This window comes from Dasypus novemcinctus, chromosome 16 (genome assembly GCF_030445035.2).
Source record: "Dasypus novemcinctus isolate mDasNov1 chromosome 16, mDasNov1.1.hap2, whole genome shotgun sequence".
Classification (NCBI taxonomy): Eukaryota; Metazoa; Chordata; class Mammalia; order Cingulata; family Dasypodidae; genus Dasypus; species Dasypus novemcinctus.
In genome coordinates, this window is record NC_080688.1 from 76,617,093 (window position 1) to 76,689,181 (window position 72,089).

At 37.1% G+C, this 72,089-nt stretch overlaps 1 long non-coding RNA gene across 1 annotated transcript; it reads left to right on the forward strand.

The window, feature by feature from the left end:
* Positions 1–9,912: 9,912 nt before the first annotated feature.
* LOC131273631 (uncharacterized) lies at positions 9,913–41,678 on the forward strand. The gene is made up of 4 exons (XR_009180882.2): positions 9,913–10,161; positions 10,323–10,401; positions 34,918–35,072; positions 37,018–41,678. It is a non-coding gene; the product is annotated as an uncharacterized lncRNA (long non-coding RNA).
* Positions 41,679–72,089: the final 30,411 nt, after the last annotated feature.

Sequence of the window (72,089 nt, forward strand, 5' to 3'; positions counted from 1 at the left end):
ATTTGGGGTAAAATCTTACAGTTCCAAGGTCATGAAAATGTCCAAATCAAGGCATCATCAGAGATGTTGTCTCACGGAATATCAGCTGCTGGCCATCCTGGATTCCTTCCATGTGGCAAGGCATATGGAGACATCTTCTTCTCTTCCAGGTTTCATTGCTTCTGCTTCTGGATGTCTTCAATAATGAGACAAATGTATTGAAACAAACTACTGACTAGATCAACTCTAGTTATACATAATATGTTTGAAGTGTGTCTTAAACAAAAAAACTAGATGCTAGCAGTGGAAAAACAAGACATTATATAAATAATTTTACTTTCATTTTCATGTTGGATACATTGTTTTATTTCATTTAATTTTTTATTGCTAAATGTCTTCAAGCTTATATTTGAATAAAAAGATACATAGAGGTACAAATTTTCAGAGTTTGAGATCTTTTATTTCACCCACCACTTTTCAATGCTGGCATAATAAAGTTCAAGGATGATTAATTGACTTCATAGTCACTCTGGAAATGTCTGAAGCTGAGAGATGTTAAAATTAATGGTTAAAATGTGACTTAAAATTACCATGGACTTCTTCAGCCTCTACTGCTTGTGACTTACAAATACCGTTGGCTGGACGTAGTTTCATATACAGCTTCATTAACATGACTCACATGCAATTAGCCTTGACGTTTTCCAAGAAGCCACAGCTGTCATCATGTTTGGCAAGCCAGCTGTTGTAACTGATAGGCTGCTGCAGTAACTTGAGGCTAAAACAGTAGTGTTGTTTGGCAATGTTACTAAAATCAATGAGATTCTTTTCTGTTGGTGCCAGAAATGCAAATATCAAGAGAGCCTAATTTATGTTTGTGTTTTCCCCTGCCAAAGACTTTAGAGATATTTTGGAAAGCATCAATAAATTGTCATATTTTCTGTTATAAGAAACATTTGGAAAAGAGAATATATATGATATGCAGTATAGGTTCTTTAAATCCTTTTTGAAATTTCTTTTTTTTTTCATTAGACAACTTGTGGGTTTGCAAAACAAATCGTGCATAAAATACAGGATTTCCATACACTGCCCTATTATTAGCCCCTTGCACTAGTGTGGTACATTTGTTACAATGATGAAAACACATTTTAATAATTGTACTATTAACTATGGAACATGGTTTAGTTTAGGGGTTCACTGTTTAGTGCAGTTTCATGGATTTAAAAAAATGTTATTCTTTTATATACAACTGAATATTTCCCCTTTTAACCACATTCAGATATGTGTTTCAGTGCTGTTAATTAAGTTCACAATGTTGTGCTACTATCAATAACTGATTTCTTTGCTATTTAATGAATTTCATCTCTCTCCACAATTCCTTTCTGAATTATATTGATAAATAATTAGGGTTGCCAGAAAATATATAGTACATTTGTTAAATTTTAATTTCAGGTTACCAGTGAATAATTTTTAGTATAGGTGTGTCCCATTAGATGTACTTATATCAAATCAGATATATTATAATAAAAAACTTATCTGAAATTAAATTGAACTAGGTGTCCTGTATTTTTGTTTGCTAAGTCTGGCCAGCCTACAAATAATGTCATAAATCCAAGAAGAAATCCTTGGACTTTATAGTTTAAAAGTAGTTTAACAACAAATTCTCTGACCCTCTAATCCTCACTTTTTTTCTCTATAAAGAGTACCCAGCAATGTTGACTTCCCTTCCCTTCGCTATCCTTTAAATATTTGAAAGGAGACCTTCTATTCATCTGAATAAACCTACTTTGTTCTCTTGGCTTACCTTAAGGTTTGTTATTTTAAAAATACATATTATCAGAATTACCTTTTTAGACAGTATATAATCAATAACATTTTGTTAGTTTGAACTCAAAGCACTAGGATGTACAAGATAGGCACAGAAATCTTGATCTGTGAAAGTTTAGATACATCTATTACATCTTAGGAAAGTATATGTTTAAAAGTTTGTTTTAATGAATCACTTCAGTTTATCATTATCACATTAAATTACATTTGTAAATTTCCTGAAAAAGGATTACGAAACCAAATCTATGCTGCACACTCATCACGGGCAGTGCAGAAAAGTCTTTTATATTTGAATAATTGCATTCATAAACGGAATTAATTATTTTTTATTTATGGTACATTAATCTCATCAATTAGCATTCTGTGTCTTAAAGCTTTGTGAAGTGCAAATGTTGGTGTACTTCATCAGACTGGGGAAAGGAATGCCTCAGAGAATAAGGCGTCCACATAAATGTATCTTCTAGGTAATTGGAACTCTATAATGTTTACATTTCCATAATTATGAGTGAGGTTTAGAATCTCTTAAAAAGACTATGAAAAGTTTAGTACAGGGCAGTGGATATAGCTCAAGTGGTAGAGTGCCTGCTTCCCATGTATGAGGTCCTGAGTTTTATCTCTAGTACCTCCTAAAAACCAAAACAAAACAAACAAAAAATAAAACAACTCTCATTGGGGAATGGGTATAGCTCAGTGGTTGAGGCCCTGGATTCAAGCCCTGGTACCTCCTAAAAAAAACGTTTAATAATTATAAGAAAAGGTTTAAACTATGATGCAGTGAATATCCTTGTTCATACCATAAAAAACACATTGACTTAGTTGAAGCTGCTCCTGTACTTTTTCTCCATCATGCTCTCCTGCCTTTCCATTTCTAATTCGGACTTTATCATGCCATGCATTACTTTTAAAAATATACTTTTACTACATAAGTAGCATTCCCACATGATATGTGCAGCCTCGTTTTGCCTGTTTTCAACTGTTGCATATTAGTATCATATTCTGTTTACTCTTCTTTGTTATTTTTTTTTCCTGTTTACTATTAGCTTAGTGAATTTCATCTATGTTGATATAAATAGCTGTGGTTCATTGATTTTCACTGCTGTTTGCCACCTGATAGACAATTAGGTCGTTTTCAGATTTATTTCCAATTACAAAAATGCTGCTATGAACAGTCTTTACATGTTTCTTTGTATAACTGTGAGTTTTGTTAGTCTATATACATTCAAGTGAAATTGCTAGGGAGTAAGACATTTCAAAACTGTTGACCAATGTGATTCTATCAATTTACACTGACCAGCCATGTATAAGAACTTCCTTTTTCCACATCCTCTCCATTCATTATATTTCCCATGTGTGCAGTTGAATCACCTTGTGCTTTTAATTTGTCTTTCCCAGATTGCTAATGAGTTTAAAACATCATTTCTCATGTTTATTGGCCATTTGCAATTTCTCTTCTGAGAATGGCTTGCTAATTTTGCATACCTACCTTCCCTATTGTTTTTCTTTGCTCTCTTTATCTTACTGGTTTGTAGGAGTCCTTTATGTATTCTTGATTTATATCTATCCATATCTGTAGTTGATTGTTTTAGTCAGAGTTCTCTAGGGAAACAGAATCAACAGGAGATATCTGTCAATAGTAAGAGAGTTTATAAGAGTCTCTCACATGACTGTGGGGTATGAACAAGTCCAATTTCCACAGGAAGTTTGCAGACCAGGGGCTCCGATGGAAGTCCAATGAAGGTCCTTGATGAGTTTCTGGGAAACGTGTGTTTGTACGGCCAGCGTTTCCCAGAAACTCATCAAGGACCTTCATTGGCCATCCATTTGAATGTTGGAATCACTTCCCCTTTTAAGGCATTCACTGATTAGATAAAGCATCACTCATTGCTGATGACAATCTCCCTGATTGATCAGTCATCTATGCAGTAAAGTCACTGGTGACGAAAGCCCATAAATGTCCTTGTATTACAATTAGTCCAGTGCTTGCTTGACCAACACCTGGGCACAATTACCTGGCCGAGCTGACACATTAGCTTAACCATCACATTGAGTATGCTTAGTTTTTAAAGTACAGAATGTTGAATTTTTATAATTTGAATTTATCCATGTTTTCCTTTTATGAATTGTGCTTTTTGGGTCTTATTTATGAAATATTTTCCTACCTGATATTGTATTCTTCTGCATTTTCTTTGAAGCATTTTAAAAACTGATTTTTGTATTTAGATCTGTAATCCAACTGAAATTGATTTTTGTGTTAATATGAGGTATAGATCCAGCTTTAGTTTTCCAATATGTACTCAGTTGGCCTAGCATCATTTTTTGAAGAATCCATATTTTTTTTTTACCACAAATCTCTGATGCCGTCATCATCACATATGAAGTGTCCATATAAACTGGGCTCATTTCTGGTTTCTCTCTTCTGTACCATTGGACTATTTATCCATGTATAAGACCACATAAGACTACCTTTATGTGGTAAAACAAGTCTATATCCTTGTTCCTTGTCTTCACTGTGTTTTAGAGGTAGGAAGCCAGATTTAAAATTTTTTTATGACATCAACCTTGATTTTATACACAATTAAAAGAATGAAAAGGAAAGTGTGCATCTCTTGATAAACTGTAGTGAATGCTAGGTAAATTTCAGTGAATATGGACATCTTTAAAACAACTTGGGGTTGAATATTTTTATCAAGAACTTTTAGTGCTGTAACAAGCTCAATGAAATTAAATAATTTACCCAGGATCTCACAGCCAGCAAATGGGAGACTTAGAATCCAAACCTAGATCTAGCTGAAGCTGGCATATGATTTTCCTAGAGCATACATAATGTAGGTGGGCTTTGCAATGACAGCTATTTTTTTAAATGTCCAAATTTCTTTTCAGTTATTAAACCAGACCTATTTTCTGCATGACTGAGGTTGTTGGAATTTTTAAAGATACCATGCTACCATATGCTAGGCAAAAATTGGGTTGTCTGCTCAATTCACAAGGTTTCCTTTAGCCCCTGAATCCAAGTTGTACGTCCGGCCCCTTGGCCAAGGATTGTATATCCAATGCTAGAAACACTTGTTATAATCCAAGCTGAGCCAGGCAGATCCCATTTCTTAGGAGTTTGAAAACTCTCCTTGAGTTATACTGGAAGAATAGGCAGTGAGGGGTGACTCAACTTGGCAGGGAAGCTGGAGAGAGATTTATCGTGTTCCTTCTGAGACTATCTCTGTCCCTGTCAAGGTTGGATTATTCAGTTTGTCCCTTACTGTGGGAGCTCCACCAATATCTTTCCACTAAAACCCTTTTGCTCACTGGTGAGGCAGAATGAGTTTCTTCCAACTTAACCAAAGAAATACCCAGAATAAGCCAAAGCAAAATTTATTTAAGATGGTATGAATGGGAAAATGTTTTGTTAAGTAAGTCTTCTTGAAATAGAGATGAATTAGACGTTTTTCAAGTGGGAATGATCATTAGCAAGCACATCATCAAAGCCCTTCTTCTTTGTAAATGTGGAATAATTTATGACTCTGTGGTTTTTCATTTGAATATTCTTTAATAGAGCTTTCTTTGCCAGGCAGTATAGACCTTGCATGGGGTCATAGCTAGTAGTGATTTTGTACCTATTCTTTTCTGAGAGAGGGAGGAATAGATGTTTGTCCATGGGAAGAATGATGTGGTCTCTTTCGGCCCCCCATTTTTCTCTTCTCTCTCCTTCTTCACTTTCTCACTTTGGCATGCTATTAACCCTGATGTTGCATGTTCCTATAGTGGGCTGGAGATCTGGGTGAGGAATTGAGGAACTATAATATTGTTTTAACTACACTGAAATGGAACACGTTTTTTATCTATGTATCTGCTATTAACTTTCATACATTCTACTGGAAATGAGTTTCAGGAATGAATTATATATAAAAGCCTATGAATTTGCCAAAAAAGCATGATTCCTTTTGTTGATTTATGTTGACCCTTAGAGATATTTCCAGGGTGAATCATTTTTGCATATCATACTAGGCATAATTTATAAAGCTTTGGAACAAAAATGAAATATCATTTCTTTTTGAAAGCTTTTACATTTTTTCCTTTACAAAATCTATAGTTGAATATGAAATTATTCTAAAAAGTGGTTAATGAAAATATAATTTTAGAATTAGAACTTGCATTTTTCTGTAAGGCTCATGGAGGAAATTTTGACAGACAAGATTAAAAAAAATGTATGTTGACTGAAATGTATTTTTAAACATTATCCTTTGGTACTAGACATTTATAAACATAATGAAATACTCATTTTTCTCAAATATTTTTACAAGTGGGATTCAGGCATGGTTTTTCTTTAGCCTGTTTTCACTTGACAAATTTTAGTCCTTGGTTGTGGAGTCTGAGGCTGGCTCTGCTTTTGGCCTGTCAGCTGTGTGAGAGGCCTGTAGCTCTGCGGTTTTCTATAACCATGGGCTGTTGGAACAAGCCTTTGGTTGCTAGACCCTCCTCAAAGAGAGAATTGAAACTAAATCTTCCATATCCTTCCTTAAATGGTGTGCTGGAGCCAGCTCATACTGGCATGCAAAAGCTCATTGTTATATTTTCAGATATTTTGAGACCTGATCATTAAACCATTGGTAGCTTAATATCATCATGGTGGGGAATATGTACATCAGTAAACACTACAAAGTTTGGCATTTTTACCCTTTGTCCCCCTCCCCCAAGAGCCAATTGTTAATCATTTCTTAGCTTTCATTTCAGCTTTCTTCAGTCAACACCCAAAATTGTTAGCCCCTGCCACTTCCACCAAACGTCCACCTCACTGGTCTCCCTGAAACACTTCATACTTTCTTGCCTCAGACTCAGGTCCCTGTCCACTCCCTCTTCTCTTCTGCCTCGCAGATGTTTCCACTGCGCCCATTGTTCCTACATTAGCAAAATATGCAGCAATATCAATCTCTTGTCTTAGCATCCATTTAGATATCTGTTCAAATGTCACATTGGGAAGGTGCATATGTGAAAATCTTATCCAAAATAGCTTCCCCAACCTCTGTCAATCTTGCTTTGCTCTTTAAATTTTTTCACAGAAATTTTACTTTTATTGGAGATTATATTGCATATCATGTTTTAAAAATTCTTATTTATTTTCTTTCTTCCACCATGGCAATGTAAACATTCTTAGAGTGAGAACCTTGTTTCTCCCATGTGTCTACAAACCTTAAAGTCAATCCTAGCTCATAAGAGATGCTCAATATATACTTGTGAAAGGAAAGAAAGAAGAGAGCAAGCAAGGAAGGAAAGACAGAAGGAATTTCTTCCATTTTTTATCTTAACTGAAACTTAATTCTCCCAGGAGGACACAGATTCCCCAGCTGTTCTCTGACGGGGATACGGTGGTTTTCTGATGCTCCCATATTCTTTGGACCAGGAGGTGAACAAGTATCCTCCCTTCTTCTCACTGTGTTCTAGATATTTCCCCACTCAAAACAAACCCAAAATAGAGAAAATGCCTTTTCTTTTTTGTTTTGCTGTTTAGATTGCCATCTGGCAATATTACCTCCTCCATTCCTTACTGTTGTCATCCACCGATGCTCCATCAACAGGCCTTCTCCATACAGGACCTTGTCCTTGGCCGCTGTTCTTCCTCTCTATCCTAATACTTATTACCATCCTGGGTGATCATCTTCCTCACAGCCCACTTAGCCAACACCATAGCTTCCTGGATTGCTCACCTTTTCTTTTCCCATCACCATATCATTCACATCAACCATCACCTCTCAGAATCACATCTTGTATCTGGTCATCACCAGTAATTGCTCTACCTCCAAAATCATTCGTTCAGTTATTTTGCTCTTTGTCCTCAACCCTTCCAACTTGCTTGCCCAAATACCCCACAACAATCATCCTCCAACCTCTTCAAGACATGGAGGCCACTGACCTGTCTACTTTCTTCCAATTCTTCAGGTACCTACTTTCTTCATTTCTCTCCTAACCTAGATTAGAACTCATGACCTTTGACAGTAACATGACTCCTGCTGATACCCTAGAGGCCTAGTCCTTCTGTCCTTTTGTTCCCATTATCTGACAAAACTCCAATCCTGAATAAGCTTAGCTTTTCAGTTTTTCCTGTGCCTGAACTCAGCTGGCATTTTCTGAGTGCTTCTGGAGAAAGTCATGTAAAAGAGAAAATTAGTTCCAATCTACCTTCACATTCCACTAACTTTCAATGGGCCCTTTACACTGCTTGACAATCCAACTAAATTGCTATTTAATGTATTCTACAATTTCCACAATTATTTCAAACATTCTTTACTCTCTTGAACATTCCAAATGCAGTGTTCTATCCTACTCCTTATACTTAGAAGTCTTTCCTCACTCTCACCTTTTCAGAGAAAATAGAAGGCATCAGCTAGAAACTCTTCTGTTCTCTAGATCAGATATACTCCTATTGAGCCTGCACTCCCCTTGCTTTCCCTTGGGCTACATTTTGGGGGTTTGAGTTTGAAGGTTATGAACTCTTGAAAACTGAAATAAACTGAATGGTGTCCTGGAAAAGTGGGAAAGCCAGAAGCTTTTCTCTGTCTTTCCCCCTCCACTCAAATACCACGGAACCGTTTGTTGCAGCCTTTGGAAACATCCAGTACAGGGTCTGAGAGTATGGGCTTATCTGGGTTTTACAGGGGTGGGACCAATCTGTGGTTGGATCAGGTGGCTACAAAACTTTGAACTCATTATAGGTGAGATCTGTGAGAGACTTAATATTGAACTAATACCTCCAAGATCTGAAAAACAAACTGTGGTGAGAGACAGTTCAGGGCACAGCTGCTAGAAGATGGCCCAGTAAACACAGGCAGCAAAATTCCCCTCAGGCTGAGATAGAACAGAATAAGAAATTGAGGAAGGTGCTCGTTTCTTTGGACTTTTAACTCACTGAGGCAAGATAATTTAACCTCAGCTGTATATTCTTTGGATTTAGATATCTTTGGACTGTAATTTACAAACAGATTTAATCTTCAGATTTTAGTCTCTTCATGGACATTTGATAGAATGGAATGGATTATACTCAAACTTGGGGCATCTTTAGTTTGTTGGCCTTTTAATGTATTCAGTGTTTTTTTTCAAATATATTTCTTATTTTTTAAAAAGATACTTAGATTACACAAAATGTTACACACAAAAATATAAGGAATTCAATTATGCCCCACCCCCCACACCTCCCACCCTTCCCTACATTAACAACTTCTTTCATTACTGTGGTACATTCATTGCAATTGATAAACACATTTGGAGCATTGCTACTAAGCATGGATTATAATTTACATGAATTATAGTTACTCTCCCCCATTCAATTCTGTAGGTTAGTGCAGGATATATAAAGGCTTGTATTTCTCATTGCAATGTCATTCAGGACAATTCCAAGTCCTGAAAATGCCCCATATTATACCTCTTTTTCCTCTCCCTGCCTTTAGCACTTCCGGTGGCCACTGTCTCCAAATCAATGATATAATTTCTTCCATTGCTTGAATCCCAATAAGTCTATAGTAGAATACCAGTAAGTCCACTCTAGTCCATAGCTCATTCCCCAATCCTGAGGATCCTGGGGTGATGATACCCACTCCACCTCTAATTGAGATTGGTCTTTGATCCCACATGGCTGATGAATGGGACTCTCTTGCTTGCAGTTGTAGACTCTCTCAGTCCCTTGGTATGGTGGTCGTCCATCCTCACCTCCTTGTTAGCTGTCCTGGGCAAGTCCAATGAACTGGAGAGTAGGTATTGCAATTCCACTGAGGCTCAGGGCCCAGCTAGTACATAGACAGCCCAAGGACTTAAGTCTCTTGGATGTACACCTAACAATGCCAGCACCAACATTCTCCAGAATACATCAATTAAGCGAATAAACCACAGTGGGCAGGGTCTTATGTAAGAAAATGGAATAAAGAGAACCAAGTCACTGATATAAGAGTAAAGGTGAGTAAATTTTTTTTTTTTAAGATTTATTTATTTATTTATTCCTCTCCCCTTCCCCTCCCCACCCCCGGTTGTCTGTTCTCTGTGTCTATTTGCTGCTTCCTCTTTTGTCCGCTTCTGTTGTCAGCGGCACGGAAATCTGGTTTTTTTTTGTGTGTGTCATCTTGTTGTGTCAGCTCTCCGTGTGTGAGGCACCATTCCTGGGCAGGCTGAACTTTCTTTTGCACTGGGTGGCTCTCCGTAGGGGGTGCACTCCTTGCGCGTGGGGCTCCCCTACGCGGGGGACACCCCTGCGTGCACGGCACTCCTTGCGCGCATCAGCACTGTGCATGGGCCAGCTCCACACGGGTCATGGAGGCCCGGGGTTTGAACCGCGGATCTCCCATGGGGTAGACGGACGCCCTAACCAAGTCCGCCGCCAAGGTGAGTAAATTTTGATACCCAAGTTGAAATTATTCGGTATTCCAGCCAACAGTTTATTAAATATAAGTCAAATTAAATTGTAGATAACCTATAGTTTATAGATAACCTAATAACCTATTTAACTTGTAGATAACTCAAACATTAAAAATTATTTTTTTCAGCACTGTGCAACAATTCTGTCCCAAAGAAAAACTCTGAGGCACTGAGTGACCCTGAAAATTTTTGTGACTATTTTAAGTGGTAAGAGAAAATTATCAGAAATGCTTTGGGGTTAAATGCAATTTCATGTATCCTAATTCCTTGAAAATTGGCAACTCACCTCTAGTTTATAATATAAATCTTAATCAGCAAATTCAATTAACTAGAACACTTTATTCATTTATTACAAAATATTTGCTATCTACTAAATGCCACCCTCTTTGGTCAGGTATTAGCAGTATGGAAGTGGATGGACGTGGTAACTTGGAGTCTGTAAATAAGAAGTTTCCCTTGAAATTCTTATCCTCTGTGTTGGAGATTGGTGTGCACGGCACCTGCCAGACTATTTAAGGAAAAGAATTTCTTAAAGTTAATTCTCTTTCTCAAGAGCACTACTCCCTAGTAAAATAAAAACGACTATCTCCAAATATGCAACATATCCACTTACGCTCTATATCCCATGGCATTTCCTCATTTAAAGGGGCAGGGGACAGTATCCCCTTATTGCAACACAGTGGCCCCAATTAGTACCGGTCCCGTTGATGAAAGCACAAAACTGGCAGACTGGCGAGAAAGTTTATCTAAGCTTCTTCTCAATTTTTGATTTATCATATTATTGTAATCCATCTCCTTTGTTAAATCAGTTTGAGTTTACATTTTCCTTACTTCCTTACTGTCAGTCTCTGGGGATATTGCTTATGCCTGTGATAAAATGTACTTGAAAAAAAATTGTGGCTGACATTATTGATTTAGTTAAAGGCAATGCTTTAAAATGTGTGGTTGCTTCTTCTATGGGTGCCTAACAAGGAATCTCAAATACTTTACTGAACTTGGCATATAAATAAATGTTTTTTTAAATATCAAGAGATTAGTTCTCTCAGACTATGAATGAGTCTATCTCACAATCCCTGCTAGTCTCTCAGACTTCCTGGTTCACTTGAATTGCTTGAATTGATAGGTGATCCGTATCAAGAAATGTTGGATTTTTAAAAATATATATTTAACTCAAGACATCAAGTGATATGATTCATTATTAGAGATACTGTATTTTTAATGCTGAGGATCATAAGAGACACAAGAGAGGCATTGTGACATATGCTCATGAGCCGGGATTCAACATTGGAAGATAGATCAAACATGCAGTTTTGCAGTCTTGAGCCAAACTCTTAACCTCTGTGCCTTAGTTTCCTCCTTTGAAAAATGGAGGCAATGACTTCCCCCATCTGTCTATCTCATAAGGATTTTGAGAGAGTATAATGAGAAAGACCTTTGAACATTATAAGAACCGTTATCTATGCAAAGGTTTTAAAATTTGTTAAAAGTGTTATTTGTGCAATTATAAGATATTTGCTATTATTACCATATGCATTATGTTTGCATTAACTTTAGGCAAATGTTAACATTAGAAGAGTCTGAAAAATTACAGACTGATGAAAAGGCAAGCTTGGCTGTAGTCCTAAAATTAAAGTAGCAAGATATTTGTCGTTAAACATTTAAAAATATCCTTCTAGATTAAGGCTATAAATGGTACTTGATAATGATGGATTTTTATGGAATTAAAATTTAATGGAGTGAAAATGTGCTATCATTACTGATAGCAAATTAGGAAATGACAAGAATTGTTTGTTCATGCTTTTATTTCTCAAGTAGAAATATCTCTTTTTGGCCATGCATCTGTGAGGGTTTAGTACATTTTGTTCTTCTAACTTAAGCAGGAAGTCCAAGTCCCTAGCATATAAATGGATTGTGTTCCAAAAGTACATTTTAAGTGAGTTTTTTGGAACAAAGGAAAACCTTTCTTTCTCCTAATTAAAAAGAAAAAAAAAATCCTGAATTTCTGAGATTTTTCCGCTGTCCTGCTTTCACGCACACTCTTCTACCTGCCTAGAACAAGCTTGCATCTACCCATTTATCAAGGTCTGAGACTGTGAGCCCTTTGGGAGCAGTGATCAGGTCATATTCATTGCTGAGAACTGAAGTGTTCCAGGCTTTCCAGCCTTCTGGGGGCATCCTTTCCTCTAATGTGCAAATGTAATAGAAAGAGCCCCAGCTAGCACCACGAAAGGAATCCAGCCTCTTTCATGTTATCTTTAAGGATCCTGGAGGAAGGCTTTTGGTTCTGGATGTTGCTTGCCCCTCTCTGTTGTGCTCCTCCAGATTCTTCTACTGGCTTTACCTATACACTGGCACAGCAGTCAAGGTACTCCACAAGGGGTTATGAAGAATGAGCAAATGTTAGTGAATGGAACGTGCTGCAAAAATGGAATGTTTAAACCTGGTTTTTAGATAACAAGTTCCTGGAGCCCATCAGCCATGCCTATTGAAGGGTGCCTACCACCAGCTCGTCTTATCCACCTCTCCATTGTCTTCGTGTCTCTGGGACCCACTCTTCTTTTCCTGGTGAAAATCCCCTGGACCCTCCCTGTGGTTCTCAAAGCCCAAGCCCCAATATATCCACTTTCTTTCTTCTAGCCTTTTGATGAAACAAATGAACAAACAAAAACAAAGAAGAAAAAAATCAGCTGACATCTCTCAGACACTTTCAGCCCTCTGCATCCTTACCAATCTATAGTGAAGAAAAACATTATAATATAGAATATTTAGTGTATCTATTTGAAGCTTTAAATTATTTTACCAGGGTTCAAAACTGTGCAGAAAAAGGTGACTGAATCTTCAAAAGTGAAAGTACTCTCTAGAGTGGTCTGTGAGAATAAATAAGATATTAGCTTTCTGCTCTTAGAGTCTTGGGAATTAAATTGTTTTCTTGCTAATTGAAAATAATAATTTTATCTTGTCTGTTTCTAGTAATCAAGAGATCAGAGTACTTTGCTACATTCTTTCACCACCATATAGACAGTTTATACTATGCAATAAATTAATGTTTGTTGATAAATGGCTGAATGAACAAAAAATAAAAGGCATTCATCAAACCTTACCTAACTACACTTTTTGAAAATTGCTTCACTTTTACTAACCATAGCATTTTGTATATAACTTTCTAATGTATTCTATCACTTTCTAATGTATGTTTATTTGTGTCTATATCATGTCCTTACTATATAGTACGCATATTGAGAAGAGTAAAATTATTTTTCATTATTATATATTTCTGACACATTTCATACATTTCCACATATTCTATAATATGTTTATGATTAAATGCCCAGGTAGGCCTCTTTATTTGTTCATGTGTCCATCCATCCATTCAAACATCCTTTCACCCATCCACCCACCCATTTCTTAATTCAGTATAGGGTTACCTAGAGAGTGTTATGGCATATTAGTTTCCATTTGCTCATATGTAAAATGAGAAATGTAAAATGAAATAATTAAAGTATCTATTTCATAGGTTGCTGATAGAATTGGATGTGTAAATACATGCAAAATGCTTAGCACAGTGCCCATAGCAAGCATTCTGTAAATGTTAGCTAGGATGGTTGCTTTGATTAATTCAAGAAAAACTTAAAGTGCCTATTTGTAGGACCCATTGGGTGTTGAGGAAACAAAGAATTAAATTTTTCCTAAAGAGGAGCAAAGCTAGGTTGGGGAAACAGCAAGTAAAGGGAAATACATGGAGGGAGAAGAGTGTCTCTGCTGTGTACAAAGTGAACTACTGGAGCAGAGGTGACCCGGCCCGGGGCGGTGAGGCTGGGGTCAGAAAGATGATTCCTGAGCTGGGCAATTAAATTAAAGCTGAAATGTAGTTAATTTGCTACAGCAATTAGTAGAAAATACTTTTTCAGGATTAATAATTAAGCAAATTAGGGAAAACGGTGAAATTGAATAAAAATTATCTTCTAATGTAGATCTAAAGTTGGCATTTGAGAAGGAGGTGGTTATGTGGGTATATTATCTGTATTCTGTGCCATTTGGCATAATTTGGTTTCCAAGCATATGCAGGGCTCAGGGTTTGTTATAACCCAGAGGAAGGGCCTTGGATGAATGCAGCGCAAAGCTGGGTACGGTCAGGCCCACGTCCGGTATGTTCGCTCATGGCTATACCTATCTAGCCCTGTAGTTTCATTCCTTGAAACCAGCCCACACTGGTGGCCACGTATGGGCACCTCAGTTTAGAGGGTAGATGGACTCGAAGTTGGAATTAACTTTTATAAATGGACAGGCCTGGTTTTCTTGCGTGAGACACTATACAGACCTGAGCAGAGCCCGGCCTACAGGTAACAAGCTCCAACCACTGGGCCAGTGGTAGACTGTCTTTTGTGTTCCCAAAATTATTGCAAGGACTTTAATACCTCTATGCCCTTCCTCATGCTGTTCTCTTGGTTGGAAAAACTGTTCCCTCCCATAATCTGTCTAATCAGCAGACTTCTATAAGATCCACCTCAAATGTCACATCTGAATCTAATGCACAGCAAAATTCATAACTCTTTTATTTGTATCCCCATGGTACTTTGCACATACGTATTTTTATTTGTAGATTAAAATTTCTATTTTTAGGGGAAAATATCCCTCTAACTCAGTGTATTTGGTATGCATATTAACCTTACACACACAAAAATGGAGTTCCTGGAGATATTCCCCAATTTTTTCTTTCACCTACTGGTTGTTGGCTCACATTTCATATTGGCATCATCATCATTTTAACAAAAGGAGCTTTTTGTTTATTTTTTCAAAATTATTCCTGATAAAAGGAAGATACATCTGAGAGAAGGAACACATTCTATTTCTCATGCACAGTCTAGTGCGAACCAGAGGAAAAAGAAGTTCCGTGTGGAGGACTGTGAGCACAAGCAAATCCCAAGCTCCTTTGGGGCTGGACGAAGACCATTACCTTGAAAATATTCATACTTTGTCATTTTGTGTCAAGAGCACGTCTACGGAGTAGTAAATCAGGGTTGTATTCTATCTTCTCAACATGCAGTATCCCTAAATATTGAAACCCCTGGTGTATATTTGAATATACCTATAATTTTTCTTCATATAACAGACTAACTGTGATTCAAGATGGACCCTATATTGACTAAAAATGCTTTTTATGAAAAGAATTCCTCTCTCAATTTTCCTTAACATTTTGGAAATGATCATCAATCATCTTGCAAGCTGCTACATCCAGTGTTAGTCTCTTTTCATAGTCAATATTCCTGGCTTGTTTAACCTGGAGTGATGGATAGAAATGCAACAACTCTCAGATGTAAGGTTTTGAGGGGAAAAAGTAATCATTTATACTTTATAGTTTTAAAGCTAATATTTCTAGTTTACTTGGTGTACTAACGTGTTTGTCCACTTGGATATAAGCTCATGCTAAGTTAATATTTTAGTTATTCTTTAATCCTGATATATTTAAAAATACTTTTGGTTCTTTGCTAATGAGAAGAGTTCCTTTAAAAATGCTCTTCAATGTTCATCTTCTTTGATTCTTTCAAGATACAATATACTCTATTGGTTATGTTTGCTGACTCTGGACCCAGACAGCCTGGATTACTAGTTCTGCCACTTACTAGCTATATGATTGTGGGCATGTTTCCTAAGTTCTTTCCATTAAAACTATATTTATCCACAAAATTAGATTCCTGCTGCACAGGGGTGGGAGTTCTGGCTCCCTCTTGGATCTCAGCTGATACTACCTGGCTGGGAGCGGCAGGAGTGCCTTGTTACTACTCTCCACGTTGCCTCCCCTGATACCATGGAAGGTTGGGGGTAGAATGGGAGGCTGAGCAGGGGAGGCTTGGTCTCATCAACATTGGATGGTGGCATGTCTTGATTCTCCACTAGGTCTCCTTTGATATCACACAGCTGTGGGGAGGGAGAGGGGGTGCCCATTACTGCTGGGTAGGGATGAAAGCAATTTTATTTAGTAGCTTTTGGCTGGAGTAAAGCAGTCATTATCTAAAAGTTTCTTTTTGCTGGGCTCTCTCTTTCTTGATCTTTTGGAAAGAGATAACAGGCTCTTATTAGGGATTTTTTTGTTGTTGTTGGCACCCATTATTGTTTCTGGGCTGCACACTTCACTAGCACCAAGTTTGGAATATATGAAGGTAAAAAAAAAAAAAAAAAAAATTTAAAAGAAAACCCAGGGAACTCACCACTATGAGATTTCATAGGTCCCAACTGGACTGTTTTCTTCTTGCTACTTTTCAGAATCTTATGTTTGTTTTATATATAACATCCAGGGATTTTAGTTATACTAAGAGGGAGGAATAGAGGAAAGTACTTCTTCTCTGTCTTTTCAGAAGTGGAAGACAGGCAACCCAGAATTTTAACTTGAAAAATGCTTTTGAATATTGGAGGTTTGTCCATACTTTCAGGAAAATTAAACCAAATTGCTCAAAAACATCCTGTAAAACTTTTTGTAAACCTGTGTTATAGGTTCATTATATAACAGAGGTGGGGATAAACAGCATTCAAATTTCTTATATAGCAAGTTAACAATATCTTAGAGTATCAATTACTTTATCTTCATATCTTATAAAATACTATAAACATTTGCTATCCCATCTGAACATAAAATGTATCTCTGAGTTAACCTACACATCAATAGGCTCAATTCAATTAAAAGTGAACTTGAATGTTGGTGCCTATGATGGGAATAACCAGATTGATAGACTCTTTTGCTCTTCAACCAGTACCCTACAAATAAACCAAGAAAAGCTTTTCATAAGAATGAATCTGTGAATTCCACCACTTAACATACCAATTGGATTGAAGCCACTATATGCCAAGCTTTCAGTATATTTCACACTTCACATCCTTTAAAAAAAAAAAACTTAAGTTCAAATATGCACACAAATAATAAGTGTTTATCAAACAGCAATAAGTTGCCCAAAACTACTGCATGATATGTAGTACTAGGTAAAGGCATGTCATGTCTACTCTATTGTATCACTGTGTCATCTTCTCAATGTGCCATAGGTATACTGGGGCTGGGGATGCAGTCTGTAGCCACAGAACAATTTTTCAAGTCCAGTATTAAATGATCTGTGTAGGAGCCCATCTCCCATCTGGATGGAGCATCATTATTCCACTGTGTCAAACTAAAGTAGAAGCTGTCTCATATATCAGGCTTTGAGGAGCCATTCTAGTGTACCTTCGGGAGGTTTTGATTATCTGAGTAGTTACACCAACTGCACATGTCCATAGCTGTCTTGGGCATTCCACTGAGAGTGTTACAAATTAATCCTGTAGCTAAAATTCAGTGAATCAAACTCAACTTCTGTTTATGAGTCTCAGAACGCAAAGGAATAAAAAAGAAAAAAAGAAAATCTTTCTAGGTAAGTACCCTGACAGCCCAATCATTGAGGTGTTGAAATGTTTTAAAACTACTCCCTTATCAGCTCTGTAGACATGGTCCATGAGCTTCAGCAGACATGCTTTCATGTCTTCTTTTAAAAGCAAAATAATGCTAGTCACTTCTGGCTACTATCAACTTCCACTGAGAGGCTGTAAAAGTGCTAACAACTAGAGCTGCTTTTTTAATGTGCACTGACTGAAATCCCGAAGATTAGCAAATGCTCATTTTATAAGGATTTTGTTGATGCTTCGTCTCGCCCCAAATGCACAGTTTATGGTATGAACAAGCACCTTTGCCTGATGTTGATTCATTGCACATCTATACCAGGAAAAAAGAAACACTGGAAAATGCATCTAGGAAAGTCAGCTGAGAATAAAATACTCTTATTTATGGTTTCTTTTTTTATTTCTATTCAGTATGCTGAAGCATATTGTTCATGTTAAGGAAGAATGGGCTGACAAAGGGAATGGAGTAGAAGATATTTATGTATCTTGCATTTTATAGCCAGTAGGTTATCTTTGAAATTATATGAATTTCAATAAACTGATTGCTTTTTTTTTTTTTTAATTTTTTTATTTTTTGTTGACTTTGTAATAATATTACATTAAAAATATATATGTGAGGTCCCATTCAACCCCACCCCCCCACCCCCCCTCTCCCCACCCCAACAACACTCGTTCCCATCATCATGACACAAAACTGATTGCTTTTTAAACAAACATATCAAATTAGTATTTTGTCCTATGGAAAGAGAGTGCTTTAAGTAAATGCTGCCATTACAGAAATATTTTGAGGCTTTCTGGTTTTTAATTCCTTTCATAATGAACTTGCATATTTTTGCGCATTTTAGAACATCCTCTAACGTAGCAAATCTTCAGCTTTTGAAGGGATGTTGCCAAGTCACTTGAACCAAAGTCGTTTGAATTCAATAGATAGAATATTTTAAAAAAACATATTGTTGGTTAAATACTAGGAGCTGGAACACTCTCATAATGTAGAAGGCAACCACTGAGCCACTTTCCTACTTTTGTGTTCTCATTTATTCAATTTTATACATAATGAACTTGATTAAATTACCTTTTTTGATGAATTTTGCAGGAGACTTGCCATTGAAGGTATGTAGGATACCAACTCAAATGCCTTCTTTTATGATTTGGAAACATTCTCTTTCTTGGTCTTGGATATTTTGTATTTTACTGATCCTCCTGTAAACACTGTATCTCAACACTGTTAACTGCTTTTCTTAGGAACATAGTCTTTCAAGCATTTTTTTTCCTTTTGCTATCTCTATCACTCAAAAAATTCAAGGCTCAGTATTTATGGAAATATTCTGGAGTTTTCTCTTTACTGGTGTGGGGTGTCGGTGGTGGGAGTATATGTGGGGAGGGGCAGCCTCTATGGAAAATATGAATGTGTTCATGTGGTCACGGAGTATTTTCTTGGTGGATTGAGACCCAGAAAATAACCAAAAGAATATTTAATACCCATCCTGGGAAGTCCTGCTACATTCTCTAATAGAGTGGCAAGAATCCCTAGAGTACATGAGCAGTGCCTAATGAAGGAAGACAGACCAATATGCTAGGGCCTTGATATTGATGCTTGTACTTATGAACCTCATTCTTGTGAAATTGAAAATTAGCCTAGTAGCATATATTGCCTGAGTTACCTCCTGAAAGTCTCCTTGTTGCTAAAATGTGGCTTCTTTCTAGGCCAAACTCTAATTACCCACTGTGTGGGACATGACTCCCAGGGATGAGCCTCCCTGGCACCGAGGGATTATTACCAAGGGCCAACTAGCAATGTGTTTGGAAGAATATCTTGATCAAAAGGGGGAAATATTAAATACAAATGAGTTTTTATGGCTAAGAGATTTCAAAGTGAGTTGGGAGGTCATTCTAGAAGTTACACTTATACATATCTCAGGAGGATCTCACTGACTGCCACAGTAAACAGTACCTCAAGGAGGGGGATTCCTAAGGGTTCTAGAGATACCTAGACACTATAGGTAGGGCAAACAATTCCATGAACTCAGCACCCTATCAGTGGACCTTACCTTGAAATATATGATAACCTATTCCCCCAATGTTTGGAATTGGACTCACTTATAATTTTTCTACATATGGTCCTTATGCCTCTTTTATTTGGAACCATAATTACCACTATACCCATTAAATGGGGATCTCAGAGAAATAAATCTTCTGGCTGTTTTTATGCTGGTTGAGCCCCAAATCCCAGCATAGTTTCAGTCAATACCTAATCTTCAGTTTATCGGACTCACCCAGAACAGTAAACAAAATGATGATGATGGACTGTGCCCATCCTTCAAAACAGAGAGTATCTACATCTGCAGGTATGAGAGTTCCACCCATCTGCACTATGGGATTTAAGCCCCTTCTAAATTGGAAGCAGAATGGGCATCATCCCCAAATCCTTAAGACTGAGGAATTAACACTCATAAGGGGGATTGCAACTATGGACTAAAGTAGACTTATTATTGTGGTAGTGGAACAACTTATAACATTGATATAAAGGCAGTGATCACCAGAGGTCCTGAGAGGAGGGAGAGGGAAGAATAGGTGTAACATGGGGCATTTTTTTGGGGGACATTGGAATTGTTCTGCATTACATTACAATGATAGATTCAGATCATTATACATTTTTTCAATACCTATTAAATGGTAAAGAGAGTAAACCATATTGTAAACTATGGACCATGGTTAGTGGCAATGCTTCGGTATGTGTTCATCAGTTGCAACAAATGTACCGCACTAATGAAAGATGTTGTTAATGGGAAAAAGTGGGGGAGGGGGTGGGGTATATGGGAATCCCCTTTATTTTCAGTGTTAACATTTATGTAATCTAAAGCTTCTTTAATAAAAAAGGAGTACATTATGAGCAATTATTTTAAAGACATAATTGTCTATTTGAATGTACCAAATCTCTGATCTTTTCAAGTTTTCTCAGTCTTCTCTGTAAGAATATGGTCATGTATCATTTAACTTCTCTCAATTTATTTTTTGTTTTTTTGCCAAGAACTCTAATATTATTTGGTTTTTATAATCTTCATTTTATCATTCTGAGTATACTGCTTGTACATGTTACAAGTTTTTTTCCCTGTAAATAGTGATGATTTTTGTGTCACCATGCTAAAAAGACCTTGATAATACTAAGCTACAAATGTTGCAATGATTTTCATTTTCCTTCATTCAAATTAGATAATTTGATGAAACCTTATTACATACCAGAGTTGAAATGAAAATTTCGAAAGAGATAAACAAGAAAAGACAAGGAAATGGATTCTCCTTTACAGCCTTAAGAAATGAATGCAGCCTTGCCCATACCTTGATTTTTGTCCACTGTAGGACTTTGGATATCAACAGCTAAAGATAATAAATTTGTTGTTTTGAAATAGAGACAGAGGGAGAAAGAGATAAACAAGGGTTGGTATCTGTCTATAAGTAACTCATAATATGGGGATATAGGGAAAAAAGTCACATGAATAATTTTAACTTGATCTAAAGAAAGCAATAAAAGAGATCTAAACAGAGTGAAATGGAAGGTCAAGAGGAAATGATGAACTTTGGCTGCAGAGATTGTGGAGCGTTTTACAGAAAAAATAACCTTGCAACTAACTCTACTGACAGTGAGCAAAGAAAAGAGGGACAACTGAGAAAAGGGTGTAGCAGGTGCAAAGTCAGCAGACTGAAATAAAATAGTTTTTGGGCAATGGCAAATCATGTCACCAAGGGATTAAATTTCGAGCAGGAGAGAGGGAGGGGGCACTGCTCCTAAACTTAATTGTTATTTTCCCTGGTTTTGATTTTTTTATAAATGGAACCATTTTATGTGTAGTGTTGTATGACTTGCTTTAATTGAAAAGAAAATAGTATGCTTTTGAAATTCATTTTTGTTGATGGTTGATGCATTCATGTTTTTACTGTTTGAAAGAATTCCATTGTAAGAATAGACTATACCTTTCATTGTTTCATTAGTTTCATAATTTTAAGTAGATGGGCATTTGGGTTAATATGATTTTTTATGAACAATGCCTCTATGTATGCTCTTGCTATGTGCAAGAGTTTAGGGTATAAGTCTAGGAGTAATGGAATGACTATAAATTCATTTTACTAGGAAAAAACAGGGTATGCTCCCATTAGCAGTATATGAGAATTTATGTGTTTTTATGCATTAATAAAATAAAGGCATTAATAAGTCTGAAATGGGATCTCTGTGTTTTCCTTATTATCAATGAGATAGAACATCTTTTTATATAATTTTTGGTTATTGGAGGTCTCTGAAATTCTTGGTTATTTTATTTTTTTCATTTCCTGTCAGTTTGCTTTTTTCTTGTTGATATGTAAGAGTTCTTTATATATTCTGAATACTAATCTTTTGACCATTTTATGTGTTACAAAATTCTCTCACAGGCTGTAGTTAATATATTCACCCTTTTTATGATGGTGTTTTTAAAATTTTTACTTGCTTTCTATTTTTACTTTTTATTGATAACATTTTAGTTTCATATCTTTTTATATATTTATTTTTATTCATTTTAAAAAAATATTACATTAAAAAAATATGAGGTCCCCATTCACCCCCACCACCCCCACCCCACCACTCCCCCCACAGAAACACTCTCCCCCATCATCATGACACATCCATTGCATTTGGTGAGTACATCTCTGGGCATCGCTGCACCTCATGGTCAATGGTCCACATCATAGCCCATACTCTCCCACGTTCCATCCAGTGGGCCATGGGAGGATCTACAATGTCCGGTAATTGTCCCTGCAGCACCACCCAGGACAACTCCAAGTCCTGAAAACACCTCCACCTCTCATCTCTTCCTCCCATTCCCCACACCCAGCAGCCACCATGGCCACTTTTCCCAAACCAATGCCACATTTTCTCTGTGGACCTTGGATTGGTTGTGTCCATTCCACATCTATGTCAAGAGGGGCTTAGATTCCACATGGATACTGGATGCAATCCTTCTGTTTTTAGTTGTAGGCACTCTAGGCTCCATGGTGTGGTGGTTGACATTCTTCAACTCCATGTTCGCTGAGTGGGGTAAGTCCAATAAATCAGAGTGTAGGAGCTGAAATCTGTTGAGGCTCAGGGCCTGGCTATCATATTGTCAGTCCAGAGATTCAAATCCCCTAGATATATCTTAAGCCCCAGCACCAACTACAATTCTAGTAAAGTAGCATGAAAGGCTTGTGAAAAGAGATCACATCTGAGTCCAGCTCCATCACGCAGAAACACTAGCTCCAAAGAAGGGCCAACTGACATGGCAGTGAACTCCATCTGCCATGACCATAGAACCTGTGGGTCTCTTTAGCCCTCAAAAGAACCAATACCTGGGGTTGTATCTGCTTTATCTGTCTCTGAGACTCTGCTCAGGTGTGCATAAGGGCAATCCTTCTGACAATCTCCAGACTCTTTTTTAGAGACTCGTAGCCATATAAACTCATTTGCCCTTTCCATTTCCCCCTTACATTAGGTCAAACAGCACTTTTAACTCCTGTTATCATATGTAGACAGGTCTGCTGGTCTGTGTTGAACCTTTAATTCAAGGTCATTTTCTAGTTACGTCATCAACTGGTACTTGGTAGTGATCTTTCAGTGCCAGGGAGGCTCATCCCCGGGTGTCATGTCCCACACTGAGGGGAAGGCATTGCATTTACATGCTGAGTTTGGCTTCGAGACTGGCCACATTTGAGTAACACGGAGGCTGTCAGGAGGGAAATCCTAGGCACAGTGCTGCTGTAGGCCTTGTTCTTATGTCAGGTGTATAGGCTGACAAGCATAGTCATTAGTATCAGGGGCTCACTGTTGGACCCTCATTCCTTCCTGGTCCTTGCTGTTGCACCTGGGGGACTGCTGCTGCTCCCCTAGTGACCAGGACAGAGCGCCCCCCCCCCCCCCCAGCCAGGAACCCAGTACCCCTCAGCTGTTGTTTTTAATTGTTTCCACTATGAGTATATCCAAACATTTCCATGCACCCTGGACACATGCCCTGTATAACTCCCTGTCAACCATATGTCCCCTATCAATAACATCCCATATCAGTATTCCTCTGCTGCCACTGTTGAACCACTCTGTGATCCAAAACTTCCTGAGAAGTGAAGCCCAATATAATATCAGGTTCCCTTACTAGTAAAATGGAATATAGCGATGAGTTTAAAGATTAGATATAGAATACATATTGATTTGGAAAAATTCTACATTCTATCTTTTTCTTTTCTTTTCTCCTAAATATTGAGCTTCTCTTCACAAGAGCCCTAGATCACAGTAATTCATATATACAATATACAGTACTCCCACATATCCATTATAAAACCTTTTCCCTTCCACAGTGATAATCTTTTAACTTATTCATATCATATTTACTGAAACTGATGTACAGATATTGAGACAATGGCTTTCAAACAAGGTAACATTTGTGTTTACATTGTGGTTGATACTTTAGGCTATACAGTTTTCTAAATTTTTTAGTTATCCTATGTTTTACATTATGGTTTACATTATTAGTCTGTTGTCCCCTATATGTTTTTGGTGTAATATTCCATGTTTTATATCCATCCTTGTGTACTCTTGTGAAACACTTCTTTTGCCCTCACATTTACTTTGGTTCCATCTATTCTACATCTATTTCCCCCTTCCCTTGGGGCCCACAGTGACAGTCAATCTTCATTTCTTGAGGAGCCATGTTCAGCGATACTTGCAATAGTGTTGAGGGCTTGACTTGCTCAACTGCCCTAATGCCCTGGGAGCCACCCTTTCTCTTGAGAGATACAGTTCCCTCTATTTGATGGCATTAGTCCTCCCCAGGATGTGGGTCTACCTTCACTCTCATTATATGGGTCTCTACCCAATGGTATAACCCACTCTGGCAAAATGAGCATTCAGATATTCCCTAGGAGTCTGTCCCTTTGAGTATCTTAAACACGTAACTTTCCTAATTATGTTTTGAAAAGTTTTCTCAGCATTATACTCTCAACCAACACCTGACAATCTCCTATGTTCATATGTTGCCCCAATCTCCCCCCAATTTCTTGGGCAATATTACCCATCTGCCCATCCCTAGCTCCCTTCAAACCCACAAAGCCCCACCCAGGGTAACCCTATGCCCCCATTTTATCTCTTCCTTATACACATACTTACCTCCAGCTTATTATAGATTTCACCCATGTAAATGTCAGCTTACATCCTTCCTCTACCCCCTGATTTCCTGTAAGCCTATCTTCCAGTCTCTAGCTCTCTGAGGCAGCTTGCTTATTTCATATCATTGAGGTCACGTAGTATTTGTCCTTCAATGCCTGGGTTTCTTCACTCAACATAAGGTTCTCAAGATTCATCCATGTTATCACGTGTGTTTGTAATGTATTTTTTCTTAAAGCCGAGTAGTATTCCATTGTATGTATATACCACATTTTATTGATCCACTCATCTGTTGATGGGCATTTGGGTCAATTCTAACTTTTGGCGATAGTGAAAAATGCTGCTATGAACATTGGTATGCATATATCGGTTTGTGTCCTTGTTTTCAGTTCTGCTGGGTATATACCCAGCAGTGGAATTGCTGGGTCATATGGCAAATCTATGGTTAGTTTTTTGAGAATCCACCAAACTGTCCTCCAGAATGGTTGGATCCTTCTGCATTCCCACCAGCAGTGGGTGAGTATTCCCATTTCTTCATATCCTCTCCAGCATTTTTGTGTTCTTCTGTTTTTTTCATAGCTGCCAATCGTATGGGAGTAAGATGGTATCTCATTGTAGTTTTAATTTGCATTTCCCTGATAGCTAAAGATTTGGAGCATTTTTTCATGTGTTTTTTAGCCATTTGTATTTCTTCTTTGGAGAAGTATCTGTTTAAATCTTTTTCCCATTTTTAAAATGGGTTATATATCTTTTTATTTTCAAGATATAGGAGTTCTTTATATATGCAAGTTATAAGTCTCCTATTGGATATATGGTTGCCAAATATTTTCTTCCATTGTGTAGGTTCCCTTTTTACTTTCTTGACAAACTCCTTTGAGGTGCAGAAGGCTTTAATTTTGAGGAAGTCCCATTTATCTATTTGTTCTTTTGCTGCTCGTGCCTTTGGTGTGATGTTCATGAAGCCATTTCCTTTTACAAGGTCTTGTAGATGTTTCTCTACACTGCTTTACAAGGTCTTTATGGTTTTGACTCTTATATTTAGGTCTTTGATCCATCTTGAGTTGAACTTTGTATAAGGTGTGAGATGGTAATCCTCTTTCATTCTTCTACATATGGATATCCAGTTCTCCAGGCACCCTTTGTTGAATAGGCCATTCTCTCCCAGTTGAGAGGGTTTGGTGGCTTTATCAAATATTATATGGCTATATATATGAGGTTCTATGTCAGAACTTTCAATTCGATTCCATTGGTCTGTGTGTCTCTCCTTATGCCAATACCATGCTGTTTTCACCACTGTAGCTTTGTAGTATGTGTTGAAGTCAGGTAGTGTGATTCCTCCAATTTCATTTTTCTTTTTCAAAATGTCTTTGGCTATTCGGGGCCTCTTTCCTTTCCAAATAAATTTCATAGTTAGTTTTTCTAGTTCCTTAAAGAAGGCTGTGTTGATTTTTATTGGGATTGTATTGAATATGTAGATCAGTTTTGGTAGGGTAGACATCTTAATAATATTTAGTGTTCCTATCCATGAACAGGGAATATTCTTCCATTTATTTAAGTCTTCTTTGATTTCCTTGAACAGTCTTGTATAGTTCTCGGTGTATAAGTTTTTTACATCTTTAGTTAAATTTATTCCTAAATATTTGATTTTTTTATTTACTATTGTGAATGGTATTTGTTTCTTGATTTCCTCCTTATCTTGCTCATTATTGGTGTACAGAAATGCTACTGATTTTTTGTGCATTGATCTTATAACCTGCGACTTTACTAAACTCATTTATGAGTTCTAGAAGCTTTGTTGTAGACCTCTCAGGGTTTTCTATGTATAGGATCATGTCATCTGCAAATAATGAAATTTTGACTTCTTCCTTTCCAATTTGAATGCCTTTTATATCTGGTTCTTGCCTCAGTGTTCAAGCAAGTACTTCTAAGACAATGTTAAATAGAAGGGGAGACAATGGGCATCCTTGTCTTGTTCCTGACTTTAGAGGGAAGGATTTTAGGATTTCTCCATTGTAAACAATGTTGGCTGTAGGTTTTTCGTATATACTCTTTATCATGTTCAAAAAATTTCCTTGTATTCCAATCTTTTGGAGTGTTTTTATCAAGAAAGGGTGCTGTATTTTGTCAAATGCTTTTTCTGCATCTATAGATATAATCATGTGATTTTTTTCCTTCAATCTGTTTATATGGTGTATTACATTGTTTGATTTTCTTATGTTGAACCATCCTTTCATACCCAGAATGAATCCCACTTGGTCGTGGTGTATAATTCGTTTAATGTGTTGTTGAATACGATTAGCAAGTATTTTGTTAAGTAGTTTTGCGTCTAGGTTCATTAGAGAAATTGGTCTGTAATTTCCCTTTCTTGTGGTGTCTTTGTTTGGCTTTGGTACTAGGGTAATGTTGGCATCATAGAAGGAGTTAGGCAATGTTCCTTCTGTTTCGATTTTTTGGAAGAGTTTCAACAGGATTGGTGTTAGTTCTTTCGGGAATGTTTTGTAGAATTCACTTGTGAAGCTGTTTGGCCCTGGGCTCTTCTTAGTTGGGAGGTTTTTAATGACTGATTCTATCTCTTTACTTGTGATTGGTGTGTTGAGATCATCAATTCTTCTTTCATCAATATAGGCTGCTTATGTGTGTCTAGGAATTTGTCCATTTTCTCTGAATTGTCATTTTTGTTGGAATATAGTTTTCTGAAAGTATCTCTTATGATAGTCTTTATTTCTGTGGGGTCAGTGGTGATATCTCCTTTCTCATTTCTTATTTTGTGTATTTGCATTTTCTCTCTTTTTTTCTTAGTTAGTCTTGCTAAAGGTTTGTCAATTTTATTGATCTTCTCAAAAAACCAGCTCTTTTCAAGTGCTTTCTTATTTTCTATTTCATTTAGTTCTGCTCTTACCTTTGTTATTTCCTTCCTTCTTCTTCCTGTGGGATTACTTTGTTGTTTTTTTCTAATTCCTCCAAATGTGCTGTCAGTTCTCCAATTTTTGCTCTTTCTTTTTTGATGTATGAATTTATGGCTATAAATTTCCCTCTCAGTACTGCTTTTGCTGCATCCCATAAATTTTGGTATGTTGTGTTATCATTATCATTTGTTTCAAGGTCGTCATTGATTTATTTTGAGATTTCCTCTTTGACCCACTCTTTTTCTAAGAGTATGCTGTTTAATTTCCATATCTTGGTGTGAGATCTGGGCCTCTGGCCCTTGCAGATTTCCAGCTTCACTCCACTCTGGTCAGAGATATTATTTTGTATGATTTCGATCTTTCTGAATTCATTATGCCTTTCTTTGTGGTCTAGCATGTGTTTTATCTTGGAGAATGATCCATGTGCACTTGAGACAAATGTATATCCTGCTGTGTTTTTGGTGTAATGATCTGTATATGTCTATTAGATCCAGCTCCTCTAATATACTGTTCAAATATTTCATTTCTTTAGTGACTCTCTTTTGAGATGTTCTGTCCAGAGTTGATAGTGGTGTATTAAAATCCCCCACTATAATTGCAGATGCAGCTATTCTTTCACTTAGTTTTTCCAGCGTTTGCCTCACATATTTAGAGGTGCCCTTGTTAGGAGCATAAGTATTTATGATTGTTCATTCTTCTTGACAGATTGTTCCTTTCACTAAGATGTAGTATCCTTCTTTGTCTCTCACAATGTTTCGCATTTAAAGTCTATTTTGTCTGATATTAATATAGCTACTCCTGCCTTTTTTTGGTTATTGTTTGCTTGTAAGATTGTTTTCCAACCATTCACTTTCAGCCTCCATGAATATCTGGGTCTAAGATGTGTCTCTTGTAGACAGCATACAGATGGGTCATATTTCCTTATCCAATGTTCCAGTCTGAATCTTTTGGTAGGTGAGTTTAATCCGTTGACATTCAGTGTTATTACTTTCAAGGAATTATTTATGTTAGCCATATTTCGACTGGACTTGTATTTGTCATATTTTGTTTGTTTGTTTTCTTCTTCTCTTTTTGTCATTTTTGTTGCTCTTACACTCTAACTCTGCCTGTCCTGTTTTTTCTTTTCTTCCTGCAGAACTCCCTTTAGAATTTCTTGAAGAAGAGGTTTCTTGTTGGCATACTCTTTCAGTTTCTGTTTATCTGTGAATATTTTGAACTCTCCATCATTTTTGAATGCTAGTTTAGCTGGATAAAGTATTCTTGGTTGGAAATTTTTTTCTTTTAGTACCTTGACTATATCATACCACTGCCTTCTTGCCTCCATGGTTTCAGATGAGAAATCAGCACGTAATCTTATGGAGTGTCCCTTATATGTGATGGTTTTCTTTTTTCTTGCTGCTTTTAGAATTTTCTCTTTGTCTTGAGCATTGGATAATTTGACAAGTATATGTCTTGGGGTGGACCTGTTGGGGTTTATGATGTTTGGGGTGTGCTGTGCTTCTTGGATATGTGCATCTGTCTCTTTCAGTAGATTTGGGAAGTTTTCAGCCATTATTTCCTGCAATACTCCTTCTGACCCCTTTCCCTTCTCTTCTCCTTCTGGGATGCCTATAATATGTATGTTTGTGCGTTTTGCATTGTCATTCAGGTCCCTAAGTCCTAGCTGGATTTTTTCTATCTTTTTATAGATCAATTCTACTATCTGTTTGATTTCCGATGTACTGTCTTCCACATTGCTAATTCTCTGCTCTGCCTCTTCTAGTCTGCTGCTATTTGCTGCGAGTGTATTTTTGATTTCTTGAACTGTGGTGTTCATTCCCATCATATCTGTTATCTTTTTGCATATGTCTGCAATTTCCCCTCCAAGTGTTGTCTTCATATTGTTAACCTCTTCCTTTACTTCGTTAAATTTGTCTGTGATATATGTTCTGATATCTTTAATTACTTGTGTGAAGTTCTGCTCCCCTTCCTGGTTTTTAGTTTGTTCATTGGATTCAGCCATGAATCCTGCTTACTGGTTTTGTTTGTAGATTTTTGTTGCTGTCTGGTCATCATTTTATCTTGATGGGTTTAATCAATTCCTTAGCTTCTTTGTCTAGTCTTGGCGATTAATTAGCTGTTGTTTTTGCATAAGTGTTACATCTTCTCTTTGTCACTTTGTTCTTCTTATTCTAATTTCTTATTGCTGGCTGAGTTTACTTTGAAAGAATGTATTAGGGTCAGGGAAAGGCAATTGTGTAAGAAAGGAAAATGTGTAAAGTAGTATTGGTAATAAATGTTAACAGAGCAACAATATGAGATCTGAGAGGATGGATATTAGATTCATGTAAGTTGTGTAGAGTTATAGCAGTAAGTAGAGTACCTATAATGAGGTCGTTGACTGAATATGGGAGGAATATGGTATGAATTTAAAAGCTAGTGTTTTCGTGAGAGAGGGAAGAGAAAAGAAAGGCAATAGTTTCAAGAGCTGATAAAAGACAGAAAACAAACGTATTAGAAATTAAGAGCTAGACAATTTGGGGGGTCAAAGAAAGGGAGGTGGAATATAGGAGAGACCATAGATGATGGAGGATATCAAGATGTGGGGGAAAGGGGATAGTGTAGGTAGCCAAAATCAATTCACACAGAAATGAGGCAATGGAGGATGAAAAAACCCAGCAAATGTGCAGTGTTCCCTGCAGCACCTATTGTATAATTAAGATAAAATAAAATAAGAAGAAAATGAAGGATAAGAAAGAGAAAAAAAATAGAAGAAAGAAAGAAAGAAAAAGGGGGGTGGGTAAAGGGAGGGTAGCTAGTAAGGAAAAGAAAAGAAGATATAGAACACCAACAACAGCAACAACAAAAAATGCCCCTAAACATCTGAATAAAAAAACAAAAAGACCTTGGGGGATACAATGGGAGAAAAGACTAGGGGATAATGTAATGTTAGCAATTAGGACAATAAAAAATAAAAAATTAAAAAAAAAATAAGAAAAACAAACCAAAAAAACAAACAAAAACAAAAAAAGAAAAAAGAAAAAATGCAAACGTTGAGGGCTAAGACATTCAAGGACCTCAGATGGACCTCAGGGCATGGTGGATTCAGGGATGGAAAGTCTGTAATATTGCAGACTCAAGTGGTGTGAGTCTCTGGGGTGTGGGCCACCAGGGTTTAGGGGACACAGACCTGGTAACCTCAAATCTGGTTAACAGGGAGCCTGGGAGCACCGCAGTGCAACACAGCCTTCAGGGATCCCCACAGCTGGGTGCCAGCCATATGGGGGAGGTCACACCTGCAAACTCTTACCTATGTGTCAGAACCCCGCAATTCACCCTCTTACTAGGGTCTCTTCTGTGATTGTATCACCAATTTGACTTCAGGACACCTCCTGCCATGCAAGCCTCCAAAACAGCCAGCAGGGGGCGCCTCTACACTGCAGCCAATTTAATGATGCTGCAGATCACCAGCCAGGCCCAGGGTGCGGGGCTCCAGCCGGAAGCGCTGATATCAGTGTCTGAAACTGAATTTCCCATGCCTTGTAAAAGATTCCCCTTATCGGCTTCCAGACGTCTCCCACCCTGCAGGCCCCTGAAACAGCCTCCTGATGTTGTCTCTTTATTGTGAGTGATTTAAGGCCACTGCAGATTGGCAGCCGGCCTTGGGGGCATGGCTCTAGCCGGAAGAGCTATTATTCGTGTCAGAAATCAAAAATTCCCTGCCTCGCACAAAAGTCCCATCTGTCTCCCCAAATAGGTCTGTGAAGGCCTTCTGCCCTGTTAGCCGCCCAATAGCCAGCTCAAGGCTTATGACTTCCCCAGTACCACAGAGCCCCCAGGAATCGCTGCTGCAGTGCCAGTGCCGTGGCTCCACCCACCCCAGGAGGGAGCGTCCTGCACACAGTCCCCACCTTCATGTAAGAGAGCCTCAATTTCATCTTATACATGAATTTTCTCTGTTACCTTCCAACCAAATTGATGTCCAGACACCTCCTGTCCTGCAAAATCCCAAAACAGCCTGGTCCTGAAGAATTTCCAATGCTGCCCAGCCGCTTCTTTGCAGGAGAGACTATTAGATGCACTCATTCAACCACCATCTTGCCCCCTATCTAGTTTCATATCTTAAAATCCTTTTAAAAATTTGGAATTTATTCTGATGGTAATCTGATGCTATGAGGAGGAATTGAATTCAGAGGAGAGGAGAACAGATAAGAAGCAATTAAAAGCTAAACTAAAATAAAATTTAAAAGTTGGGATTTTCATTAACTTTCTTTCTCTTTCTTTCTTTCTTTCTTTCTTTCTTTCTTTCTTTCTTTCTTTCTTTCTTTCTTTCTTTCTTTCTTTCTTTCTTTCTTTTTCTTTCTTCATTCATTCCCCCACTTGCTGCTTGTTTTTTTTTCCTTTCTGTCTGTTCTCTGTGTCCATTCACTGCATGTTCTTCTGTATCTGCTTGTGTCCCTTTTGTTGCATCATCTTGCTGCACCAGCTCTCTGCAGGCACAGGCCATCAGCTCTCTGTGGGGCATGGGCTGTCAGCTCTCTGTGGGCTTGGGCCTTCAACTCTCTGAGTGCATGGGCCAGCTTGGCATGGGATGTGAACCCAGGGCTTCCCATATGGTAGATAGGAGCCCAATTGATTGAGTCACAGCTGCTTCCCTCATTATCTTTTAATATCCCAACTTTTAATTTTTATTAAAATTTTTTTTCTGTATTTTATTTCTTATGTTTAAAACTATCATTATTATTTCATTTTCCTATTAATTATATTTGGTTATTTTATTGGCTTCATTTTTGAAGAAGTTTTGGATTACAGAAGGGTTACAACTATAGCAGGGAGGATCATTGGTTTGAGGTGTCAATGATGGGGGATACATGGCAGAAAGTTCACCTGGGCATACATATAAGTCATATAAATGTGTTCAAATGTTCCTGGGGCATTGTTACAGTGGGAGGAGTTTCACACAATAACCAAAAACATATCAGATTCCCATCCTGGGGAGCTCTGCCACATTCTCTGATGGAGCAGCAAGAATCCATCAAGTACAGGGGCAATGACTAGTAAAAGAGGGTTCTTGATGTTAATGACTATGCTTATGAGTCTTTGCTCTTGAAATTGAAACAGCCTAGTGTTGTAGGGTGCCTAAGAATTACCTACTGGGAACATCCCTGTTGCTCAAATGTGGCCTTTCTCTAAGCCAAACTCTGTATATAAATGCAAGAACTTCCCCCCAGTGTGGGACATGACTCCTGGGAATGAGCCTCCCTGGCACCAAGGGATTGCTACCAAGTACCAACAGACAATGCAACTGGGGGAAAACAAGACCTTGAACAAAAAGGGGAAAAGGTAAAGACAAATGAGTTTTTATGGCTTAGAGACTTCAAAGTGAGTCAGGAGGTCATTTCAGGAATTATGCTCATGCACATCTCAGCAGGATCTCATTGACTGCCAAAGTAAATACTACCTCAAATAGTGGTGCTCCTGAGGGGTCTGGAGACATCTAACACTATAGGAAACATAGACAGTTCAGGAATTTGGCACTCTGCCAGTGGGCCTTAATTTGGAATTTTTGCTCTCCAGTGTGCCAGAGTTGGACTCAGCTGTGGTTTCCCTACATATGGCTCTTCTGTCCTTCTATTTGAACCTATAATTGCTACTAGAGTTGGTAGGTATACGTCCAAGAGACTTAAATCTTGGGGCTGTCCATGTGCCAGCTGGGCCCTGAATCTCAAGGAAGTTGCAACACCTACTCTCCAGTTCATTGGACTTACCCAGGACAACTAAAAAGGAGGAGACAATGGACAAACAACATACCAAGGAACTGAGCATATCTACAACTGCAAGCAAGAGAGTCCCATCCATTGGCTGTATGGGATCAAAGGGGCCGTTCAATTAAAGGTGGAGTGGACATCACCATCACAGAGTACTCAGGATTGAGGAGTGAGCTATGGACTAAAGTAGACTTACTAGTATTCTACTATAGACTTATTGTGATTCTAGTGGAGGAAAGATCATCAATGTGGAGGCAGTGGCTACTGGAGGGTCTGGGGATAGGGAGAGGGAAAAATACATGTAACACAGGGGCAATTTTGAGACTTGGCAACTGTCCTGAATGACATTATGACAGATACAGGCCATTATATATCCTGCCATAACCTACAGAGTTGAATGGGAGATGGTGTAAATTATAATGCAAACTCTAATCCATGCTTAGTGGCAATGCTCCAAAATGTGTTTATCAATTGCAATGAATGTACCACACTAATGAAAGATGTTGCCAATGTGGGAAAAGTGGGAAGTGTGGGGAGTGGGGACATGGGAATCCCCAATATGTTCTACATAACATTGTAATCTAAGTATCTTTTAAAAAATAAAAAATAATTATAAAAAGAAGAAAGAAGAAATTGCAAAAATGCAGGGTGTGAAAGCTTGGAGGTAAACAGCTGCAGTAGGGTTTAAGAGGGGGATGCAAATTCCAGGGTTATTTAGAAGGTGGGATTAACAGCTATAGATATGTGGCGATGAGAGTGAGCAGAGTTTAGGGGACTTCTGCCTTTATTAAAGGTAGAATTCACTATAGGGATTATTGGAGGAGATACTAGAAATATGTTGATTTTGAGATCATTCAATTAGAGGATCTTCCAGGCAGGTAAAATGGGTTTAGCTCCCAATAATGGTTTGTACAAGACTGGATATATTAATCTAGGAGTCATCAATTCATTGGAAGTAAGGAAAACCATGGGAAATCACTAAGGAGATGTTCATACTCTTAGAAGTTCTAATTTCCATGAGACTAGGAACAATGACTGTCTTATTCTCGGTTTTGTCACCAGTGTCTTGCACAATACATGACACATGTTAGGCACTCAATAAATACATGTTGAACTAACAGACACCTTAAGTGATTACTTAGGAGCATGAGAAAGAAGGAAATCTGAGAAGCATGCAATAGCTTGGCCTGGGGGATATTTTTCAGGAAAAGAAACTGGTGACAGCTATCTGGTTAAGTGTAATGAGGACATTTTTAGTGAAAAGATTGCTAGTAGATGCATTTTCTCACACCCCCCCCCACCAAGGCTCCCTCATCTGTTTGCTCATTGTTTTTTGCTCATTGTCCACCATTGTTTTGCTCATTGCCTTGCTTGTTGCCTGCTCATTGTCTCATTGTGTTTGCTTGTTGTCTGCTGGTTGTTTTTTGTTGTTGTTGGTGGTGGTGGTGGTTTTTTTTGGCTTGAAGTCTGCCGGTTGTTTGCTTGTCTTCTTTAGGAGGCACCAAACCCAGGATCTCCCATGTGGTAGGTGGAAATTCAGCTTCTTGAGACGATCTGCTCCCAGATGCATGTTCTTTTAATGGGCTACTGGAAAACTTCCCAAGGGTGTACTTAAAGCGCCATTATGATCCCTGACTCTGTTTGCTTAAGGTATGTTGGTTCAAGGGAAGGTGGTATTTTTTATTTTTATATATTTTTAAAGTTAGAAGACAAGCATTTTATCAACCAACAGGAATAATGTTGATAAGGATTGAGACTCATCATTTAGAAAAAAAATTCTTCTCCTGGTTGCATCTTCTGGGTTTAATTCAGTTTGAAAAGGATGGGCTAACAGGTCTCAGGTTGAGTCCTAGGCTTTAGAAAATTAGGATGAGTTGCTCCAGGACTCATATACTAGGAGAGAAAAGCTACCCACAAGGTCAGTAAAGGTTTGCTCTGCAACTTATTTACATAAGACTTAGAGGGCAATCATACCTCAGAATTAATTTTCAATTTTCATCATTAGTCTTAACAGTTAAGCTAGGGCTCACTTTTATACTTTATTATGTAAGGCTTTTTTTTTTTTTTTTTTTAAGTTAATGAGACTGCAAAATGCTTTCTACAGTTATTTCCTGAACAAGTTCTTTTCTGTTTTCTTTACTATGCATGCTGCCTGGCTCTTTTTCCAGCTTTTGTTGGTTAGATTTTTGTGGTCTTTTTCCAACCTGGAGTTAAAGAAATAAGACCCATAATTGCTCAAACCCTTAAGAAAACTTATCTCTGATCTTGTCTATCATCTGCAGATATGTGGCATGGGACATCTGTTCTTTTTAAGTGTCACTGAATTCTTTTTGAAAACCCAGGGTTAGAAATCCCTTAATACAGAGCAGACTGCTAAAATGGCCATCAGGACATCTAAAGGATGGGTAAAAACCCAATTGGGAAGAGTGGTATTAAGAATCTCAGGGGGCACATAATCATTGTTAATTTTAGACTGTCACCAGGAAAGGGGAACAGATCAGGATCTTCATTTGATTTAAAAAAGTTTTTAATTGTGGGAAGTGGAATCCAGAAAGGGTACTTGATTTGGCAAAATGTAGCCAATTGTGTCTCTTTGTTGGATTATTTGGATTTGGAGACTCTGCCTCGGTAATTTGTCAAGGTTAAGTTATTCTAACATGTCTGAATAGAGATAGTGGGCTTGGTTAACCAGAGGAATCTGATAGAAGAGTTGGCAATTTCCAGAATGGGGCATCTAGAGGGGGTAAATGGTCAAGATCATTGAGAAATATTTCTGTTCCCTATAATTGGGAAGAATTAAAATTTGAAGCAGAATAATATCATGGAAGAATGAAAAATATTACCACTTACTGAGGATAGTCAGTTGAACATATTCCATAGATAAAAATGTTTTCCTGAGTTAACCCTCAGAATGGAAAAATCTCCCATAATTGGATCATCTGAAGTTAACTAATTGTCTGATAAATAAAACAGCAGAACAGTAATTGAAGGTTTGAACTGAGATCAGAGTCACCAATGTTTATTTCAGAAAGAATCCAGTTTATTCTTTTCTTTGATTTCTTACCAGAATTGTTTTGTTTATCCATACAAATGCAGGGATGCCATTTCCTCATTCCTATCTGGAAACACTGTCGTGCACAGTGTTTGCCTATGAAAAACCAAATACTAATAAAGCTTCTGAGAAGCAGAGTAATTTAGACAGTGTCAGCTTGAGGTTATGAAATGTGCTTTTACTGTTTTCTCACATTAAATGCATGTTCTGAAATTTATTCCTGACATTTATTTTCCTATTCCTGAAGAACTGAAAGACCATCTCTTAAATAGTACTTTAGCATGATAGTTAGTATATTTCCTTATTGTTCGTCCCATTATGATTAGGCCATACAGAATCAATGTCATGTAGGGGCATATTCAGCCACATGGCAGAAATGATGGGCAGGACTAACTGGACCAGGAGTAGAGCTAAGTAAGTGATGTCTAGAAGGTAGTGTAGGTCTAGGAAACAGGAAGCCTTTTCTGAAACAGTAATTCTAGGTCACACTTTACACTTAAAACACTACCTTACAAAGCATTTTCCTCTTGTTTCTGTTGACAGAGGAAGAAGTGGAACCAAAGAAGGATGAAATAACTTGCCCACACTTACTCACCTTATAAATAATAAAGCAGAGATCTCAACCTAAGGCTGAAGATATCATGTGAGCACTGCAAAACAGATAAGGTGGTCATCAAATCCAATGATAAGAGAAGAATCACGAGGTCTCAAGTTTATAGGAAAACACTGAATTTGAAATCTGGTCATCTGGCGGTAAGAAATTATTAGCTTCTTAAAGAATTATCTAGTCGAGCTTGTTGAAAATGAGAGTTCTTCTTTTGCCTTCTCACCAATGATAGAAGGTATTCTGCTTGTGGAAGGACTTATACCTGAATATGATGGAAAATGGGGATCTCTGGATGGAGCTTGAATGTAAAGGGATGTGAGAAAAGAATATTTGGTACCCTGGTGAAATGTCCAGTTCTCAAGGTCTGCCCATACTCCATGGGCTTTCAGGACTCCTGATGAACTAAGAAGATTCTAAAAGTTCCGAAGAATGCACCCAGCTCCTACGGAGCTTATATCCTCACTACACAGCTCATTTCCCAGTCTGTTCATAGGATACAGCCCTAATGCTTCAATTCACATGAATATTAAGTCCCAGCCAACTCTCATTTTCCTTTAAAGCAGTTGATAAACTGCCTCCTCAGCAGCTGACTTGGGGCTATCAGAACTCCTAGATCATTAAATTCCAGATTCCGATTTACTTCATAGCTCTAGCTCTGACATCTGGTCAAACTATCCTCTTCCTACTATCACTACATCCTAGCCTACATGGCTATGTTGTTCACCACATTTGGACCAAAATTGTAGCTTCAATTACTTCAGCTATTTATATAGAATAGATTCTCCAACAGCACTCCCGGTGCCGTGTCTGCCCCAACACTGGCATGGAGCAACATACCCAACATACCCCTCCAAGAGGACAGCAAGCCATTTCAGGAACTTTCATCTTTGCAGTATTTGCAGTAGCCCTTTAAGTAGTTTATGGCTAATTAGCTCAATATAGCAGAATGTGCTCTGTAAGTCATGTGAAAATTCTCTCATGGGGCTTGAGTCATGATACACAAGGGTGATTTCTCTCTAATCAGCCATTTATCAAGCTGAGTAAAAGAATGTAGAATCAAGTCTCCCAAATGTTAAAACATACTCAGTTTTCAAAGGAAAATCTATTTAATTGTATTTGTTTAGCCAAAGAATGTTGAATTTTAATCCCAACTGGAAAATTTCTTATAGGAAGTGTTTTCCCCTGATAGATGAAGTTAAATTTCCCACAAATTCACTTTGGATCTTGCAATGTTTCTTACTGCTGAAAATCAAATTAGATTTTCCTGTTCATTTTTCCAGAAACAGAACTCTTTGAAGGTTGTGCTTTGTACTCTAGTTAGGGTCTAGTACCCTGGAGGATGAAAGAAACGCTCTTTGATTCTCCCTCTCTTTCATTTTATTGCATCATCTACATTGTGAAATCAATGAAGAGCTTGTGTGCTTTCAGCTTGCAATAAATTAGTTTGTCATTATTGCTTACAAAGAATGCCATATAGATGCTTTTTCATCTTTCTCAACTTGAACTGAAGCATTTCAGTAAATATTTATTGAGTGATTAATTTGTGCAGGGGCTTTACCATGCACTTCAAGCCTTAAAGAAAGAGAGGTACATTCTAATATTTTCCCTACTCCTATTCCTTAGAATATACCAAGCATAACATAAAATCTATTGGATGAACTATACATTTTGACTGATTAGTATGTAGTGAAAATATTTGAGGACGGAAAGACTTGCATTATTAATACACTTAGAAAATCCAAGAAAGGACACTGATTTACCTCTTAGGAATTTTCAAACTGCTCGACAATCATTTTGAATTGTATTTTTTCCTACAGTAAATCTGAACTAGGCTGGTGTTTATATCTATATTTATAAACCAAGTAAAATAGGAAAATGTAAACTATCCAAATGAATGTCCATTCACAGAGCAAGTGTGAAGTAAACATCCTGTTTTAGGTTTCTGGTGGCATAAATGTTCTTGCCTATTTGATGTTGTCTTTTCAATGTATTCTCAATAAGATTGTGTGAAACCTTATTCAGCTGAGCACACTGGCAGTTAGCCTCCCTCTCCTGCTTCTGATATTTTATTGCCATCTGCATTCACATCTCCCAATCAAGGGACAAAGTGATAGCAAATGTGTTTATTTCCAGAGTCTTCCCTTTGCTTTTTCACTTTACCACCCTCTGTCTCATCTATCTGAAATGCATTCTTTTGGCTCATTCTAAGTCTTCCAGCACCTTATTCCTCCCTCATTTATTTCTTTTCAGTGCACATCAGTCTCAGAAGTTTCAAATTTCATCTCATTAGGCAATGTTTTAAAAGAAGAATTGGTTAAACTGATAAGAACAGATATTACACTTGATCTTTAATAAGTGGGTGGGTTGGGGAAAAATACCCCAAATGTATGATATTCGTTATAGTTACTAGTAATATTTTGCTGATGCTCTTTCGTATTTGTAATAAATGTTTCATAACAATGCAAGGTGTTGGTGGTGGGGTGATGTAGGTGAGCCCTGTATGATGACCTGCATGTTTATTTGTAACTTCACAACTTTTACTATACCTTTATTTTTATGTGTATTCATGTATGTATTACTTACTTCAATTAAAATTTTAGGTGAAAAAAAAAAAGAATCAGCAGGCAACGTGGATAAGGTATTTTCTATCTCACTAATTTTAGAGTAATACTTGAAATTGTTTTTCAGCTCTCCAAAATAATTTGTAAGCTACCTAACACCACAAGTTACACTTTTAAAATGAAATTAAGTTGGGTTTAACACTGACCCTGAGATGAGATAGTTATTTGAAATTATAATGTTGAATTTTTTTTGCCTTTTTTTGTTGTTGTTATTGTTCAGGATGCAATATATAGAAGCCGAAACTTATTTTATTGTTTTTCTGATGATGTGATTTGGAATTAAATAATTTGTCTGCCACATAATCTTAACCAATGGAAGAGACTGCACTAAAAATAGTTAAAACACCTGAGAGTTAATAGGTGTTTTCTTTTTAATGTTTTAATTCAGCCCCATTTAGTAAGAATTGATTGTTCATCATATCTAACTAAGAAAGGAATGCAGCACTTCGATTTTATTTTTTGGCTGACTGGATATTTTTATTAAAAATCATTGGTACCAAAAGTGGAATTTTAGCAAAAATAGTATGCTATAAGCTATAGATATAGAGTTATAAAACCATACAATTTAAGGTAATAAGATATGCTATATTGTTGATATATATAGATTTATTTTTATTATAACAAATTAGAATAAAAGAAAATGATAAATATGATTATTAGTACATCTGCACTTTTTAGAAAATAGGAAATCATTATTTCATCTTTGCTCATGGAATTTAATTTTAAAATTAGCTTACTTTAGATATTATTGTCATAAAGGAATTTATCCGACAATTATATTTTAAACATTTCATACTTTCCTTCAAATTGGAGAATACTCCAAATTATTTTTACAATTTAAAGGCACCATCGGTGAGAGTTCTAGGGACATTATAAAATTTCAAAATATCAATTTTCCATTGAGATTTTTTAATTCTTGAGAGTCTTTGGACTCTGTCTTATCAGAAAAATACATTTGGGCACAAGAACAGGCACCCATACACTTCAATCTTTGAATCATCAGATTAAGAATTTCTTTCTCTATAGGATAAAGATTTTATCTGGAATAGCTGTTAATTAAATTTGAAGGTCAGAAAATTAATCATAGTTTTAAAAAATATCCCAAGAGGAATACAAATTGAAACTGGCAATTGATTCAAAACTAATTTGGTGAATTGCATTTCTTAAATAAACAAAACAAAAAATCTTTTTTTGTGTTGACAAACTAAGCAAACACTTTAAAAAAATAGTCTCTCTCAAACTCTGCCAAAAATTAAATAAAAAAATAAAGGGGAGAATTCTTCCTAACTTTTTCTATGAATCCCATATTGTCTTAAAACTAAAGACCAGTATCTCTAACAAGCAGACATTCAAAAATCCTCAACAAAATGCAAGGAAATTGAATCCAGCAGCATATTAAAATGATTATTATAGACCATGACTAAGTAATTCCAATCCAAAGTATATGCCTAGGAGAACTGAAATTAAAAAGTTGTGCACAAATGTTTATAGCAAAATATTTCAACATAGTGAAAAAGTAGAAATAGCTAAAATGTCCATTAACTAATAAGTGGATAAATGCAAAAAGGCATTACCACCAAAGGGATATTATTCAGCTATAAATAGGAATGATTTACAGATACGTGCTACAACATAGAACCTTGAAAACATGTTATGTGAAAGAAACTAGATACAAAAGGCCACATGTTGTAGGATTCCATTTATGTGAACTATCGAGAATAGGCAAATCCATAGACACTGAAGGCAGATTAGTAGTTGCAGGGACTGGGGAAAGCTGTAGTGGGGCGTGACTGCTTGGTAGGCATGGGGTTCCTTTTTGGGGTGATGAAAATGTCCTGTAATTACATAGTGGTGATGGTTGTACCACATTGAGAATGTGCTGTAATTCACTGAATTATACATGCTAAAATAGTTAAAATAGTGATGTTATGTGAACTTTGTCTCAATAAAAAGAAATTATTTCTTACTAAATTATATATAGATACATGAGTTTTACTCATTTTCATTTTTAATAGAGTTTTAAGCAGTGGAAATAAAATATACTTTCATTTTGATTAAAGAAATTAACAGAAATATATATATTTTTTAACTTTTTATTTTGTACATTTAATAATTGAAAATATAACATTTTGAGAAGAGAACAGTTGAATAAAAGCATACACTTCTCGATTAAATGTACTGGATACATATAATTTTTTTGAATCATACAATATGTTACACAATATATTTGGTTCATATTAATAGTAACACAATCGTATAGTATTTGTCCTTTTGTGTCTGGCTTGCTTCACTCAACATAACATCCTCTGGGTTCATCCATGTTGTCATATGCTTTACAACTTCATTTCTTCTTACAGCTGCATAATATTCCATCATGTGAATACACCAGTTTCTTTATCCATTCATCTGTTGATGGACACCTGGGTTATTTTCAACTTTTGGCAATCATGAATAATGCTGCTATGGATATTTGTGTGCAGATGTCTGTTCGTGTCACTGCTCTCAGTTCTTCTGGGTATATACCCACTAATGGTATTGCAGGGTCACATGGCAAAGCTATATTCAACTTCTTTAGGAACTGCCAAACAGTCCTCCACAGTGGCTGTACTATTTTGTATTCCCACCATCAGTGAATAAGTGTTCCTATCTCTCCACATCCTCTCCAATACTTTAGGATCTCTTTAATAGTGGCCATCTTGACAGGTGTGAAAAGATACCTCATTGTACGTTTGATTTACATTTCCCTAATCATTAGTGATGTTCAGCCTTTTTTCATGTTTTTTTTTTTGCCATTTGCATTTCTTTTTTTTAACATACATTTTTACTTTTTAAAAAAAGATTCTTAGATTACATAAATGTTTCAGAAAAATATAAAATACAGGGGATTCCCATATGCTCCACTCCCCACCCTTCACATGCTTTCCCACATTAATAACATCCTTTGTCAGTGTAGTACATCTGTCAAAACTGATGAACACATCTTGGAGCATTGCCACCAAGCATGGACTATAGCTTACATTGCTTACATTGTAGTTTATACTCTCTCCCACATAACCTTGCAAACTATGGCAAGATATATAATGGCTTGTATTTGTTATTGCAATGTCACTCAGGACAATTCCCAAGTCTCAAAAATGCCCCCATATTAGGCCTGTTTTTCCTTCTCCCTCACCTCAGAATCTCCAGTGGCCACAACCCCCACATCAATGATATAAGTTCTTCCATTGCTAGAATCAAAATAAGTCTATAGTAGAATATCAGTAAGTCTCCTTTAGTCCATTGTTCATTCTGCAATCCTGAGGATTCTGGGATGGTGATGCTCATTCCACCTCCAAATGAGAGGGGGATTAGATCCCATTGGACAGATGGGTGGTACCATCTTGCTTGCATTTGCAGATTTTCTTTGTTCCTTGGGATGGTCGTTATCCTTCATCATATCTTTGTTAGTTGTCCTGGATGAGTCAGATGAACTGGAGAGTAGGTGCTGCAACTCTGCTGAAATTCAGGGCCCAGTTGGCACATGGACAGTACAAAGATTTAAGTCTCTTGGACATATGCCTATCAAATCTAGTACTAAGTTTAGGTTCAAATAGAAAAGGCAGAAGAGCCACGTGTAGGGAAACCCCAACTGAGTCCAAATCTGTTCTCCTGGGGAGCATAAATTCCAAAGTAGGGACCACTGGCAGGGTGCCAAACTCCTGAGCTGTCTACCCTATCTATAGAGTTGGATGTCTCCAGAGTACTCAGGAGCACTGCTATTTGAGGTAGTATTTACTTTGTCAGTCAATGAGATCCTGCTGAGATGTACATAAGCATAACCTCTGGAATGACCTCCCAACTCCCTTGGAAGTCTCTAAGCCATATAAACTCATTTGTCTTTACCTTTTCCTACTTTTGGTCAAGGTCTTTCCCCAGTTGCATTGCTAATTGGTGCTTGGTAGCAATCCCTTAGTGCCAGGGAGGCTCATCCCTGGGAGTCATGTCCCATGCTGGGGGGTAGGCAATGCACCCATATGCTGAGTTTGGCCTAAAGAGAGGCCACACTTGAGCAACAAGGAGGCCCTCAAGAGTTAACTCTTAGGTACCCTATAATACTAGGCTAAATTTCAAGCTCAAAATAAAGGTTCATAATTATAGTCATCAATATCAAGAGCCTGTCAATGGACTATCCTACTTCACCAGTCACTGCTCCTGTGCTTGGGGAATTCCCATTGTCCCATTAGAGAATGTGGCAAAGCTCCCCACTGCAGGAACTTGACACTCCTTTGGTTATTGTGTGAATCCCCACCAACTGTGAAAATGTCCCATGAACACCTGAACACTTTTTCTTCTTTGGGCAAATACCTATTCAACTCTTTTGCTCATTTTTTAGTTGAGTCATTTTTCTTTTTATTGTTGAGTTGTTCCATCTCTTTATATATCTTGGATATTAAACCCTTATTGGACATGTGATTTCCAAATATTTTCTCCCATTGAGTTGGCTGTCTTTTCACCCTTTGACAAAGTCCTGTGAGGTGCAAAAGTGTTAAATTTTGAGGAGGTCCCAATTATCTATTTTTTTTTCTTTAGTTGCATTTGCTTTGGGTGTAAGGCCCAAGAAACCACCACCTACTACAAGATCTTGAAAGTGTTTCCCTACATTTTCTTCTAGAATTTTTATGGTCCTGGCTTTTATATTTAGGTCTTTGATCCATTTTGAGTTGATTAGTATATTGGAGTCCTCTTTCGCTCTTTTGGTTATAGATATCCAGTTCTCCCAGCATCATTTGTTGAAAAGACTGTTTTGTCTTGTAAACATGGACTTGGTAAGTTTGTCAAAAACTAGTTGACCATACAGGTGAGGGTTTATTTCTGGATTCTCAATTCTGTTCTACTGATCAATGTGTCTACCTTTATGCTGTTTTGAACATTATAGTTTTGTAATATGTTTCAAGGTCAGGCAGTGAAATTCCTCCAATGTTGCTCTTCTTTTTTAGAATGCTTTTGGCTATTCAGGCACACTTTCCCTTCTGAATGAATTTGGTGATTGTCTTTTTTAATCCTGTAAAGTAGGCTGTTGGAATTTTGATTGGCACTGTATTGAATCCATAAGTCAGTTTGAGTAAGATTGACATCTTCATGATATTTATTCTTCCAATCCATGAACATGAAATGTCTTTCCATTTGTTTAGGTCTTTGTTGATTTCTTTTAACTTTGGTTTGTTGTGTTCTGCTTCTTTGGTTAAATTAACCCCTAGGTATTTGAGTCTTTTTGTTACTATTGTAAATGGAATTTCCCTCCTGATTTCCTCCTTAGATTGTTCAATATTAGTGTACAAAAACATTACTGATTTTTGCATGTTGATCTTGTATCCTGCCACTTTGCTGAGCTCATTTATTAGCTCAAGTAAATTTGTCATGGATACTTTAGAATTTTCTAAATACAGGATCGTGTCATCTGCACTGAAAGCTTTACATCCTGTTTTCCTATTTAGATGCCTTTAATATTTTTCTTGTCTAACTGCTCTAGCTAGAAGTTCCAGTACAATATTGAATAATAATGTTGACAGTGGGAATCCTTGTTTTATTCCAGATCTTAGAGGGAAAGCTTTCAACATTTCCCCACTGAGTATGATGTTGATTATGGGTTTTTCATTTATGTCTTTTATGAGATTGAGGAATTTTCCTTGTATACCTATCTTTTGAAGTGCTTTTAACAAAAAAGGATCCTGGATTTTGTCAAATGTCTTTTCTGCATCAGTTGAGATGATCATGTGTGTTTTTTTCCTTTCAATTTGTTAATGTCTATTACCTTGATTGATTTTCTTATGTTGAACAAGCCTTGCATACTAGGAATAAGTCCCACTTATTTGTGATGTATAAATCTTTTGATACGTTGTTTGATTCTATTCACAAGGTTCTGTTGGGAGTTTTTGCATCTATGTTCATTAGAGAGATTGGTCTGTAATTTTCTTTTCTTGTAGTATCTTTATCTGGCTTTAGTATTAGGATGATATTGGCATCATAAAATGTGTTGGGTAATTTTCCCTCCTCTTCAATTTTTTTGGATGACATTAAACAGAATTAGTGTTAATTCTTTAGGAAATGCTTGGTAGAATTCACCTGTGAAGGCTTCTGGTCCTGGACTTTTCTTTGTTGAGAGATTTTTGATAATGGATTCAATCTCTTTAAATGTGATTGGTTTGTTAAGTTCTTGTATTTCTTGTAACATCAGTGTAGGTTCTTTATGCATTTCTAAGAATTTTCCCATTTCTTCTGAGACTTCTAGTTTGTTGGTGTATGGGTTCTCTCAATATCCTCTTATCCTTTTTATTTCTGTAGGTCAGTTGTAACTTTGCCCCATTCATTTCTGATTGTATTTATTTGCATCTTCTCTCTTTTTTTCTTTGTTACTTTGGCTAGGGGGTTGTCAATTTTATTGATCTTCTCAAAGAACCAGCTTTTGGTTTTGTTGATTTTCTTTATTTTTTTCTCAATTTCATTTATTTCTGCTCTAATCTTTATTATTTCTTTCCTTCTGCTTGTTTTGGCATCGGTTTTCTTTTCTTTTTCTAGTTTCTCTAGATGTTCAGTTAAATCTTCATTTAGTTCTTTTTTCTTTTCTAATATAGGCATTTAGGTCTATAAATTTCCCTCTCAAGACTTCCTTCATTGTATCCCATAAGTTTTGATAAGTTGTGTTTTCATTTTCATTAGTTTCAATATATTTACTGATTTCACTTGCAATTTCTTCCTTGACCCACTGATTATTTAGAAGTGTTTTGTTTGGTCTTCACATATATGCCATACACAAATTTACTTTTTTCCTGTCTATTATTGATTCCAGTTTTGTTCCATTATGACCTGAGATTGTGCTTTGTATAATTTCAATCTTTTTATATTTAGTGAGAGCTTCATTGTGCCCTAACATATGGTCTATCCTGGAGAAAGACCCATGGGCACTTGAATGTATAACTCTCTGAGTTTGGAAGCAATGTTCTGTATGTCTGTTAGGTTAAACTCATTTATCATATTGTTCAAATTCTCTGTTTCCTTTTTGATCTTCTGTCTAATTTTTCTACCAAATGATGTGAGTAGGGTGTTGAAGCCTCCAACAATTATTGTAGAGATGTCTATTTCTCCTTTCAGTTTTGACAGTTTGTCTTGTATATTTTGGGACACCCTGGTTAGGTGCCTAGATATTTATGAGTGTTATATCTTCCTGGTTGATTGTCCCTTTTATTAATATATAATGGCCTTCTGTGTTTCTTATAATGTTTTTGCATTGAAATTCTGTTTTGTACAATGTTAGTATAGCTACCCTACTCTTTTAGGTTACTATTTGCATGGATTATCTTTTTCCAGCCTTTCCCTTTTGGCTGATTTGTATCCATGGGTCTAAGGTAAGTTTCTTGTAAGAAGCATATGGATGGCTCATGTTTTTTTATCCATTCTGTCAGCCTGTTTCTTTTGATTGGGGAGTTTAATCCATTCACGTTCAATGTTATTACTGTAAATGCATTATTTACTTCCACCATTTTTTCTGTTTTTCATATGTCATATCATATTTTTGTCTGTCTTTTTACTCTTTTGGCTGTCTTTTCTACTATTCTTTCTCTATCATCTCTTCCAGGCCTCTCTCCTTTTGTTTTATTTCAGGCCTCTCTTCTTTCATTTTATTTCAGTTTCCTTTAATATTTCCTTCAAAGGTGGACTCTTTTTTGCAATCTTTCTTAGTTTCTGTTTGTTCATGAATATTTTATACTCACCTTCATATACGAAGGACAATTTTGCTGGATAAAGAATTCTTGGTTGGCAATTTTTCTCTTTTAGCACCCTAATTGTATCATACCACTGTCTTCTCGCCTTCATGGTTTCTGAAGAGAAATCATGCTAAGTCTTACTGGGTGTCCCTTCTATGTGATGGTTTGCTTCTCCCTTGCTGCTCTGAGAATTTTCTCTTTATCTTTGACATTTCACATTCTGAGTAGTATATGTCTTAGAGTAGATCTATTCAGATTTATTCTGATTGAGATATGGTATGCTTCTTGGACATGTGCGTTCATTTCTTTTGTGAGAGTTGGAAAATTTCTACTGTTATTCTCTCAAATACTCTTTCTGCTAATTTTCCCTTCTCTTCTCCTTCTGTAACTCCCATGACATGTATGTTATTGTGTTTCATGTCATCATTCAACTATCTGAGACCTGTTCAATTTTTTCCATTCTTTTCTCTCTGTTTTCCTTTCTCCCTTCAGTTTCAGCTGTTCTGTCTTCTGTACCACTTATTCTTTCTTCTATCATTTTGAGTGTGCCTCTAATGTGTTTTTGATCTCACCCGTTGTATTTTTCATTTCCATGAGTTCTGTTACTTTTAAGTTCAGGATTTCAAATTCTTCTTTGTGCTTGCTCAATGTGTTCTTGATGTCATTTATCTCTTTAGCCATATTGTCTTTCAACTCATTAATTTGATTTTGGAAATTTGTGCACATCTTGCTAATTAGTTCTCTCAAATCCTGTGTCTCTTTTGGGGCTTTGATATATTCTTGGGCCATGTCTTCCATTTTCTTAGTGGGGCTCATAATGTTTTGCCAATGTCTAGGCATCTGATTAGGATGTAGTTTATTCAGATGCTCAAAATCTTTCTTCTTTTACAGGGATTTAGTGGTGGGAGGCTGTGTGTTACTGCTGCTCTTTGATTCTTGGTTTGACCTGAATTGTTAGGATTGTCCCTGCTAGTTGCTCTAAACTATGCTCTGGACCCAGTAATTGGTTGCAGATCTGCTTCCTAGGGCCTCAGGGAGGGAAGCTATAGAGGCTGAAAAAAGCCTCTCTTACTTATTTTTAATTTTCTCCTGTGCATTTCCTTGGTCACCAGCAGATGGTGCTCTTGGGCAACTCTCAGCTCAAAGCCTAGTCAAGTGTATTTGTTGCAATACAGAGGGGATCAATGTGATAGAACTTCCTGCCTGAAGGTTAAGAACCTTATAATTCAAACTTTCTCAGAGATAGTTTCCCAGCCTTCTCTGGCAGCCCCCTCTCTTTTACCTGGTAGGAAATATTTTTACTCCAGTCTGAGTCCTCAACAATCAGTCCCCTTTAGTAGAGAAGGAGATTGGGAGCCCCTTGCTGGCTCTCAAGGCACACAATGGCACAGCCCTGCCCGGCCTGGAATAACTTCTGGGACCCAGCACACCAAATCTGTGAGTCAAAAGCTGAGTCAGCCTTAGACTGTGTCCCTCTCTCTCTGCTTTCCTGGGGAGGTGGTTCCTCAACAATCAGTCCCCACTAGAAAAAGAGGGAGATTGTGAGGGTCAGATTTCTCTAGTCCTGTGCCCTCTCCCAGGCCAAACCCCAGCATGGTCCCACCCAGCCTGGAAGGGCTGGTGAGATTCAGCAGACCTAATTTGTGGGTCAGAAGTTAAGTCAACCTTAGAATGTGTCCCTCTCTCACTCCTTTCCTGGGGTGGTGGATCCCTAGAGACTCCTTTGTCTGTAGCTGCGGGCCCAGAGCATGGAGAATTCTAAAGTGTCTGTAGCATGGAGGAGGGTGTCAGCTGCAGTAGCCATTGGTTTCAACTCACAGTTCTGTGGTCACAGTTCCCCTCCTTTGTCCCTCTCTCCTCTGGGCAGTGTCTAACCCTTGCATGGTATCCTAAACCCTAGCAGATCTTTTTCCAGGCTCTTTCAGCCTGTCTTCTAGTTATTTTTCTGGAGGAGAAGAGAGTCCCATGCCTTTCCAGTCCACCATCTTTGCAGAAGTCTCAGAAATATATTTAATAATTCTTACTTTAAGAGAGCATTTACTTATTCACAAATTTCTCACATCTCAAACTTGAGGTTGGAGGAGGTGGTTCTGAGATTTAAAAAAAAAATTTAAATGAAGTAAATGCTAAATATGGGATTTTGCTTTATAATGTTAATTGTGTTATTTGGGTTGACAGAGATATTTGCACAGAATAAGTCCACACAATTATTTATGACATTAATGATGCACTAAATGGCATTTATATATTTATATATCTATTAATAGTATAAAGACATTCTAGAATCCTTACTAGTATTCTGAAATATTTCCTTACAGACTTCAGTCGCTTGAATTACAGTGTTCCTGATTATTTTTGCAGAAGGGCACTTTTTAATGATGAACTAGTGTGATTTGTCCCTTGTTGAATCTTTGGCATCTGTAACACTGAAATCTAACTGATGTGAGGATCAAAATCTAATCCAATTGTGAGGATTAAAAGAGAAACACAGATCCTTTAGCAGTGACCTGCTCTGGATCATAGTGAAGATGGAAGTTTGGAGCCAGCTCCAGAGTTCTTTATTATTCTGTATATCAGATATGATTGAGAGAAAAAGGGTCGGAGACTGGTTCAGAGGTACCTATACAATGGAAGTTCTGAACTCATGCTCAACCCATTATAATCTTCTCATAGAAAGAAAGAAGAAAAAGACCCAGTTAACACTGTAAAGTTACCAGTGGGCAAAGAAGCAGAACACGGCGTGCAGTTAGCTGATTTATCCTCTATTTCCTAAAAATATTACTTCCACTTCTTAACATGGGATGTAATTACAGTATTATAACAGCAGGGGGGATGAAATGGTGAGAATATTGAGAATGTCCATGCTGTGTGGGGGAAGAAAGCTTTTATGTTACTTATGTTACACAATTAAAAAAAAAATTGTACTTTTGAGGCAGACTTGACAAACTGTATTTCAAGTGATATAATTACTGAAAAAGAACCCTTGCTTCAGTCTCAGCCATTTCACAGATTATATTATTTTTTTTAATAGCAATTGGCAGATTTTAAGCTGGATAGTAGAATGTCTTAATTTAGACTTCAGAAATATGACCCTGGTGGCCAAGTGAAAGAGGATGTGAGGTTGGGTAGTGCTGGTTTCAATGAGGCTTTTGTATTGATATGGTCAAGACATAGCTAGCATCTGAATTAAAGTAGGATGGAGAATAGATGTTAGGAAACATTTAGGAAGTAGAATTTAGAAATGATAGAATCTACTTTTCTTTTCAACATGAATAATAAACAATTCCTTTCTCTTTTAAATTAATTATATGTTGGGACTTATGTGTCTGGAGGATAATGGTGGTTCCTTATTCCAAATCTTCCTCCAAACCCCACAACCCCCTTTCCCAACAAAACCATAAAATCATAAGGAGAACAAATAAAATCCAACTAATATATTCAGGATTTTGGAATAAAACAACCTTGGTTAAGATATGTTACTTTTTGTATTATATATATATATACTTAATATATATATATATATTTAAAGGTATACACATTCTGCTACTGTTTGCAACTATATGTATGAGTAAAAATCTCATATAATTTACTTTTCTTGTTCTGTCCTTGTTAGTTTGGTAATAAGGCTTTACTAGCTACATAAAATGAGTTGAAAAGTATTCTACCTTTTCTGACCATTGGAATACTTTATGTAACTTTGCCATTTTAAATGTCAAAATGCAATGGTGAAGCCATCTGACCTGGGGATCTATTAAGTGGAGGCTTTTAAAAACAAACTGAATTTCATTCTTTATGGAAATATTGTCTTATTTTTTCCCCATTATTTGTATGATCTGTTGTAATGTCCCATTTTCCATTCTTGACATTGGTTATTTTGCATTTCCCTTTTTTTGCTCTGAGTCCACCAGGTGCTTTTAAATTCTGTTAATCTTTTCAAAGAACAAATTTTTATCATTATTAATCCTTTCTATTGCATGTTAAATTTTATTTCACTAATTCTGTACTTATCTTCATTATTTAATTCATTCTTCTTTATTTGGGTTTATTTTGCTTTGTGTGTCTCCTGATGCTTAGCTCATTCATTACTTTTTTTACATTTTTCTACTTTAGTATATACATTTGAGGGGTAAATCCTTCTTTAAACTCTACTTCATCTTTACTCCATAAGCTTTTAGTCATAGTTGCTGGCTTGTTCAAAGTATTTTTTCATTTATATTGTGCTTTCCTTTATTTTTATGACATTTCCTATATTATTTCCAAATTTATAGGTGTTTTAAATTACCTTATTGATTTCTAAGTTTTTAAATAAGATTTATAAGTTACTGATTTCTAAATTTGTTAATTGAAGTTATAGGGTTTTCTCTGAATGATATAAGTCTTGATATTTGTTGGGTTGTACCTTATGGCCCAGGATTTAATCACTTTTTTCTAAATGTTTTGTCTGTGTTGAAAAATATTTGATATTGAACAGTTGCTGGGTATAGTGTTATTCCATATGACTATTAGGTTAAGTTTGTTAATTGTTCAGATTTTCTGCATCATTGGAGCATTTTATTGGTTTTAGTTGCTCAGCTAGAGAGAAATTGACACTAAAATCTGATGTATTATTCTGCCTTGGTTTATTGCTCTTTTTAATATGCAATTTTGCTTTATATATTTTGAGGTCATGTTATAAGGCACATGCAAATTTAGAATTCATGTTTTCTTGATGAATTGAACTTTGTCATTTTGAAGTATTTTTCTTTGTTTGGCTTAAAATCATTTTGGTCTGCTTATTCTTTATTTTGTATTTTTTTGATTAGTGTTTGTCTAATAGATATTTTTCTTACTTTTCACTTTCAACTTTATTGTATCATTTTGTTTTAGATGTATCTCTTATAAACAGCATATGTATGTGTGTATGTTATGTGTAACAGAAAAAATTATCTTTAACTGCAACATTGAATCTATTTATATTTAATGTAATAATAGCAATATATGGGTTTAATTCTACCATTTTAATATTTTCCATTTGTCTTACCCATAATGTATTCTTTTTGTGGATTTCTTAAGTACTACTTTAAATTCCATTTTTCTTCCATCTTAGTTTGGAAGTTAAATATTTTTTGACTATTCTTATATCCTAATAATTTTATTATGTTTCCCCTAATCATCATGGTCTTGCTTAATTGTTAATACTAATCATTTTGACCTATAATCAGAAGACGTGACACTCCTTAAGCTGTACTTATCTTCTCGTATTTTATGTGCTATTGATCTTTTGGACATTAATCCTATATACATTTCTTTTTGAATAACAGTTTTAGAATTTTTCTTTTCTAGATCTTGAACCAATAATTCTTCACTGACTTAGTATTCTTCAATGTGTTTAAGAAATAGATATTAATGGTTATTAACATAATATATAATATAACATTATTTTGTGAAGTTTTTCTACTTGATTTCAATGGAAATTTGGTCAAAATTGTCTTGCTTACTATGATATGAATGTGCTCTTAATTTTTCTATTGAATATTTAAATTGTTTTATCAGATCCATGAAAAACACTGTTGGGGTTTTCATTGTAATTTTGTTGGATCCAAAGATTAACTTCTAAATAATTGCCATTTTTTATGCTCTTGACTATTCCCCTTCCATGCCCATAGTATATCTTTCTGCCTTTTCAGGCATTTTCTTTAATAAACTTGAATACTGTTTTATAATTTTCTTTGTAGAGATTTGTTAAATCTCTTTTTTTAGATTTACTTTTAAGTAAGTAATGATTTTTGTTGCTGTAGTAAACAGGAATTTTATCCAGTTCCTTTTTATATTTGTTTATGTGTCATATATAGAAATATCATTAATATTCGTATCTTGGTTTTTTCAGCAAGCTTGCAAATGTATTCTATTAGTATTAACATTGATTTGTAGTTTCTCTTATATTTTCTTTGTAGGCAATCATATTAATTGTAATTAATAATTGTAATCATAGCTAACAATTTGTGTGTGTCTTTAGTGTACCTGGGACTATGCCTCTTATCCTCACTATAACCACACTCTAAAGGTAAAGTGATGGAAACAGTTATAAGGTGGCAAATTCCCCCAGGTCACAGTTATAAAATAGCTTAGCTGGTGGTTGGTCAAAGTCCTCCCATGACTTAAGAGGAGAATTTTTCCCTTCCTAATTCAAATGCGTGTTATATCTTTTTCTTTTCTTGATTGGCTTTGGTCTCCATACGGTCTTGAAAAAGAAAATCACTTGTAGAGGTCATCTTTCTTTTTCCTTAAATTTAATAGGAATATTTCTAATGTTTTACCATTTAAATATATTTGCCCAGGTTTGTTATTGTTACTTTGTATCTAGACAAGGATATAAAATAACAATTAAAAAAAAGGGAGCTGAATTCTATCACATGCTTTATCTAACCCTATTCAGATATCTTGGCTTTTTTCTTCCTTAATACATTAATATGGTATATTGCATTATTAGATTTTTCTTTTTTATTTTTATTGATTTTGTAAAAATATTACATTAAAAAAATATGAGGTCCCATTTGACCCCACCACCCCCACCGCACCCCTCCCCCCCCAGCAACACTCACTCCCATCATCATGACACATCCATTACATTTGGTAAGTACATCTCTGGGTATCTCTGCACCTCATGGTCATTGGTCCACATCATGGCCCACACTCTCCCCCATTCCATCCAGTGAGCCCTGGGAAGATTAACAATGTCCGGTGATTGCCCCTGAAGCACCATCCAGGGCAACTCCAAGTCCCAAAGGCGCCTCCACATCTCATCTCTTCCTGCCATTCCCCATACCCATCAGCCACCATGTCCACTTTTCCCACTCCAATGCCACCTTTTCTCTGAGGTCCTTGGATTGGTTGTGTCCATTGCACCTCTATGTCAAGAGGAGGCTCAGATTCCACATGGTTACTGGATGCAATCCTCCTGCTTTCAGTTGTAGGCACTCTAGGCTCCATGGTGTGGTGGTTGTCCTTCTTCAACTCCATCTTAGCTGAGTGAGGTGAGTCCAATAAATCAGATTGTAGGAGCTGGAGTCTGTTGAGGCTCAGGGCCTGGTTACCATATTGTCAGTAAAAAGATTCAATCCCCTAAATATATCTGAAACCCCAATACCAACTACAATTCCAGTAAAGTAGCATGATAGTCTTATGAAAAGCGATCCCCTCTGGGTCCAGTTTCATCACGCAGAAACACCAGCTCCAAAGAAGGGTCATCTGACATGGCAGTGAACCCCATCTGCTATGACCATAGAACCCGTGGGTCCCTTTAGCCCTCAAAGGAACCAATACCTGGGGATTGTATCTACTTTATCTGTCTCTTAGACTCTGCTCAGTTGTGCATAAGGGCAATCCTTCTGACAGCCTCCAGACTCTTTTTTTTTTAGAGACTCATAGCCATATAAACTCATTTCTCCTTTCTATTTCCCTCTTACATTAGATCAAACAGCATTTTAAAGTCATATTATTCTATGTAGACAGGGATATTCTGCTGATCTGCATCGAACCTTCAATTCAAGGTCATTTTCCAGTTGCATTATCAGTTGTTAGTTGATAGTGATCCCTCGGTGCCAGGGAGGCTCATCCCCGGGTGTCATGTCCCACGCTGGGGGGAAGGCATTACATTTAGATACTGAGTTAGGCTTCGAGACTGGCCACATTTGAGTAACATGAAGGCTGTCAGGAGGAAATTCCCAGGCACAGTGCTACTCTAGGCCTTGTGCTTATTTCAGGCATATAGGCTCACAAGCATAGTCATTAGTATCAGGGGCTCACTGTTGGACCCTCATTCCTTCTCGGTCCTTGCCACTGCACTTGGGGGACTGCCGCTGCTCCCCTAGGGACCACAGCACAGCACCCCTGGCCAGGGACCCAGTACCCCCCCAGCTTTAGTTTTTAATTGTTGCCACTATGAGTATATCCAAACATTACCATGCACCCTGGACATATGCCCTGTATAGCTCCCTGTCAGCCATATATCCCCTGTCAATAGTATCCTATACCAGTATTCCTCCGCTGCCATTGTTGGACCACTCTGGGATCCAGATCTTCCTGAATATTGAAGCCCCAATATCATGTCAGGATCTCTTACTAGCAAAATGGGATATAGCGATGGGTTTAAAGGTTAGATATAGAATACGTGTTGACTTGGAAAAATTCTACATCCTATCTTTTTCTTTTCCTTTTTTTTCCCCCTAATTATTGAACTTCTCTTCACAAGAGCCCTAGACCACAGCAATTCATGTATGCAATATACAGCACTCCCACACATCCACCACAAAACCTTTTCCCTTCCACAGCGATACTCTAACAGCCTATTCACAATATATTTACTTAAAGTGATGTACAGAGTCTGAGACAATAGCTTTCAAACCAGGTAACATCTGTGCTTACATTGTGGTGCATACTTTAGGACACGCAGTTTTCTAACATTTTTAGTTATCCTATGTTTTACATTATGGTTTACATTATCATTCTGTCGTCCCCTATATGTTTATGATGTAATATTACATATTTTATATCCATCCTTGTGTACTCTCACGAAACTCCTCTCTTACCCCACATTTACCTTGGTTACACACATTTAACATCCGTTTTCCCATCCCCTTGGTGACCACAGTGACAGCCAACCTCCATTTCCCGAGGAGCCACGTCCAGAGATACTTGCAACAGTGTTCAGGTCCTAAATTGCTCAGCTGCCCCAATGACCTGGGAGTCACCCTTTCTCTCGAGAGATACAGTTCCCTCTATTTGATGGCATTAGTCCTCCCCAGGATGTGGGTCCACCCCCACTCTCACTACTTGGGTCTCTACCCAATGGTATCACCCACTCTGGCAAAATGAGCATTCAGACATTCCCCAGGAGCCTGTCCCGCATCGGACCATCCCTTCTGAGCATCCTAAACAGGTAACCCTCTTAATTATATTTTGATACAATTTTCTCAGCATTTTACTCTCAACCAACACCTAACACTCTCCTGTGTTCGTATGCTACCCCTCCCTCCCCTGATTTTTTGGGCAATATTACCCATCTGCCCATCCTCAGCCCCCCTCAAACCCGCAAAGCCCCACCCAAAGGCAACCCCTTGCCCCCATTTTATCTCTTCTTTGTGTACATACTTACCGCCAGCTCATCATAAATTCCACCCCTGCAGACGTCGGCTCACATCCTTCCTCCACCCCCCGATTTCCTGTAAGCCTATCGTTCACTCTCTAGCTCTCTGAGGCAGCTTGTTTATTTCATATCATTGAGATCATGTAGTATTTGTCCTTCAATGCCTGGGTTGCTTCACTCAACATAAGGTTCTCAAGATTCATCCATGTTATCACATGTGTTTGTAGTGTATTTGTTCTTACAGCTGCGTAGTATTCCATTGTGTGTATATACCACATTTTATTGATCCACTCATCTGTTGATGGGCATTTGGGTTGATTCCAAATTTTGGCGATAGTGAACAATGCTGCTATGAACATTGGTGTACATATATCGGTTTGTGTCCTTGTTTTCAGTTCTGCTGGGTATATACCCAGCAGTGGTATTGCTGGATCATATGGCAAATCTATGGTTAGCTTTTTGAACAACTGCCAAACTGTCCTCCAGAATGGTTGGATCCTTCTGCATTCCCACCAGCAGTGGATGAGTGTTCCCCTTTTTTCACATCCTCTCCAGCATTTGTATTCTTCTGTTTTTTTTATAGCTGCCAATCTTATGGGAGTAAGATGGTATCTCATTGTAGTTTTGATTTGCATTTCCCTGATAGCTAGAGATTTGGAGCATTTTTTCATGTGCTTTTTAGCCATTTGTATTTCTTCTTTGGAGAAGTGTCTGTTTAAATCTTTTTCCCATTTTTTAAATGGGTTGTTTATCTTTTTATTTTCAAGATATATGAGTTCTTTATATATGCAAGTTATTAGTTTCTTATCAGATATATGGTTGCCAAATATTTTCTCCCACTGTGTGGGCTCCCTTTTTACTTTCTTAACAAACTCCTTTGAGGTGCAGAAGGCTTTAATTTTGAGGAAGTCCCATTTATCTATTAGTTCTTTTGCTGCTCTGCTTTTGGTGTGATATTCATGAATCCATTTCCTATTACAAGGTCCTGTAGATTTTTCCCTACACTGCTTTCCAAGGTTTTTATGGTCTTGGCTCTTATATTTAGGTCTTTGATCCATCTTGAGTTGATCTTTGTATAAGGAGTGAGATGGTAATCCTCTTTCATTCTTCTACATATGGCTATCCAGTTCTCCAGGCACCATTTGTTGAATAGGCCACTCTCTCCCAGTTGAGAGGGTTTGGTGGCTTTATCGAATATGATATGGCTATATATGTGAGGTTCTATATTAGAGCTTTCAATTCGAGTTCATTGGTCTGTGTGTCTCTTCTTATGCCAATACCATGCTGTTTTCACTACTGTAGCTTTGTAGTATGTTTTGAAGTCAGGTAGTGTGATTCCTCCAATTTTGTTTTTCTTTTTCAGTATGTCTTTGGCTATTCAGGGTCTCTTTCCTTTCCAAATAAATTTCATAGTTAGTTTTTCTAGTTCCTTAAAGAAGACTGTGTTGATTTTTATTGGGATTGCATTGAATGTGTAGATCAGTTTTGGTAGGATAGACATCTTGATAATATTCAGTCTTCCTATCCATGAACAAGGAATAGTCTTCCATTTATTTAGGTCTTCTTTAATTTCCTTGAACAGTCTTGTATAGTTCTCGGTGTATAAGTTTTTTACCTCTTTAGTTAAATTTATTCCTAAGTATTTGATTTTTTAATTCTCTATTGTGAATGGTATTTGTTTCTTGATTTCCTCCTGATCTTGCTCATTTTTGGTGTACAGAAATGCTACTGATTTTTGCGCATTGATCTTATAATCTGCAACTTTACTAAACTCATTTATGAGTTCTAGAAGCTTTGTTGTAGATCTCTCAGGGTTTTCTATGTATAGGATCATGTCATCTGCAAATAATGAAATTTTGACTTCTTCCTTTCCAATTTGGAAGCCTTTTATATCTGGTTCTTGCCTCAGTGCTCGAGCAAGTACTTCTAAGACAATGTTAAATAGGAGCGGGGACAATGGGCATCCTTGTCTTGTTCCTGAGTTTAGAGGGAAGGATTTTAGGATTTCTCCATTGTAAACAATGTTGGCTGTAGGTTTTTCGTATATACTCTTTATCATGTTCAAAAAATTTCCTTGTATTCCAATCTTTTGGAGTGTTTTTATCAAGAAAGGGTGCTGTATTTTGTCAAATGCTTTTTCTGCATCTATAGATATAATCATGTGATTTTTTTCCTTCAATCTGTTTATATGGTGTATTACGTTGATTGATTTTCTTATGTTGAACCATCCTTGCATACCTGGAATAAATCCCACTTGGTCATGGTGTATAATTCGTTTAATGTGTTGTTGAATATGATTAGCAAGTATTTTGTTAAGTATTTTTGCATCTAGGTTCATTAGAGAAATTGGTCTATAATTTTCCTTTTTTGTGGTGTCTTTGTTTGGCTTTGGTACTAGGGTAATGTTGGCGTCATAGAAGGAGTTCAGCAATGTTCCATCTGTTTCGATTTTTTGGAATAGTTTCAGCAGGATTGGTGTTAGTTCTTTCCAGAATGTTTTGTAGAATTCACCTGTGAAGCCATCTGGCCCTGGGCTCTTCTTAGTTGGGAGATTTTTAATGACTGATTCTATCTCTCTGCTTGTGATTGGTTTGTTAAGATCATCAATTTCTTCTTTCATCAATATGGGTTGCTTATGTGTTTCTAGGAATTCGTCCATTTCCTCTAAATTGTCATTTTTGTTGGAATAAAGTTTTTCAAAGTATCCTCTTATGATAGTCTTTATTTCTGTGGGGTCAGTGGTGATATCTCCTTTCTCATTTCTTATTTTGTGTATTTGCATCTTCTCTCTTTTTTTCTTTGTTAGTCTCGCTAAAGATTTCTCAATTTTGTTGATCTTCTCATAAAACCAGCTCTTGGTCTTGTTTATCTTTTCAAGTGCTTTCTTATTTTCTATTTCATTTAGTTCTGCTCTTATCTTTGTTATTTCCTTCCTTTTTCTTCCTGTTGGGTCACTTTGTTGTTGTTTTTCTAATTCCTTCAATTGTGCAGTTAATTCTTCAATTTTTGCTCTTTCTTCTTTTTTGATATATGAATTTATGGGTATAAATTTCCCTCTCAGTACTGCTTTTGCTGTATCCCATAAATTTTGGTATGTTGTGTTATTATTATCATTTGATTCAAGGTAGTCATTGATTTCTTTTGAGATTTCCTCTTTGACCCACTGTTTTTCTAAGAGTGTGCTGTTTAATTTCCAAATCGTGGTGTGAAACCTGGGCCTCTGTCCCTTGCAAATTTCCAGCTTGACTCCACTGTGGTCAGAGATATTGTTTTGTATGATTTCAATCTTTCTGAATTCATTCAGCCTTTCTTTGTGGCCTAGCATATGGTCTATCTTGGAGAATGATCCATGTGCGCTTGAGAAGAATGTATATCCTGCTATGTTTGGGTGTAATGATCTATATATGTCTATTAGTTCCAGCTCCTCTAATATACTGTTCAAATGTTTTGTTTCTTTAGTGATTCTCTTTTGAGATGTTCTGTCCAAGGTAGATAGTGGTGTATTAAAATCCCCCACTATGATTGTAGATGCATCTATTGTTTCACTTAGTTTTTCCAGGTTTGTCTCACATACTTAGAGGTACCCTTGTTAGGAGCATAAATATTTATGATTGTTCGATCTTCTTGACAGATTTTCCCTTGGACTAAAATGTAGTATCCTTCTTTGTCTCTCACAATTGTTTCACATTTAAAGTCTATTTTGTCTGATATTAATATAGCTACTCCTGCCTTTTTTTGGTTATTGTTTGCTTGTATGATTGTTTTCCAGCCATTCACTTTCAATCTCCATGCGTCTCTGGGTCTAAGATGTGTCTGTTGTAGACAGCATACAGATGGGTCATATTTCCTTATCCGAAGTCCCAGTCTGAATCTTTGGATAGGTGAGTTTAATCCGTTGACATTCAGTGTTATTACTTTCAAGGAATTATTTGTGTTAGCCATATTTTTATTGGATTTGTGTTTGTCATATTTTGTTTGTATTTTTTTCCCCCATCTAGTTTGTCTTTTTTTGTTGCTCTTATACTCTTCTCCAACTCTGCCTGCCCTGTTTTTTCCTTTCTTCCTGCAGAACTCCCTTTAGAACTTCTTGAAGGGGAGGTTTCTTGTTGGTATACTCTTTCAGTTTCTGTTTATCTGCAAATATTTTGAACTCTCCATCATGTTTGAATGTTAGTTTAGCTGGATATAGTATTCTTGGTTGGAAATTTTTTTCCTTTAGTACGTTGACTATATCATACCACTGCCTCCTTGCCTCCATGGTTTCAGATGAGAAATCAGCACTTAATCTTATGGAGCTTCCCTTGTATGTGATGGTTTTCTTTTCTCTTGTTGCTTTTAGGATTTTCTCTTTGTGTTGAGCATTGGATAACTTGACGAGTATATGTCTTGGGGTGGGCCTGTTGGGGTTTATGACCAGTGTAGTGCGCTGTGCTTCTTGGATATGTACGTCTGTCTCTTTCAGTAGATTTGGGAAGTTTTCAGCCATTATTTCCTGCAACACTCCTTCTGACCCCTTTCCCTTCTCTTCTCCTTCTGGAATACCTATAATACATATATTTGAGCGTTTTGCATTGTCATTCAGGTCCCTAAATCCTAGCTGGATTTTTTCTATCTTTTTATCGACCCCTTCTACTATCTGTTTGATTTCTGATGTACTGTCTTCCACATCACTAATTCTCTGCTCTGCCTCTTCTAGTCTGTTGATATTTGCTGCAAGTGTATTTTTGATTTCTTGAACTGTGGTGTTCATTCCCATCATGTCTGTTATGTTTTTGCATATGTCTGCAATTTCCCCTCCCAGTGTTATTTTCATGTTGTTAACCTCTTTCATTACTTCATCAAATTTGTTGGTGATAAATGTTCTGAGATCTTTCATTGCTTGTGCAAAGTTCTGCTCCCCTTCCTGATTTTTAGTTTGTTGATTGGATTCAGCCATGTTTTCCTGATTACTGATTTGGTTTGTTGATTTTTGTTGCTTTCTGGTCATCCTTTTATCTTGACGGGTTTAATGAGTTCCTTAGCTTCTTTGTCTAGTCTTGGAGATTAATTAGCTGTTATTTTTGCGTAAGTGTTATATCTTCTTTTTGTCACTTTGTTCTTCTTATTCTAATTTCTTGTTGCTGGTTAAGTTCACTTTAAAGGAAAGTATTAGTTCCGGGGAAAGGCAATTGTGTAAGCAAGGAAAAAGTGTAGAGTAGTATTGGTGATATATATTAACAAAGCAAGAATATGAGATCTGGGAGGATGGAGGTTAGATTCATGTAGATTGTGTAGAGTTATAGCTGTTGGTAGAGTACCTATTATGAGGTAGATGACTGAATATGGGAGGAACATGGTATGAGCTACAAAGCTATTGTTTTCGTGAGAGAGGGAAAAAGAAAAGAAAGGTAATAGTTTCAAGAGTGGATACCAGACAGAAAACAAAACAAAGGTATTAGAAATTAAGAGTTAGACACTTTGTGGATCAAAGAACGGGAGGTGGGAGGTGGAATATAGGAGAGACAGTAGATGATAGCGGATATCAAGATGCAGGGGAAGGGGGATAGTGTAGGTAGCCTAAATCAGTTCACACAGAAATGAGGCAGTGGAGGATGGGAAAACCCAGCAAATGTGAGGTGTTCCCTGTAGCACCTATCGTATACTTGAATTAAAATAAAATAAGTGGAAAATGAGGGACAAGAGGGAGAGAGAAAACCGAAAAAGAAAAACTAATAATAATAAAGAAAAAAAGAAAGACGAGAAGAAAGGAAGAAAGAAAAAGAGGGTGGGCAAACGGTGGGGAACAGGTAGGGGGAAGAGAAATACAGGTATACACGAGCCACAATTGCAACACTATCTAAAACAACAATGAAAGAACCCCTAAATAACTGTATAAAAAAAGGACTTTGGGGGACACGCTAGGAGAAAAGACTAGGGGATAATGCAATATTAGCAATCAGGGCATCATAAAGAGTAAAAAATAAGATAAAATGAAAATAAAAACAAAACAATATGAACCAATAAAGATAAAACGGAAACGTTAAGGTCCAGGGCACTCAAGGACCCCAGGTAGACCCCAGGGCGTGATGGATTCAGGGGTGGCAAATCTGAGACACTGAAGACTCAGGAGGTGTGAGTCTGGGGTGTGGACCACCAGAGTCCAGGGGACCCAGATCTGGCAACCTCAAATCTGGTCAACAGGAAGCTTAGGAGCCCCACAATGCAACACAGCCCTCAGGGATCCCCGTAGCTGGGTGCCAGCCCCACGGGGGAAGCCAGATCCGCAAACTCTATATTTAATGTCTGAACCCTGCAATTCACCTACTCCTCGGGGTTTCAGCCTTTGGACAGCTCCCACCCTGTGCTCCCACGCAATGGCCACTTGAGGGTGCCTCTACACCACAGCCAGTTCAATGACCCAGATCCCAAGCCCCGCCGGGTGGGCTGGGCTTCAGCTGGAAACTCCGAAAACAGACTCCAAAACCGGAAGTCCCAAACTTCACAAAATATTCCCCAATCGGCTTCCAGACGTGTCCCCCTCCCTCACTGGACCCTGCAACAATCTCCCAATTGTGTCCCCTTATTGCCAAAAATCCAATTCCGTTGCAGATCGGCAGCCGGACCTGTGGGGATGGGGCTCCAGCCGGAAGCGCTAACACCCCTGTCCGCAACCAAAACGTCCCCCGCTTCACAACAAAACACCGTCTGTCTCCCCAAATCGATCTGCAAAGGAGTCCTGTCCCATCAACCCCTCAGCAGTCCGCCCAGTACCCACAAATTCCTCAGTACCGCAGAGCCTCCAAAAAAAGGAAAAAAAACCCTGGCCGCGGCGGCTCTCCGAGCTGCAGCAGCGCCCGATACCGCGGCTCCGCCCATCCAAGGAGGGAACTTTCCGTGCCCAGCTGGGACCTCTGTTTATATATTATAGACGTATCCTCTCTGTTACCTTCCCACCAAATCGACGTCCAGACACCTTCCAACCAGCAAAAATCCCTGAAACAGCGCGGTCCCAAAGAGCCTTCAACGCTGCCCAGCCGCCCCCTGCAGAGACATTACCAGGCAAGTTCACTTAGCCACCATCTTGCCCCAGCCTCCTAGATTTTTCTTATTTTAATCATCATAGCATTTCTGGGCTAACTCTTTGGCCTTAAGTTATTCTAGGACTAGTTTGTATACTTTAAAATTGATGATAATAAGTGGTAGAACTTTAAGACAATTATTAGATTTCCAAATTTATATTTGATTTTCCCTAAAATCATTCTTAGAATATGGTAAATTTTCAATATGCATGTATTAGTCAGGATTCTCTAGGGAAATAGAACCAATAGGAGATATCTGTATACAGTATGAGATTTTATAAAATTGTCTCACTTGACTGTTGGGATACTCAAGTCCAAACTCTGTAGGGCAGGCTGCAAGCCATGTACTCAGATGAAGGTCCTCATTGAATTCCCCAGGAGAGGCTGGCTATCTGAAGTAGAGCTGGGAATTCTCTCTCCGAATGCTGAAACCACTTCTCCTTTGAAGGCTGAAATCACTTCTCCTGATTTGATGAGACATAATTCATTGCTGAAAGCAATCTCCTCAGTTGATTCATTATAGACATAACTAGCCATCTATGCAACCAACTCATTGATCATTAAAGTTCGTGAATTACAATTAGCCCAGTGCTTGCTTGACCGCAAACAACTGGGCACCATTACCTGGCTGAGTTGACACGTTATCCTAACCATCACCATGCATGGGCATTTTCGGGGGTTGGAGTTGTCCTGGGTGGTGCTGCAGGGACAGTTACCGGATATTGTATGTCCTCCCATGGCCCACTGGGTGGACTGTGGGAGAGTGTGGGCTATGGTGTGGACCATTGACCATGAGGTGCAGCGGTGCTCAGATGTATTCACCAAGTGCAGTGAATGTCTCATGATGATGCAGGAGGTTGTTGTTATGGGGAGGGGGGGTGGAATGAGTGGGGTGGGGGGTATATGGGGACCTCATTTTTTTTAATGTAACATTAAAAAAATAAAGACAAAAAAACAAACCAAACCAAACCAAACAAAAAAAATAAACCAGAATATTTTCCTCTGTTCTATTTATAGACATATTAGTAATAATGACTTTCTATTGACAAACACTGGCATTATCTAATTCAATTCCCATTATTCTGTGAGCTAAGTATCATAATATGTCCATTTTACTCTTGGAGACACTGACTTAGACTGTTGAAGCTAGCTTACACAGGAATGTAGTGGTATCAGGAGATGATCTACAAATAGCCTTAAAAACTACCCTAAAGCTGTCTTGTATTTAACAGGACAGGGTATTTTTTTTTTTATAAGACATTTTTAATTTGAGGAAGTGTGCTCGATTATTCAATTTGAAGCCTCATCATAACCCAGTGAAAATGAATATACTTATTATTCTGTTTTGTTTTTTCTGTTGGAATAAAGAGTAGTGGAAGAGTTAGTCATTCTATTCTATCTATTGGGTGTTTGAGTCCTTTCTAGTTTTGCTTTATGTGAGTAGATACAACATACTGCTTATAGTCAATGTGATCTTAAATGAAAGACCTTTGGGAGTTTAGGAAGCACACTGCATGGATTAGGATTCCATGAGTCTCTCTCACTACTCCAGTCATTATCCTAGGTTATTGTTGTTTCAACTCCTTGCTGAATATTCCTGACTGAAGAGACTTGGCTGTGAGCAAACTGAGAAGTTTAAACTGGGCCGTGGAAATGGTATGAATATTTACGAAAAGACTTCTTGTTTTTTTATTCATTCTTATATTAACAAAAGTTTTCTGAAGAAAATAATAGTGGAGATCATTTGCTCAAATAGCAATATTATTTATTAATGGAAAAACAAAAGTCTGTAGAGTGAGTGGGTGGCACATACCCAGAGGAGGAAGCAATCAATATTGGTCATATTGATAGCTGCGATGGACAGTCAAGAGGCAGTAAGTCAAAACTAAAACAGAAGGGTGCTCAAGGGAGCTTTACGAGTTAGAAATCAGAATGTTAAATCAATAGAAATTGCTCTTGGGAACAGATATGATTGTTCTAGGAGGTAATTATAGTGCTGTGCATGTGAACTATGAAGAATCTTGGAGGATGGAGCCAATTATAAAAAGTAAAAAATCAATTGTGGCTGGGTTTTTATAAAGCATGCTTCAAGAGAAAATTTAAAAGCAGTACAATTTTACTTTATTCTAGAACTCTTAGAAAAATCCCACAACCACTGTATAATCAGCCAGTAAAAATGCCATCACTCACAAATCATCACAGCAATTATTAGAAAACCTGTGTTTTGATGGTGTGGTAGGACAGTGTATTTAATACACATAAATGACCAAAAATTATGTATATCATTAATGCATAAGACTCCTTTAATGTCTATAGACTTATATCAGGGACTTTCATAATCAAGACTTGTCTGATTAAGAGACTTTTGAAAATTAATCAAAGAGGAAAAGTACGGCAGATATGTTAGTTGCTAATAGGTAAAACAAGTCATGTGTTAGGATCTTTTGATTAAAATTTAGACAGTGGTGTGCCAGTTAGGAGTTCAATAATTTGTTCAATGAGTAAATAAATAATTGGCTGGCATGAGGATTATACTTAGAAATTTATAGTTCACTAATATTTTCCTTTTTAAAAATCTCTTTTAGGGAAGCAGATTTGGCTCAACGGATAGAGCATCTGCCTACCACATGGGAGGTCCAGGGTTCAAACCCAGGGACTCCTGCCCCATGGGATGAGCTGGCCCATGCGTAGTGCTGATGTGTGCAAGGAGTGCTGTGCATGCAGGGGTGTCCCCAGCGTAGGGAAGCCCCACATGCAAGGAGTGTGCCCCTCAAGGGGAGCCGCCCCGTGCGAAAAAAGTGAATGGAGAGCTGATGCAGCAAGATGCTGCAACAAAAAGAGACACAGATTCCTGGTGCTGCTGACAAGAATACAAGTGGACACAAAAGAACACACAGTGAATGGACAGAGAGCAGACAACAGGGGGTGGGGTGGAGAAGGGGAGAGAAATAAATAAAAAATAAATCTTTTAAAAAAATCTCTTTTAACACGTAATCTAACCTAGATTTTGCTATTCTTTCTCATTTCAATAAATTTACTTACTGGTTAATTTAAGCAAGTCTTAGAACCTCAATAAATAGTAGAAATCATACTTAAATAGATTTTTCTGCTTTAGCTTTAAGAATCTTGAAATATTTAATAAACGTTTAGCTACATTTTAGCTTCTCCATAAGGCACAACTTGCCAAATAAAGGTCCTATAAGTTTCATTCCCTCCCTCCCCCATTCCTTCCTTCCTTTTTTTTTTTTTTTACTTTCAGTGTACAAGCTGATATCACTCAGATACTTTGCAATAATTTCCGATATAAACGGCATTGTGGAGAAGAACTGGGTATTTACCATCCATGTATAGAATTAGACATTCACAAGATCAGATTCAGTAATCAAGGCTCAGATACAGTCCACAAACCAGCTTCCTGTTCTGATCAGGCATTAGCCATAAATGTAAGATTGCTTGCAACTCATCAAGTGTTTAGTTAAATTTTATCATAAATTTTGAGCGAAATGAAGTCCCTTCATTCTTGCTTGGAGAGTTGTTCTAAATGGCAGATGATTACAATGTTGGGTCTTTCGACAGCTGTCTCCATACTCGCTGCGTGGGTGGGAAATTTCACTATTTCCATAGAAATTGCCTGGGTCTAATCACTTAGGAGTAAAAGGTTTTCAACCTCTGCTGAGAGGGTTACTATTAACTGATATGTAAATGAATATGCTTTGTGAATTTCTCCTCAATTAAAAAAACACATACTAAACAAAACCCAAGGAGATTTAACTGGGCATTACCTAAGGGACCTGATGTTGCTAAACGATCCCAGAAAAATCCACAGGCCTCCTGGATAGAACTTACACAAGTCACTACATTGAATCTCTTATCTTGAGTTTTCAGCCAGGTTTGTCTGCTGAATTTAAAGACATATCAGGAAAATTCTCTGCCCTAAAATCCTCCTTCCTCCCTTTCTCCCTCTTTCTCTCCCTCCTTCCCTCCTTTTTCCCTTCTCTCCGTTCCCCCCTTCTCAATACCACTCTTTTCCTACCTTTTTTCTTTTTCTTTTTTTTCTATCCTTTTCCAGTTTTAGTACTAGTGAGGGAGAGAGAGTGAAGATTGATGAAAGAAGGTAAAATGAGGATACTCATGAAATCAGAAAAGCTCTTTTCTCTAAGAGGCTGTTCTAGAATCCTTTATTTGTGGCTTATTTTCCTCTTTGTAAATTTCTAGGGTTATATTTTTGTCTTAATACAATTTCAATTATTGAGATATTCTCTGAAGTAAGAAAATAATGAATGAATTTCCACATAGGTATAAAAACTGCTAGAGTCTTCATTATCTGCTTTTTCCTTTCACTGTTACATGGAGATTCCATATTTCCAAGGTCCTTCTCTCTGTCTTTTTTTCATTTCTTTTCTGGTAGCTTGAAGTCAAATGGATACCAATCTTCCTTTAAAGAAACATGCATACTGGAGAGAGACTAAGTGCCTTCTGTGACAGAACTCACATTCTCTGGTTTTTGGTTCTTTGCTTTGTGTTCCTAAATTTCTTTTTAAAATGGAGGTGGGTAAATAAGCCAACTCAAAAAGGTTGTATATAAATGACACAACAGGTTTTTGATAAAACAAACATAAATAAATCTTGCAACATATTTTGTTAGTTTTAAGAAAAATCACGTTCTTGTGATAAATGGAATGAATATCCTGTGATGGGTAGATAGCTTGCCACTTTCAGGGCCTCTTTGATTGATGATTTTATTTGCAGGTGTGGGTTTCCAGAGTATTATATAATCTAAAGTTTTCACCTTAAATTTTCCAAAAAAAATGAATCTAGCTACATACACCAAATGAAAGCCTTATAAATTTGTGACTATTAGCAAAAATAAAGTTGTTTTGAAAATAGATATCATAGTACATGTTGGAGAAAATATGGCGCTTACTGGGACACGGAGACTGAAATGACTGTAGACACAGAAAGATTTATTGAGAAGTTCTCCCAATGGAGGGGGTCTGAAGAACAGACTTCAGCCCCCCCTTGGAAGGGGGAAACTTGAATTTGTACAGAACTTTCCTAAGTGGGGAAATGACAGTTGGTGGGAGGGGGTTGAGTGTCCGAGAGAAGAGCAGGGGCCATTAGGAAGCCCTGCAGGTGGAACTTTCTCCTGAGAGTGACTAGAAGATAGTAGGTTAGGGAGTTATACTTTCTTGGAATGCTGCAGGGGCAGATGTTTCTTTGTTCTGTAGGGATTTTATTTACCTCTGATTTGTAGGTAGGGAAGATTTCCATTTCCCTTTACTCCCGTCTCTATGTGCTTTCTTTATTTAACCAGTGGGGAAGTGCCGTGCCCTTGGACACGTAGTCTTATGGGGGACAGGGTTAGCCTTTCCCCAGTGCATATCAGGGGAAACTGAGCCACAGCTTGTTAGTTATTGCAAACCTCTAACAGTACAAATAGTAAGCAGAATCAGTTTCCCTTTTAAATAATGCTGTTTAAGTTTACAAGATAAATTTAATCAAAGCTTTCAATAGCTGCTAACTCAGAAGTCATTTAGATTTCCCTGTAAGTATGCTTGATGAGCTTTGTCACCATTATCATGGTATATTTATATTTTGCACCCATCAAGACCAATCTCCAAGTACATTTACATGATATTAGGAATAGCAGTATTTATATCAATGACATCTTATTCAGAGGCTAGAAAAAAAGGTGGAGACTTCCATGTGTTTCTGGGAATAAGTAAGGCCTTATATAAGTAAAAGTATGACTTTTAAAAACTCAGCACTAGTAAAGACTGTCCAGCTCTTGAAGTCATCTTGAGGAGCACAGGCCTAAGAATTTGATGTCTGCACTATCCTGGGGACCCTCAGGAAGAGTAATTATTTCTTGGCAACTTAATGTGACAAGTCAGTTTCGCAGGAGGAAAGGTTGTTGTCAGTCAACTCTTTCCATATTACTTATTTAGCCTATAGGCTATGGCCTATTCAATATTATCTTTTTTTTTTTTGTAGTAAGATTTTTATAATATTCTTTCTTTTTTTTCTTCTTTATTTTCTTTTAAATGTTACATTAAAAAAATATGAGGTCCCCATATACTCCTCACCCCTCCACCCTACTCCTCCCAACATCAACAACCTCTTCCTTCCTCGTGGCACATTCACTGCACCTGGTGAATACATTTTGGAGCACTGCTGTACCACATGGACAGTGACCCACATTGTAGTCTACACTCTCCCCCATTCCATCCAGTGGGCCATGGCAGGACACACAATGTCCAGCAATTGAGGTAACATGATGTTTCTGATGTATTCAACAAATGCAATGAATGTCTCATGATAATGGAGGAGGTTGTTGTTATGGGGGGAGGAGTGGGGTGAGGGGGGTGGGGAGTATATGGGGACTTCATATTTTTTGAATGTAACATTGAAAAATCAAATAAAGACAAAAAAAATTTTAAAAAAGATAACTATGTGCTTAAATAAGTAGCAGATTTTCAAAATCATTGTATTAAAAATTCCAAAATACACTTTTCTGCATTTATAAAGTTCATCTACACAGATAGGATGTTAATATGTTGATTAGAGGGAACATAAAAATGATCTGAATCTTTCTTTCCTTCCAAGGCTCTATTAGCACCACTTTCTCTGTGGACTTCCAAGACCATGGAGTTTGCTGATTATTGTTTAGTATGTATCTCTTCCTCTCAGTTTTTCACTCTTTTATCATCCAAATGATTATCACTGTGTGTTGAAGTATGTCCTAACACTGCTGTCTATACAGATCCACCTTATCTCTTTATGTACTTCATGCTACAAATCTTATTAATGAAGCCAATATACTGATTTCCATGGTTAATTTCCAGCTTTTGTCAGGTCACACAATCTAATTCTAACTTTTATTACTTACATAGAGTGGGAAATGTCACTGCCAGTGTGTTCTTTATCATATTTATGTGTGTGTTTACTTTTGTATTAACTCTTTTATTATATCCGTAATTCAGGCATGTGGCAAATAAATAAAAACATTTCAGAAGGGTAAAAATATAAAAAGTAAAAAGTAAAAGTAGTAAAAAGTAAAGTAATAAAAGTAAAAGTAAGTAAATCTTTGACCTCCCTAGATAGTAGTATAAATACACACATACATTTTTGCATAGATTCAGATATGCAAAAAACATTAGGTTAATTACATTTTTACTCATAATGATTATGTCATATGTACAATTCTAGAACTTGCTTTTTATGTAGCAGTATACCACTAAGGAATTCTTTAAAAAATCCTTACATGTATTTATCTATCTATCTATCTATCTATCTATCTATCTATCTATCTATCTATCTATCATCTATCTATATCTACCATTAATTTCTTAGTCTAATGTATGGAGAATATTTCACTTTTAACAACTTTTTACAATTTTGTTACATAATTGTAACAATTTTCTGATAAACATTTGAGCAAATCTAAGCTTCTCAGAATCCCTAAAATTAAGTAAGGATTAGGACTTTGAAGCTAATGCAAAAAGAGGAATCTGTAATTTCAAGTTTTTTGACTTAATTACTAAGTGGGATCTGATGCATTCATTAAGGCAGGCTATCCTAGATGGAGAGTGGGTTTCTATAGGAAGATTAAGACATTAGGTTTGGCCAAGAATGATTGAATTTGACTTTTTGGACTTCACTCTTTAACTTCCTACTTATGCTATTTCTGGACACTATAATATGACTGAAATTGTCCAGTCTTAAACTTAAGAGGTGTGTAACAGCCTGTAACAGAGGCCAAAAGTGCTAGAGAAGAACCAGGAGAAATTAGTCATAATTGGACCTGAGTAAGGAAAAAATATCAAGAAGGGAAACATGATCAAAGGTGACAAATACCATAGAGAAGCCATGTAAGACAAGACTGAAAAGTGTAGGCAACATATAAGTCACTGATGAGATTATCAAATGCTTTAAAGAGTAAGCACTAGATGGAAAATGGAGGTACCAAGCATAGGTTATTCTTGGTAGAATCTTCTCTTGATTAAAAATATGTCAGAGGATATAGGGAGAATTTGTGATTTGTCTTCTTTTGAAAATAAAGGAAATAATGATCTAAAAGGGAGGTTACTTGGAATAGAAAACTCCTATATTCTTCTTGTAAATTAATACTAATACATTTTATTTAAGCATAACATTTCTTGACTTTGGGCTTGATACCTTCTGTCAATTTTGGAAAATTCTTATCCTGTATCTGTCCTAATCCTCATTCTATCATATTCTCTTTTGCCTCTTTACTAAGACTCCAATTATATATATATATATTAAGACTGTTCCTGTGTCTCATTAGGCATAAGGAATCTAAAAGCCGGGCTACCTAGTTCCTCTAATATGGAAGCAAAGAGCAGTGGCTGTGTTAAAATGTTGTCATGGCAACCAATGTATGTGTATTTCCCTGCAACCAGATGTGAGGAAAGAACTGCAGAGAGTTATCTTGGATCATAT